Here is a 72,089-nt window from a genome sequence, read left to right as displayed (position 1 = left end):
TCCGGTGGAGCAGGTTATGGCGGCGCTGTGGGGATGGAGCAGCCGCAATAGACGAGGCGATCGTCGAAGCAGCTCCTTGGAGGTGGAGGACGGGGTGGCTGAACCGGCGGGACGACGAGATGGACGATGGATCCTCATCCGGGGAGGTGGACGAGGGACGTCGAGCTGTTGCGGTGGACGACATCGTCGGGGAAGAGGCTCCGGCTGGGCAGCGGTGAGGTGGCGACGGAGGAGGGTGGGGTTTCGTGACTGGAGCGGAGAGGTTATGGCGGCCTGGGATTTCGAATGGCAAAAAGGAGGCGATGGGAGGGGGTGAACCATGACTTAGGGACGCGCTTGTCCAAAATGTAGGGTGTGTTACAAAAGTACCCCGCACCGATTTGAACTAGCGGCCCTTTCGGCTCAGGGTTAGAAGGGGGATTTCGCGTGTCGGGATTTGGCAGCTGGAGGGAGTTTTCGCGCGCGTTGTAATTTTGGGATAGCAAGGCGTGGGTTTTGAAGGCGCCAATTTTGGGAGCACGATATCTGAATTTTCGGGATATAACAAGGTGCGGGTTGAATTTTAGGGACAAGCCTAACGTGTAATATTGTACTTGTACGTACCAAATCAATTCGCACTTCCCTCAACCAAAAAGAAAACGAAAAAAATAAAACTATTCACACCACACAAAGAGAGAGTCTTGCCCCATTTTACTATAAAAATGCTATTTAAAGCTACTCATACCAACAATTTAGTGCAATTAAATGCTATTCGGTAGTATGAATCCATGTTATGTCCAATTAAATTTTTTCGCTTGCTGTATAATGCATGTAACCTACTCATACCAACATTTTAGTGCATTCCAAATGTCTATACTACCGCTGCAACTCGAACTGAATTTGAAGTCGTTTCTCTATTTCAATAACAAATCTACAATCATGATTGTTGCCAACTTCAACCATTATTCGTGTATTACCTTAATAACACACCACATGATTACTATAGAGATAGATATGAACTATGTGTACTACATGAACTCGAATTCTATTTTTTGAATACACTTGATGTTGATTCCAAATAATAGTACATTTGATGTACTAACTATATATTCATAATCTAAACGATGTTCCATACATGTACACCGTGTTTATCACACATAGTATAGTGCCCCGCCCCCTACATTATGACAAGTATTTAGACCTGAGCTGCAAAAGCCACACATTAGCCCAAATTATGATCAATGTTCTATATGTTATACGTAGTACTAGCAAGATGCCCATGCGTTCCACGGAACATCAACATGATCAAGGGGAGGCCTAATTTGCAAATATCGAGAGGGGTGTGGGTATCTTTTTTCAAAATTGCCATAGTTTCCTTCCTATCCGTCAGATATAAATCGGACGGCCTATATTGCAGGATGGCACCATCATCAACAACTCCGTTTTTTATAAGAGTAGAGATAAAATATATTATATGTAGTATAACATGTTCATAACCACACCATGTGTATCACCGTTATATATATTCACACATGCGTCGGTTTAAAACACTATGATAAATTCTTCAAATATTTGAATTTTCTTTTTATAATGAAGTATGATCTCTATTCGTCTTTTACACCCACACAATCCTCTTATCTTTGTAGCTAGCTAGCGCTAACTTTCTCTCGTGCATGCAGACGCCCGCATCCCTCTAACCCTCCCTCAGCATTCTCTAGCTCCATCGCGCAAATTCGTCTTTTCACTTTAGGTCGTTCACCCACGGTGTGTGTAGGCCCCCCCAGCTCCTTTACGGCACACATCGATCGATATGCCTCTCTAGCCAGGTGTGCCTAGCACAAACACAAGCTTCCCCTCTTCTCTTATCACCGTACATGCCTCACTCCCACCACTCTTTTCATCGATCTCATACTCGCACACTCCTTCCCCCTCGATATAGTATGACTCTCGCACCACCTCCTAGATGCATCCCTCTCTCTGTATCCTTCTCCCCGTGCCTCATTTGCTTCTAACACACACATGCATGTATACCGATCGATCTCCCAACATATACCTAGGTCGAATTTAACTATTCCCCCCCCATCGATCGACGTACCTCACAAGTTATGTATCCCCTTTCTCTGACAAAGGATGATTGATCTTGCTATGTAGTTATGTCTGCTTACCACAGCCATATCGCCCCCCCCATCATTCGTGCATGCCTCCTGACCCATCTCTCACACGCACGTGCACAGACAGGCAGCCATCCCCTCTCTTATTGATATTGCAGGCGTGCCCTCCGGTTGTCTAGCAATCCTATCCCACCATTTGTTAGAAGCAACTCCACTACCACCCCCTCCAACACTCTAGCTCTGTCTCTCTCCCAACCTTATTCCTCTCCTACACATATGCATGGATGCCGATCGATCTCCCTTAATACATGAGGTAGATCGATCTCCCTTAATACATGAGGTAGGCCTCTCTCCTCCTCCACACATATACCAGCCATTGTACCTCTATAGTTAATTAGGCCTCCCTCCCCCCCCCCCCACCACACACCGATAGTCGAGCGTTGTAGGTAGGTATCCATGCCACAGAGACAAACCGCACCTGTCCCCTCTCTCGTTCTAGTAGGCCGGCCACTCTATATCTTTGACGTGGGCACACACAAATTCGATGGCACTCTTTATCAACCGCGTGCGCACACACACACATCATCCCTCTCTTCGATTCTATGGACACCTCAATTCGATGATACCTCCACTCTCTTCTCGTGGATCGCCCCTCTATATATATGATATATCCAGGACTCTATTTCACACAAATTGCATATGTTACATTTTTTTATTGACCCCCCCCTAAAAAAACTCTCACGAACCCACACACTATATCTCTCTACGTTTGTATCTATCTCACACAACCCCACGTAGGTGGTGTACGTATACAAGAAGAGAATAGGTGCACTGTGCACGTACTCATGCTTCGTGCCCAGCCACACCCGCGCGGGTACACGGCGGAGCTCATTTCTGTACGAAATGGCAGCCCACGTGCTAATTTGAACGCGTGTAGCGGTTGTTTACCTACGGAGGTCGTGTACCACGCGTGCACGAAACAAAGTTCGACTTGATGCGTTGGCGCGTTATTTTTAAATAAAGTTATATCGCTCAATGGCACGTACATAGAATATAAACCAATTTTTATGGAGAAAAAGGTAGTCCGCTCCACTATATACAATGGAGCCTCCCTGCCTGGTTTGTCTCTCTTCAGAGTATCTCACACAAGGCTGCGGTGGCCTCTCTCTCTCTCTCTCTCTCTCTCACCGTTGGTCACTGATCCGGCTGCATCCCGTCCACCGGCGGAAAGGGAGGACGTGCATCGTTTCTCCGTTCGACGGCGCAGAGGCAGCACGTCCCGATCTGCGGTACACGTCGTTCTCTCTGACCAAGCTCTGGCGCGGTAGGGCCTACGCCACCTGCTCGCTGCCGCAGTATGGGCAGATTCCGCCCGCCGCCGCTCACCTAGTTACATCCCGACGACCTCCAGGTATCCCCTCCGGCCTTGCTCCACTGCCCGTCTTTCCACGTCGCTGCATGTGGATCTTCCATAGTTCTTTGCACAAAACGTAGCTCGTCCGGCGTACTTTCCATATTGCAATCTCGTCCTCACACCGTTTTAGAAAAACACAACCGTGTTGTTATCTTCCCTTAGGACAAGGAATATGCTTCTTTTTTGTCGTCGCAACTGTCATCAACAATATTTATCTTTTTACAAATTTCAAATGGGCATATTTTAGAGTGTAGATTCACTCATTTTGCTTCGTATGTGTACTCCCTCCGTTCCTAAATATTTGTCTTTCTAGAGATTTCAACAAGTGACTACATACGAAGCAAAATGAGTGAATCTACACTCTAAAATATGTCTATATACATCCGTATGTAGTAGTCCATTTGAATCTCTAAAAAGACAAATATTTGAGTAGTCACTCGTTGAAATCTCTAGAAAGACAAATACTCCGGAGTATATTTAAGAACCGAGGGGGTAGTGCATAGCCGCATGGGAGACTCAGACCGGTTGTTGCGCCACATTAATAGTGAGTAATGAGCAGTCAAATCATAAGCCCCACCTTTCCCATTGTAAGTTGCTCGGAAGAAGCAACCATCAATACACTCTTCTTTGAATCCGCTCATACTACTCCATCCGTCACTATTTATAGAGCGCGCTTCAGAAAAAGAAAAAATCTCTAGGACCAAGGCGACTAGCGGTCGGCCTGAAAAATAGCATTGGTAGTTATAGCACGGCATCTATTACTAGAGGAAATAATGCGTACACACATGCATGCAGTGCTACCACCCCGGGTAGACACATGCATGCACGTACTCCACTCCGTAGTACTACATCGAGAGAAAATTGCAGTTACCATGCCCTAATTAATTGAGCATTAAACCAAACGCGTCTAAAGTCTCTCTGGTGGTGGAAATGCATTGAGAGAAATGCATCATAATGAAGCGCGCCCTGTAAACTGTGACGGAGGGAGGAGTAGTATGAAGGTGCAAAACCAAGTACGCGTACGGCCAGTCGGTCAACGCACCTCGTCTTGGCATATCACTGACATGTGGGACCGGAGTGTGAGCAAACCGATCTCAATTGACGACAAAATGGCCAACCCGCCGTTCCTTGAGAGAGACGAGGAGCGAGAACACACAGACGGGCTCGTACGGAGGCCAAGATATATTCGAGCATGGTTGACCGATATCATCATTACATGTTGGGCTGCCATTTTCCGCCCTTCTCCGGAATAAATGTGTACTTTATCAAAGATTAAGAAAAATAAGAGTACATAGGCTCCACCATGCGGTTCTAGTAGTAGTACTACTCGTACTACTAAACCTTGCGCTTGGCTCTTCGCCTCTTCGTGAAGTCGAACAATGATGGTACTCCGCATGTTCGGTACTACAGTGTATGCCTCTGGAAATCTGACACCGAATGAACTGATGCATGTCCACCGCCTGGGCGAGGTACGTTGCATTAGTCAAAAGGCATAAGCGAGCTTCACCTTATCCTGCAAGCTTCTCCTCGTTCTGCGAGTTGACAGGACACACCAACAAGTAGTGCTAGTCCATACTCCCTCCTTTCCGGTTAATATGGCTTAATCTTTTTTGCGGGTAAATGAGAGAGCTTTATTCATATATAAGCATTCTTAGGACGATCAGCCAAGACACTGGTCACTAGGAAGCGAGGTACCCCACAAAAAAAGAAGTAGGAAGCGAGGTGTTTCATCAAGCCAGCTCTCGGCCACATTAAAAGTGCAGCAAGCACGGTTCGCACAAAGATGCGCTGCAATGTTTTCTGACCTGTTTACATGCTGAATAACAAAAAAGAGAGGAAATATTACTGAGCGCTCCTATTTGTAACAGGATATGAGCCAGAATTAAGCAAGAATTGTGGCGAGTGTTCCATGCAATCAACTTCCATTATCACATGCGAGAACCCTCGAAGAGAACCAAATGTGTTGAACATTGCTTTATCACATTTTAAAAATATAATAAGAGTGCAGACGCTCCTCCATCTGGTTCCTAGTACTAGTATAGTACCTCTATAGACTATAGTAGTAGTACTAGTAAACTTTGCGCTTGGCTGTTCGCCTCTTCGGTAAGTGCAACAATAATAGTACTAGTATAGTGTATGCTTCTGGCAATCTGACACCGAATTAACTGTTGCACGTCCACCGCCTGAGCGAAGGACAGCTTGCATTAGTCAAAAGTTTCTCCTTGTCCTGCGAGCCACCGCGCGCAAGCTTCTCCCGTCCTGCAAGCTTCTCCTTGTTCGGCAAGTTGACGGGACACAGCAAAGTAATGCTAGTCCATACTGCCTCCTCTCCGGTTAATATGGCTTAATTTCAAACGAGATAAGTACACTGTCTGTCACTGTATATTTGTAAAAATACGGTCAGTGGACTTCATAATACACTCATTGCGCTCAATATATACATTTTCCGGTGTTTATACGGTCACTAGCTCACCCTGGCTGAGTATGTGTGTGCATGCACGTGTAGGTTGAGCACTTGAGCGTGACCGTGTGTGTTCCGTCGTGTGCTCGGACATGCATGCATTAGGGCGTCGCGCGCGTTTTTGCGTCCATGTGTATGTGTGACTTTTGCATACACGTAGGGGGAGTATGTGTAGGGTCCACTAAAGGAGCAGTCAAATCACACAGTAAGTTAGTCGGAAAAAGCAACCATCATTTCACTCTTCAACAACACGTACGCAATATAAAATGGTTGATATGGAGAGAAAAAGAAAACCACTATATATACACTAGCAGGAGCCTAAGCTACAAGCCTGCTTGCTTGGGTTGCTCTCTTCACAAGCATAGAACGACGGTGGCCACACCGCTGGTCACATATCCGGCCTGATCCCGCAGCTGGGGGAAGGGAACAATGTTCTGCGTAGACGCGGTCGACATCGGCGAGGGAGAAAATCCACAGTCGGTGCATCCCAATCGGGGGTCACTGCGGTATGGGCCGATGCCGCGTCCCAACCGCCCTTCTAGCTACAGCCCGACGTCCGTTTCGAAAATATTAGTGCATGTCAACAAAAATTATACTAGTATCGTTGTTCTGTTTCGAAAAAAGCATATAAGCTGTTACTTCTTACCCAAAGGATATTTATATCCAACAGACACAAAATATCCATTCGACTGTTCGAAATTACTTTCACTGCTGATCTGATGTCGAGGTAATTGTTGCATCGCCACCAAAACCCACCATCTCTTAAGCTAAAGTAGACCGAGCTAACCCCTATATTAGCATATTACTAAGATAAACAGAAGGCACTGTAGAATTATTTTGGACGTGAGCTTGTCAATCTGAATGTGGAGGGACACCAGCTTAGCCCCCGCCAGCAGCTTGGGCGGAACTGTGAAGAAAGTCAGCTCCTGCACGGCGACGTCGCCGGGATCCCTGCTGCTTGTCACCTCCATTTCCACCATGACGGCGTCGGTCCTGCCTTTCGGCTCCCCCGGCGGGCCGTTCGCCCACAGCTTGGCTACATAGTGCGCCAGTGGGGACGCCCCCGCTCTGATGCAGACGACCGACACAGTGATAGGCGCGCTGATGTCGAGCACTCCGCCGACCAAGAAAAACGCGCGGCCGTCCTCCTCCGCGAACAGCAAGAGCCGTGGCTCCGACAGTGGCACTTGTAGATGGAGCGCCTTGCCATACTGGATCCTGTGCACGGGCATGGGATGCACGGTGCTGATGTGGTGGGAGAGCCACGGCGGCGGGCCTTCGTAGCCGCAGACGGGCACGGGGCATTTGCAGGGCGTGAGCGGACAGACGCTCTGGTGATCGGCGAGCTTGTGGTAAGTGACGTAGAGCCCACAGCCTTCGTGCGGGCACTCCACCCTCACCGAGGAGAGGACGGCGTCCACCGCCATGTTCCGCACGTCGAAGCCACAGCCGCGCTCGCACTTCTGGCACTGCCGCTGGTTCCCGGGGCAATCGATGCGGCAGTCCGCGCAAGCCAGGTGCCCTCCCTTGCACTGCACAAATCAATCAAACAACACATCAATCAAGAAACCTGCACCTTGCTTGATCAGCCGAACGGACGAGGTGTATTCGAACCTCATACACTGGAGGCTTCAAGGGGCGAAGGCACAAGGGGCAGTGGAGCAAGGTGAGGTCCATCGAGACCATAGAGAGCTCCATCGTCGGGTCCTGTTCCGTCTGCATGATCTTGCCCTCCTCGTGCAGAACCATCTCTCACTTTATTAGGGTCGGGGCATTACAAAGCTTTACCGTCACATATTCATACTACTTCAAGGTGCATTAAATCAACACATGCAAGTATCAAAAGGAGAGTCACGGCATGCATGCATGCATGCGTTGTAATTAATGCATCGGTAAACGCAAATTATTGAAATATATCGAGTGCAGTGCTTTGATGTGTCGCGTCAACTCGTACAAGACCAAGAAGTTTGATTACTACAACGCCCTCTCGCCTTAACCGCACCTGCCTTTGGCTGCATGACAGGTGGGCCACCGACCTGTTGGGCCCACCTGTCATGGACGCAAAGGCAGGAGCAGTAAGTCAATGAAGCTGCGTCCCTCCCTCGCCCATGAGCGTGGTGGCTGGCAGGACTAGGAGAAGCTTTCGTTCGCTACACGCTCTCCCTCCCATACGCGGTGGACATGCAGCAGTTCAATCGGTCTCAGATGGCCAGAAGCGTACTGTAGTACTCCTCCACTGCAGTAGTACTCCATCATTTTGTTCGACTTCCCGAAGAGGCGAAGAGCCAAGCGCAGCCCGGATGCTCGTGTGGCAGTTTCATGTGTAGAGTAGTCTAGGATAGCGTGTACCGTGCCTGTAAGCTTAAAATCGTTGGGGTCGGCTCCATGCTATATTTTTTGATTAAAATTATCTTCTAGCCCTACATTTATCCTGGTGATTCTAGTTTGCACGCTCATCTGGTCAAGACAGGAATATATATTTTAATTTGTGGTGGGGTAAATGTTAGAGGTTGTAGCAAATGGAGTATTGTACACTGCGGGTCTTTCAGCCAAGTTTAGAGGCAACCGTGTGGGGCCAGTGCTATGATGTGTCGCGTCAACTCGTACAACGAGGAGAAGCTTGATTTTACTACTACACGCCTTCTCCCTCGCCCATGCGCGCGGTGGCTCACAGACGAGGACAGGCTTTTTCTTATACTGGTACTACAACAAGCTATCCCTCCCGCTCGCGGTGGACGGACATGCAGCAGTGGATTCGATACTGTAGAAGCAGTAGTAGTAACATCATTGTTCGTCTTCTCGAAGAGGCGAAGAGCCAAGTGCAAACCGAACGTGGCAGTTGTGAACCTTGGAGCACGCATATAGCCAGGCTCTTGCATGAGACAAAATTGCTATGTGAGCCCACTATTGTAGTAAGTACTTGCTAGTATAGCCCTGTAAACTAGAAAGGAGTATTTGCCTTTCTAGAGATTTCAACAAGCGACTAGACTACACCGAGACGGAGTACATATGGAGCAAAATGAGTGAATCTACACCGTAAATAAATACGTACTAGTTCTCTCGTTTTCCTCTCGGCCTTGGTCGCGGTGCAAAATATTGAGTATACTAGTAGTATCATCTTGAAATTTATGAAGTCACCATAGGCACCTCGTCGTCGACGGGAACGTCTCCTGACACGCGATAGATGCGAGCGGCAGTCACCTCCATAGGTGCTTGAATGCCAAGGACAGAGAGGGTAGCGGTTCCCAAGACGTTGAATGGTCAATGATGCATCCTCAAATTACTCTACATGGAGAGGGAATTAATTGGAGAAGCAGAATAGAGCCAGCACGATGTGAATGCAATAGAGTTTGGATTCTCATATAAAGGCACCCAACCACTCCAATCCATCTACTCCTTAGTCTCTGCGCAACACTGCTCACTCCAATCCAAGACCAAGTGAATAGAAGCCAGAAGCACCTATGGAGGCGATGGACGCGAGCGGCAGTCGGTTGTGCCAAATCATCCAAGGAGCCGGCCTGCGGCCCCGCACCGTGCAACATTTCCAGACGGTGCTGGCGACCGCCGGCGTCGTAGCCCTCGCCGATGCCAGCTTCGCCTCTCGCATGGACAACATGATGGTCAACTCCATCCGCAAGTTCGCCGCCGTCAAGAAGCGCGCGGACGACCTTGTCGTACTGCTCCAGCCCATGCGCCCAGGCTCCTCATTTCCTGCCACCCTCATCGGCCTCCATGGTGACGAACTCTTTCAAGCCCTGGTGGCCCTGCAGTTGCCGGAGGTCGCGATGAAGAATGTGCACCTCAAGGCCATGCTCGTCGCGCAGCGCCTCGCCATGCAAGAAACCGTCGACCTGCACATCCACGTCTACGAGGAAATCATCTACATAGGCCACTACAAGGCCAGTGAGGACAGAAAGACGTTGGCCTTCTTCCAGCGGATGGAATCTTTGGACGCCATTGTTCAGAAGCACGTCGACCTGGCCACGAAAGCCGCTGCTACTTAGCCGCCGTTCGATGCATCTCTTCTTCTTGCCTCCTGTAACCAGCACTGCATCGCCTCGTGGCCTTAATGTTTTATTAGTATAGGAGCATATGGCATTTTTATTCCAGTAGTAACGTTTTCACTGTGAGGTGGGGCCGCAGTTGAGCAAACCGACCATCGGCAAATCCCCACCCCGCCCACCGGGCGTCGGCTGAGTTTAGAATTAGAAGAGAGAAACGAGGGAGAAGAGCTAGCTGTAGCACAGACACTGTTGTCAGATGGGACTCGCGTTGATAGAATAGGAGTACTGAGCACTCGTACCTCTTTTTTTAGGGAAAAAGCAGTCGTATGTCTAGTACTGCCACTAGTTGGGTGTGTGCGACCTATACCTGTCATCACTTTAGGTCTCCTTTCGAACAGCAGCTATGCTTCACCGTACATATTTTTTCACGCATTTATCCTCCTATATGTACTCCTAGGCTATTTCCACGTGCACCCTTTCGCCGACATGTGGGACATAGAGGATCTGGGTCGTAGTGCATGCACGACTCGGAGCATATGCCGGGGTACTTTACATTTCAGATCTCACAAATTACATGCAAACCCCCCGCAGAAGAATAAATAAATAAATGAATAACTACATGAAACCAGATTATTTTCATAGAAACCGGAGCACGTCCATTAAATTTTGGACATAACACGTTTATAAAAAACTACCGGACCTAAACCAGTCTAAGGGCCTCTTTGATTCGCAGGATACTGAAAACACAGAAATGGGGAAAGTATGGTGGCGATGAACCGAGACGAGGGGAACTCTACTAACTCAGTTAGAGGTTAGAGTTACATTCTAACCCTGAACTAACTCTAAACCAAAGAGGTCTATGGATGGCAGGGTTAGATTGACAATAAATGTTCTTTCTCAATCACTGCACAACACTGCTCACTCCAATCCAAGACCAAGTGACCAGAAGCCAGAAGCACCTATGGAGGCGATGGTCGCGAGCGGCAGTCGGCTGTGCCAAATCATCCAAGGCGCTGGCCTGCGGCCCCGCACCGCGCAGCGTTTCCAGACGGTGCTGGCGACCGCCGGCGTCGTAGCCCTCGCCGACGCCGGCTTCGCCTCTCGCATGGACGACATGATGGTCAACTCCATCCGCAAGTTTGCCGCCGTCAAGAAGCGTGTAGCGAAAGCTCCTACTAGTCCTGCCAGCCACCACGCTCATGCGCGAGGGAGGGGCGTTGTAGTAATCAAACTTCTCGGTCTTGTACGAGTTGACGCGACACATCAAAGCACTGCACTCGATATAAGTCTTTTTACACATTTCAAATGGACTACTACATACGGATGTATGTAGACATATTTTGCTTCGTATGTAGTCACTTGTTGCAATCTCTAAAAAGACTTATATTTGGAAACGGAGGGAGTACAACACATGCATGCATGCCGTGACCTCCCTTTTGATACTTGCATGTGTTGATTTGATGCACCTTGCCAAATTTTGACTATAAATTTAACTAACCAAATTTTCATGCATGTCACAAAAAATTACGGGGCTGTTTGGATTGTGACTACGTTTGTCTTATGTTGCCACATTATTTTTCCCACACTTGCCTAACTTGAGTTGCTCAAATTGTTAGACACACATTGGCTTGCCTAAGGGAATCTTGCCACACTTTTTGTGTCTATGACATGTGGGGTTCACTGCTAATAAAAAAATTCTTGTCTTAGGTGCGGCGAATAAAAAAAGACTTATATTTAGGAACGGAGGGAGTAGAAAATATAAATAATAATGCATGTTGGGGCAACCCACGTTTCCGATAATTTTAGCCATGGGCTTGTTCACAATTTTTACGAGGGGTGGTTGTTCATTTAATGGAGGGACTTGTACCAGACTTGAACGATACAAAGTGCGACCTGGCACCCTAAAAAAAGTGCAACCTGGCACACCGTAACACCACTTGGAACAAGCGGGTAGCTATATCAAAAAACAATCAACAACTAAAAAAACGGCGACCTGGCTCGTATAGTACACAATTTTAAATGATTGTTTTGATGGAGTGAAAAAGGAAAACTACCCCACTACGTATATATAGGCCGGAGCCTCCGTGCTTGCTTGCTAGGGTTGCTCTATTCACACACTATCATCCTCTCCAGATCTAAACAAGATAGGGGTGGTAACACTGTCTTTCTCCCTTCAAAAAACATTGTCTTTCTATCCTCACCGCTGGTTATAGATCCGGACGTATCCCCTCCGCCGGTGAAGGGGAGGAGGGGCAGCGTTTAGGCCATCGTCGAGAGCGAGGGAGGAGACCCACTGCCGGCCGCACCGTTATCTCTGGCCAAGCGCCGGTGCGAGAGGTCCTCCGATCCCTTCGTCGTTGCCCTAGTGTGGGCGGATCCGGCCTCCCGCCGCCCACCTATCCACACCCCGACGACCTTCAGGTATATCTTCCTTCGAAACCGCCTTAGCTCTACTTCCCCAGCTCGCTACGTCGCTGCATGTGCATCATTTTCTACCTCTCAACCCCTCTCGATCGGATGGTCTAACGTCACCTATTTTCTTTGTTCTATTGTTAGAGGTAAAGCTACTTCATGGAGTCGAATCTTGTACTTGGTTCAAACAAGAAATAAAGTGGGGGTGGGGGAATTTAGTATGTAGTACATCGGACTTGGTACAAACAGGAAGGAAAGGGGGTGAAAGTAGTACAGACTGGTCATCCAACCGGTCTCTTGGTCGAAAAGGGAAATATAGGGGTAACGATGTACACAGTGGTATGACCAGGACTAGATTTGCTATCCACACATAGTAGTAGGTGGCTAGAGTGAACAAAAATGGGACCAACCCAGATATGTTTCTTGGATGTTTGTTTCTCGGGGCAACAAACTATGAATCACCACTCTATGCCCCTGTTTAGGTACATGGTGCTGGACTGCTGGTGCACCCACTGTCCCATGCCCTTATACCAAATATTTTAGTTGTTCTTAATCTAATGCCCCTGGTAAAAATGAAGCCATGCCACTGTTATAAGCCATGACAAGTTTAGCCAAATGTTTTTGCCTGTAACTGTTTGAGACTCTGACTGTTTCCTCTGTAGCTTTTTGTGCAAACAGGGATATCCATTTCACCTGGTTGCTGTTGTGACCTTTTGGTGCACTGCACAAAACTCTTCTTAAAAGAAGTGACTTTTGTGATGTTTAACTGGAATGTCAGAATGGAACAGTTGGTTCATTTCGGTGGAACTGCACAAAGGGAGATCTGTGTTCCAATCCTCATCATCCATATTGGCACCATAACCTTCCTTTAGGTAAGAATGATATTTAATGCATGTGTTCATCTCTATTTTGCGACTGCCATGAGAAAATAATGCTATTTTTTACTAGTACACTTGTACTCCCTCACTGACAAAACCAATTCTGAAATAGAAGGCCAATCATGTACTTGGTTTCACCAACTGTGAGGAGACTGAGAAACAGAGCATGAAGAGGAAGAAGAAGAAGAGTAAACAATGCCAAGGCGATCTTGCTGAAGCCAGAGGCCTCAGTCGAGGCCATTCAAGGGCTCCGGAAATGACTACCTGTAGGATCGAAAGTATGTCTAGAGGGGGGGTGATTAGACTACTTGACCAAATAAAAATCTAGCCTTTTCCCAATTTTAGTTCTTGGCAGATTTTAGCAACTTAGCACAAGTCAAGCACTCAACCTACACATGCAATTCTAAGAGTATAGCAGCGGAATGTAAAACAATTGCTATGAAGGTAAAGGGGATGAGATTGAGGGAGCAAACGCAATGTTGACATGGAGATTTTTTATCCGTGGTTCCGATAGGTGGTGCTATCGTACATCCACGTTGATGGAGACTTCAACCCATGAAGGGTAACGGTTGCGCGAGTCCACGGAGGGCTCCACCCACGAAGGGTCCACGAAGAAGCAACCTTGTCTATCCCACCATGGCCGTCGCCCACGAAGGACTTGCCTCACTCGGGTAGATCTTCACGAAGTAGGCGATCTCCTTGCCCTTACAAACTCCTTGGTTCAACTCCACAATCTTGTCGGAGGCTCCCAAGTGACACCTAGCCAATCTAGGAGACACCACTCTCCAAGAAGTAACAAATGGTGTGTTGATGATGAACTCCTTGCTCTTGTGCTTCAAATGATAGTCTCCCCAACACTCAACTCTCTCTCAGAGGATTGGATTTGGTAGAAAGAAGATTTGAGTGGAAAGCAACTTGGGGAAGGCTAGAGATCAAGATTCATGTGGTTGGAATGGAATATCTTGACCTCAACACAAGTGTAGGTGGTTCTCTCTTAGAAAATATGTGTTGGAAGTGTAGGCATGTTCTGATGGCTCTCTCCACGAATGAAGAGTGGGTGGAGGGGTATATATAGCCTCCACACAAAATCTAACCGTTACACACAAATCACCAAACTCGGTGGGACCGATTCAAAGAACTCGGTCAGACCGATTTGGTTCATAATGTGACCGTTCGGCATTTCGGTGGGACCGACTAGATCAACTCGATGGGACCGATGTCATTAGGGTTAGGGCATAACGTAATATCGGTGAGACCGGTTACACAAACTCGGTGAGACCGATTTTGGTAATAGTCAAACAGGGAGTTGGTCAGGCAAACTCGGTGGGACCGATTCGCTCATCTCGGTTGGACCGAAACGTTACAAAAGGGAAACAGAGAGTTTGCATTGCAATCTCGGTGGGACCGATCACTCATCTCGGTTTGACCGAAACATTACGAAAAGGAAACAGAGAGATTACAACCCCATCTCGGTGGGACCGAGATCCCTATCAGTGAGACCGAATTGATTAGGGTTTCTGGCAGTGGCTATGACAACTGAACTTAGTGGCTCCGGATATGAAATTTCGGTGGGGCCGAGTTGGACTTTTTGGTTTAGGACATATGTGGATATGAGAAAGTAGTGGAGGGTTTTGGAGCATATCACTAAGCATTTTGAGCAAGATCCTCATTAAGCAACACCTCATCCCTTCTTAATAGTATTAGCTTTTCCTATAGACTCAATGTGATCTTGGATCACTAAAATAGAAAATGTAGAGTCTTGTGCTTTGAGCTTGAGCCAATCCTTTGTCCTTAGCATTTTGAAGGGTCCACTTTCTAATCCATGCCATGCCAATCATTGAGCTTTCTTGAAATGTTTATCTTGGAATAGCATTAGCTCAATGAGCTATATGTTGTTAGGAATTACCAAAACCACCCAGGGATAGTTGCACTTTCACCACCTTACATGTGAGACGATCCTCCAGGGAGCCCTTCCACTTCTGCTGTCTCGCTTAATTAATTAGGAGTACTTAAGTACCACTAATTTATTGCTGCCTAATTTTCCTGTCGGAGTTAAACAAATCTTTAGTAGCACCCTATGCTGAATCATGTACGTGTGTATGTTTGTCTATGAGGTGAATCATGTGGTGGAGCAGGGAGGGAATGCTAACTTTACCCATTAAGATAATGAGGGTGCTTCTATTTGTTAGTGTATGTTTCATCAACTAGTCCCACTATTACAGTAATCTCACTCTCTCAATATATGTGCCAATAGGGATGCTCGATTTTGGTGGAACTGCACAAAAACTTTGGGTGCTTCATTGCCTCGACAGCTTCCTTCCTTTCCTGTTAGTCGCTAATCTCGGCTTGCATTCTTCCTTTGCTGTCAGTCGCTTGGCTTATCTCGGCTTCCAGTCAAAGGAAATAGGAATTGATATGCTACCTCACACAGGTTGGTACTGGTCTTTATCCTGATTATTATGCTTGTCATATGTATTGGTAATTTGGTATTGTGCTACTGTTTGCCGATTTCATAAATGAGTAACTTGGAGCCTGAACTCGCAGGCAAATCATTACATCGGGTGATTTCAGTAGAACTGCACAAAAAGATCAGATGGACAGGTACTTATGCTGCTGCTATGTACTCCAAAGTTCACTCAGACAAGCATCGATGTTGACAAGAAGAAGTGCCGATATTCATTCGAGTATCAACCGGCGTCAACCAATTGTCAAACTCCAAGTATTAGGAGAGTGAACACCAAAAATATTGCTTGGCGCATAGACCAGAAAAACGCAGTCCAGTCTTTGGTCCCAACTTGTGCCTTTTGGTTATCTGCACATATGGTAGCGAACTGTATGGCATGGAGTCTAAAGATTCCAGAAAAGTTGGTTGATGCGTATATTCATCTGGCACTTAATCAGTCTGCACGCCAGGGATGCTCCATTTCAGTTGAACTGCACAAAAAATTTGGGTGGTTCATTTTCTCAACCGCCTCCTTTCTCGTCTGCAATGTAGAATTTTGGCGAGATACAGGACCAAGATGAGCCAGTAAACTAGTTGGATAAAAGTAGTGGCCAAGTTGCTCAAACCTCCCTCGGCATGAGGCCACTATTTGAGGATAAACCTACAAGCAAAGTTCAAATTGTCTATGCTGCCTCTTATGTACTCGAAAGTTTACTCGTAGAAGCATTAATTTTAGTAAGAAGTACCTCCGACTGAACACCATTTACCAGTGTGCAATGTAGAATTTTGGCGAGCTACAGGACCAAGATGAGCCAGTAAACTAGTTGGATGAAAGTAGTGGCCAAGTTGCTCAAACCTCCCTCGGCACGAGGCCACTATTTCAGGATAAACCTACAAGCAAAGTTCAGATTGTCTGTGCTGCCTCTTATGTACTCGAAAGTTTACTCATACAAGCATTAATTTTAGCAAGAAGTACCTTCGACTGAACACCATTTACCAGTCTATACCCTAGGTAATTAAAGTTCGTCCATGGATCATATTGGATGTGATCTCAATCATTTGAATGCATAAACATACTGAACATGTGTATATCTGAATCTTTTTGTGAATTATCTATGAATATTGTTGTGTGATCTATCAATCATTTGGATCCATAGATATGCTGAACTTGTGTATATATATGAATCTTTTGAGTTGTTGATAGTGAATGTTGGCTATGAATATGAACGTGTCCTGTGAACCTGAGTTTGATATGAATGTTTACCTTTTCTGTTGTGCTTGTGTGTGAACTTGTTAGTATGCCTACTGTGGGGTATGTGACGTGTGGGTGTCAACGGCACACCTTCTTCCCGAGAAGAATTGCACCTGCTTTGTTAGGGTAGCAACGGCGCATCAGCTCTTTTTAATCTTTTTGCTCTGTCTTGCCCCCTCCCCCGCTCAACCCCTGCCGTAATGTTTTCGGCCTCAAAACAAACATAGTACTGCGTTGTTTTTGGGGCTTGATGAAAAATCGAGTGCTGGTTTCTGTAGGTTGGCCCGCCCAGCAAATGGGCTGCTGGTCCACCACGGACTGGGAGGCTAAAAATACAAGTTGTATGGTGCAGAGGCAAGTAAAAAAACGCCATCGAGAGCCATCCACTAAAAAAAATCTCTCCTGATGTGCTTCTTCAGTCGTGCCGCCGGCCCCCTCTATAATCCAGTTCACTCGGGGATCTGGTATCTTTTTTTTCCAGAGGGCGAACAAGTATCAGCTAGGCCTAGGTTTTGTATTTTAATATGCGTAGCCCATGACATACGGGTGACAGTGGTTTCAACTTATTTTTTGAGGTCCATACCGGCCTATGGGCTTTTTCTTAAAGATCGGCAACCCAATGTATTTTTTTAACCACATTATATATATTTATATTATTACTATTATTGTATATTTTATAGAGACTTATATATACATTATGAAAACATCCCACGTGTTATTAACTTATAAAAGTAAATATTTAACAGAAGTTGGCAAGGAAAATCCTGGTTGTTTTTGACTCACAGGCAAGGAAAATCCTTGTGATTGCGTACAAAAGCTTGCGAAGATTTTAAGGACCAATGTAATAATAACGCGCTCATTTTTATTTTGATCAATAACTCGCTCATTTGTTAATTATGTATATAAAAAATGTGCCTCTCCGGTTTATTTTTGATATTAATTGCTCCTTCTAACATAACATTATATATATAACGAGCCCAGCTAATTCGTGTATTTGAAGGAAGTGCAAATGGGCTGGGATTTCTTAGATAATATAAATGGGCCGCATTGACGTGAAATTATCTGTTCACCCAGCCCAGCAAATGGACTGTACATTCTAGAAAACACGGGTTAAATATATGCCACATTTTTGCAGGCTGACATGTGGGCCAATAGGTCGAAGCCTACGCAGGGCGTTGTCAACTTGGTCAGCATGCACGTTCAATCTCTCGTCTTCTTCCTCCGGCGTCGCCGGGACCGCCTGGTCCGGCCTCCGACGGCTAGCGGCTCTGCTTAGCACGCATCGCTGCGAAGCGCTACCCCACCGTCGGCCAGGCTATCCCTCCACCCCTCCTGTTATTCTCCACCGACTGCAGCCCCACGCCGCACCAGAACCAGTTATAACCCTTCTCCTCCACTCAATCTGCGACTCCACTACCGCATCTTCCCATCTCCGAGTCGTTCCCGTCCGGGGCCTCGCCGTCATCCACCACCTCGCTGCGCTCGGTGCGGCGTGGTCAACAAACGAGAGTCATTAGAAGAGGACTGTACGTGGAGAGCCTGATGGCTGGGACCCATGAGGTCCATGGTCGCACGCAAGGAAAGTTCCTCCTTATTAAGCTGAAAAAAATGTTTCCTCCACCTGACAGCTGGGACCCACCGGCTGTATCTTCGCACGGAAGGAAGTGCCTCCTTGTTATGCGAAGAAATTATTCCTCTCGTTGACAGCTGGGACCCGTCAGATTTGGTGGCTGACTTGTGGGCCTACTAAGCGGACGTGTACGTTGGGCTTTGTCAACTTAATCAACAAATGATTCTAGCAGCTGGACCGTTGGATGTTAATCCAACAGCCGTGCTCCTTCTTCAACCTCTGTTCTTGCTCCTCTCTCCCGTGGGCGGCACCGCGGTTGTGCTGCCGCGCATCCGAACCAGTCAAGTTTCCCACTCCTCTCCATCTGCGACTCCACTGCCCCGTCTTCCCCATCTCCGGGTCGTTCCAGTCTGGGGCCTCGCCGTCGTCCACCGGCCTTTGGTGCGCTCGGCACGGTATGGTCAACGTGGTCAACAACCGAGAGTCATCGGAACATGACTGTACGTGAGAGGCTGACAGTGGGGACGCACCACGCCCATGGACGCATGCATGCAACGGAACGCGGCGTGGTCAACGTGGTCAAGGAACGACTTCCATCGGAAGTGTACTGTACGTGGAGAGGCTGACAGCTGGGTCCACAGCCGCAGCAAAGAAGTGCCTCCTTATTACGTGGAAAATAATGATTCCTCCACCTAACAGTAGGGACCCACCGGACGGGCCACCGTATTTTGCGAAAAAAACGTTTCCCCCTGACTGCTGGGACCCACCAGACGGGTCGCCGTATTTCGCGAAAAAACGTCCCCCCCCCCCCCCCGCTGTCAGCTCGGACCCACCGGATGTGCCTCCTTATTACGCACAAAAAATGAATACTCCCCCTGCTAGTTGGGACCCACCTTGGTGGGTGGCTGACTTGTGGGCCTACTAAGTTGACGGGGATGGAGTGCTTTGTCAACTTAGTCAATATGAACGATTCTAGCTCCAGTGACCGTACGATGTCCATCCAACGGCCCTAGTGCTTCTTCAACCTCTGGTCTTCTTGCTCCAGCCGCCCAAAGCAGCACCGGTCGTGCCGCATGCTCCTGCCTCCCGTGGCCGGCTGTACTGCCGCGGAGACCTCACCGCCCCTACTATTCCCACCGCTGGCCAGGCCCTACGGCGACGGCAGCCTCACACCACAGCCGAACCAGTGAACCCTCGTACTCCTCTCCGCGCGGGCTTCCACTGCCGCGTCTTCCCCGGCTCCGCGTCGTCCCCTTCCTAGGCCTCGCCGTCGTCCATCGCCCTGGTGCTCTCGGCGCAGCGTGGTCAACGTGTCAAGGAACGACTTCCATCGGAAGAGTACTGTACGTGGAGAGGCTGACAGCTGGGTCCACGGCCGCAGCAAGGAAGTGCCTCCTTATTACACGCAAAATAATTATTCCTCCGCCTGACAGTGGGGACCCACCCGACGGGCCACCGTATTTCGTGAAAAAAACATTTCCCCCTGACTAGTGGGACCCACCAGCTACATCTTCGCACGCAAGGAAGTACGTCTGGGCAAAAAGAAAGAAAAACGATTCGGCCCCCCTGACTGCTGGGACCCACCAGCTACATCTTCGCAGGCAAGAAAGTGCCTGACAGTCGGGACCCACCTGGTCGAAGCGTACGTAGCGTTGTCATTCTGGTTGCGAACGTGTACGTACATACTGGTCGATGTAGAGGCGCGCACGTGTCGTAGTAGAGGCGCGCACGTAGCATGTACACGTACATACAACGGCCAGGGTGCAAGAAAGTAAATACGGCCACGTACGTACATACGGGCGGGGTCTCTAACGCCTACTCGCGCGTACGTACGGCCAGGGCTCATGTACATGGCTGGGTCGGAACGGAGAAACAACTTCGTCGTCGTGTTCATGGGGAGCCAACCGGCTGGGTCGGACCGGAATGCGTCGTCGTGTTCATCGGGAGGGCTTGGACGGAACAGCCGATGGAAACGAGGCCTGGTGTACCGCGGAACAGAGGAAACTGCCTTGTGTTCGACCGGCCATGTTCGAAACGGGATCCTGTTCATCGGGAGGGGTCTGGCGTACCGCAAAACGGAGGAAACGGACCTTCTACGGTCGAAACAGGTGTCCTGTTGATCGGGAGGGGTGTGGCGTACCGCAAAACGGAGGAAACGGACTTGTGTTGGAGCGCTACGGTCGAAACGGGGGTCCTGTTCATCGGGAGGGGTGTGGCGTACCGCAAAACGGGACTCCACGGGATACTGTTCATCTCCACCGTCGACCCCCTCCAGCCTCCACGGGCTATTGTTCATCCACCGTCGACCTCCTCCGGCCTCCACCTGCGAGTGTTCATCCACGGGCTCCTGTTCATCCAGCCTCCACCGCGCGCTACTCCACCGGCTACTGTTCAACCAGCCCTCTCCATGGGCTCCTGTTCAACCACCCCTCCACGGGCTACTGTTCATCCTGCCCTCCACCGTCTACTGTTCGTCCTGCACTCCACGGGGTGGTCCTGTTCATCCTGCCCTCCACGGGGTCCTGTTCATCCAGCCCCAACCGGCTTGATCGATCGGGGTCCTGTTCATCCAGAGGCAACGCCACGGGGTCCTGTTCATCCACCCCCACCGGGAACTGTTCATCCAAACCCCCCTGCAACGCTCACTATTCATCCAGAGGCAGCATCGATCGGCTTCAGTTAGTAGCAGTAGCGAAGGAATCGCTCCATCGGGTTCAGTTAACAGCCATCGATCGATCGCTCGGGTTCAGTAATGCGTAGCCTGCAGTGCAATCGCTCGGGTTCAGTTAGAGCCCAACGCCTCGCTCGGGTTCAGTTAGAGCCCAACGCCTCGCACACATACGTGTACGTACGAGAGAAACACGCATCGCTCGGCCCCCGACCACCCACCGTAACCGGGGACTCCCCGATATTTTCCGCGCCCTCGCTTCTACCACGGTTGTTTCCGTCATGGACGGCCCAAAGAATGTCATGCAGCTGCGTCTCCGGCCCGCCCAGGACGAAAAGCCCATTTTCTGTCATGATTTTTTGTCATAGAAGTAGGACCCCACCACATCTATGATGATACCGGGTTTTGTCACAATTATCATCATAGAAGTGTCATAAGTATGACAGAAAAGATTTTCGTTTGGCCCAAAATGTCACGGATGTGTCTTTTTTTTGTAGTGAAGTAAGTTGCTCCTTTACGCTGCTGAGTGTCCTGGTGTCCCCACGGTCCCATGCCCTTAAACCAACTCTTTAGCTGCTAAACAAGCAATGCCATCATTAAAGTAATCCCATATTTGAGGAATCTCATTGTTGATTGTAATGCTTCTGGTAACATGAAGCATTGCTGATGTTTTAAAATTTCTAGTGTCCTTGCGTGATTGCCATGAACATAATTAAGATGCTTCTTTTCATTTCATATATGTTTCGTATATTTTTATTGACCAGCAATTGTTTACTTTCTATCTTTTTGTGCAGATAGGGATATCCATTTCACCTTGTTGCTATTGTGACCTTTTGGTGAACTGCACAAAACACTTTTTTTTTGGAATGAGTGTCTTGTGCAGTTCAACTAAAATGTCACGTGGGCAACATCTCTCAATTTTGGTGGAACTACACAAAATGGTTCACTCGGCTGCCGTGCTTTGAAGATCTCATTGATTCCTACACATCTGTAGGGCCATCTCATTGTGCACAAAATGGTTGTACACAAAATGGTTCACTGTCGCCGTCCATTCTTCTCCTGACAGGGACCAGCGGATCCCCGTCGCCCAGGTATGTGTGCGGGACGAGGTTCTCATCTACCACTTCTGTAGGGCCATCAGAGGTTCTGGAGCATTCGCCCGTTTCATCGGCAGCGCCGACTACACCTTCGCTACAGTGGAGAGAAGGAAGAACGTGACGATTCGGCCATCTGGTGCAACAAGCTTGTCGACATCCAGAAGCAATACAAGATCATCAGCAACGGCAGGAGAAGGACTCCGTGGTTGACCTCGCCGAGACCATCATCGACCCCTGATACGCCAACATGAAAGAAGACAACGATACCAAGGACCTGAACACGTGGGAGGTACCTCTGAATCTAGCCTACATAACCTACACGGCCAAGGACGCATACGCATGCTACGACATGTACAGGCAGATCTTGGATATGAGGGCGTGTCTGCTTCCCTTAACCGACGAGTAAACGGACAGCCGCAGCGTCATGATCAAGCGTGCCAGGAAGGTCTAGATGTTGTACTTTATGTGTTTATAAGCACCTTTATCATCTGAGTGTTTCATGCATTAGCCTAGTGTAGTAATTATCTGTTTTGTCCGAAATATTTCTTTTAAGAACCCATTAACCTGTTTGCTTTTTTAGTGGCTATTTTCTTATGTATGTAACTAGTTCACTTGTCCGTTAAAAAAACTAGTTCACTCGGCTGCCGTGCTTTGAATATCCTTCCTCCCAACATATTCCCCTCCCCAGGTGGACCCAGCAGGTCTCGTACACAGACATATGGGACCAACCACCTATCCATTTGTATTTCTTTATTTTGTTCAATCTTTCGTCCTCTTCCTATACAACGGCTGGCCATCATAGCCTATGGCGTTGGCCAGGCCATCCCTCTACTACCACACATTGTACGACGGCGGCAGCTCCACCGGCCCACCCTGCACCCGAACAAGTCAACCCTCGTACTCCCCTCCGCCTGCGTCTTCCCCCGCTCCGGTTCGTTCGGTCCGAGGTCTCGACGTCGTCCTCCGCCTTGGTGCTCTAGCCGCGCCGCCGCCGTCTGTCGTTCCCAACATGGTCAGCAAAACAAGAGGAATCGGGAGACAACTGTTCGTCGAGAGGCTGACAGTCCCGGGCCGACCAGGTCCATGGCCTAGGTTTTGTTGTTTAACATGGGCAGCCCACGACATGTTTCAACATTTTTTGGATCCAGCAGGTATCAAGCGGCCTCTGGGCCTCCCAACCTAGCTTGTCTATAACATCAGCAGCCCAAGTTATGTTTGTTTTTTCAAGACGACGCACACTCAGTTCTATTTTTCCATAAGAATGCAAAACTGAACCTGTTTTCTATAAGAATGCAAAATTGAACCTATATTTATATCTTATTTTATTACATATATATATATATATATATATTAGAAACAACATAAGTTTCCGTTAAACCTGTCGTTCGTCCAACCATTTTATAGACCTTCCCACTTCCTTTATTTTTCGTTTTCATTAATCCTATATCTGAATTGTCTCCCACTTTCTTTTTCGATGTAAACTGAGTTTTCTCCCAGTACTTTTCCCTAGAACCAACTCAACTGTCCCACGTCTAGCCTAAAAAATAATAATACCCCACGTACTATTAACTCATCAAATTAAAATGATATTTTATTTCGTAAGTTGAAAGTTCTTACAAAATAATAATAATAATTGTTTATATATAACTTGGCAAGTTAACTCCTAGTGATTGCGTACATAAGCTTGCAAAGATTTTACTGACCAATGCAGTAATAGACGTGCAATCATGTGTTTATGTTTTTATAACATTTCTCCGTCTAGCCCAACATGATATTTTTACCCAGCCCAGCAAGTCCACGGATTTCGAGAAAAATGCAAATGGGCTTTAAATTCTACCATTTATATAAACGGGCTGCATAGATGCTACATCATTGTTTCACCCAGCCCACCAAACGGACTAAAAAACAAATGGACTGGCTGACATGTGGGCCAATAGGTCGAAGCCTAAGAAGGCGTTGGATTTACATCCAACGGACGGCATTCTTCTTCAATCTCTCGTCTTCTTCCCCCAGCGCTACCGGGACCGCCTGCTCCAGCCTCCGACGTCCAGCGGCGTTGTTTTGCGCTCCTCAGCGAAACGCTACCCCGCCGACGGCCAGGCCATCCCTCCACTCCGCACCTCCTGTTATTCTCTGCCGAGTGTAGGCCCACCCTGCACCCGAACCAGTCAAGTTTCCCACTCCTCTCCGTCTGCAACTCCACTGCCGCGTCTTCCCCATCTCCGGGTCGTTCCAGTCTGGGGCCTCGCCGTCGTCCACCGCCTCGGTGCGCTCGGCGCGGCGTGGTCAACATACGAGAGTCATCGGAAGAGGACTGTACGTGGAGAGCCTGACGGCTGGGACCCACGAGGTCCATGGTCGCACGCAAGGAAAGTTCCTCCTTATTACGCACTGTACGTGGACTATACGTGGGAAGGGCTTCTGTATTTCGCGAAAAAACGTTCCCCCCGCTGACAGGTCGGACCCACCAGCTATATCTTCGCACGCAAGGAAGTACCTCCTTATTACGCACAAAAACATGAATACTCCCCCTGCCAGCTGGAACCCAGCATAGTGGGAGGCTAACTTGTGGGCCTACCAAGTTGACGGGGACGTAGGGCTTTGTCAACTTAGTCAATATGAACGATTCTAGCTCCAGTTACCGTACGATGTTCATCCAACGGCAGTAGTGCTTCTTCAACCTCTGGTCTTCTTGCTCCAGCCGCCCAAACCAGCCCGGTCGTGCCTCGTGCTCCTGCCTCCCGTGGCCGGCTGTGCTGCCGCGGAGGCCTCACCGCCCCCTACTACTCCCACCGCTGGCCAAGCCATCCCTCCACTCACCCACACCCCCTGTTATTCTGTGGCGACGGCAGCCTCACACCGCAGCCGAACCAGTGAACCCTCGTACTCCTCTCCGCACGGGCTTCCACTGTCGTGTCTTCCCCGGCTCCACGTCGTCCCCTTCCTAGGCCTCGTCGTCATCCACCGCCCTGGTGCTCTCGGCGTGGCATGGTCAACATGGTCAAGGAACGGCTTCCATCAGACGTGGACTGTACGTGGAGAGGCTGACAGCTGGGTCCACAGAATGGGCCTTATTACGCGCAAAATAATTATTCCTCCACCTGACAGCGGGGACCCACCGGACGGGCCACCGTATTTCACGAAAAAATGTTTCCCCCTGACTGCTGGGACCCATCAGCTACATCTTCGCACGCAAGGAAGTGCGTCCGGGCAAAAAAAAGATTCGCCCCCTGACTGCTGGGACCCACCAGCTACATCTTCGCACGCAAGGAAGTGCGTGACAGTCGGGACCCACCTGGTAGAAGCGTATGTAGCATTGTCATTCTGGTCGTGAACGTGTACGTACATACTAGTCGATGTAGAGGCGCGCACATGTCGTAGTAGAGGCGCGCACGTAGCATGTACACGTACGTACAACGGCCAGTGTGCAAGAAAGAAAATACGGCCACGTACGTACATACGGGCAGGGTCTCGAACGCCTACTCGCGCATACGTACGGCCAGGGCTCGTGTACATGGCTGGGTCAGAACGGAGAAACAACGTCGTCGTCGTGTTCATGGGGAGCCAACTGGCTGGGTTGGAACGGAATGCGTCGTCGTGTTCATCGGGAGGGCTTGGACGGAACAGCCGATGGAAACGAGGCCCGGCGTACCGCAGAACGGAGGAAACGGCCTTGTGCTTGACCGGCCACGTTCGAAACAGGATCCTGTTCATCGGGAGGGGTCTGGCGTACCGCAAAACGGAGGAAACGGACCTCCTACGGTCAAAACGGGGGTCCTGTTGATCGGCAGGGGTGTGGCGTACCGCAAAACGGAGGAAACAGACTTGTTCTGGAGCGCTACGGTCGAAACGGGGGTCCTGTTCATCGGGAGGGGTGTGGCGTACCGCAAAACTGGACTCCACGGGATACTGTTCATCTCCGCCATCGACCCCCTCCAGCCTCCATGGGCTACTGTTCATCCACCGTCGACCTCCTCCAGCCTCCACCTGCGACTGTTCATCCACGGGCTCCTGTTCATCCAGCCTGCACCGCGCGCTACTCCACCGGCTACTGTTCAACCAACCCTCTCCACGCGCTCCTGTTCAACCACCCCTCCACGGGCTACTGTTCATCCAGCCCTCCACCATCTACTGTTCATCCAGCCCTCCACGGGGTGGTCCTGTTCATCCAGCCCTCCACGGGGTCCTGTTCATCCAGCCCCAACCGGCTCGATCGATCGGGGTCCTGTTCATCCAAAGGCAACACCACGGGGTCCTGTTCATCCACCCCCGCCGGGAACTGTTCATCCAAACCCCCCCAGCAACGCTCACTGTTCATACAGAGGCAGCATCGACCGGCTTCAGTTAGCAGCAGTAGCGAAGGAATCGCTCGATCGGGTTCAGTTAACGGCCATCGATCAATCGCTCGGGTTCAGTAACGCGTAGCCTGCAGTGCAATCGCTCGGGTTCAGTTAGATCCCAACACCTCGCACCCACGCTCGTGCGTGTACGAGAGAAACACGCATCGCTCGGCCCCGACCACCCACCGTAATCGGGAACACCCCGATATTTTCCTCGCCCTCGCTTCTACCATGGTTTTTTCCGTCATGGACGGCCCAAAGAATGTCATGCAGCTGTGTCTCCGGCCCGCCCAGGACGAAAAACCCATTTTCCGTCATGATTTTTTATCAGAGAAGTAGGAGCCCACCACATCTATGATGATACCGGGTTTTGTCACAACTATCGTCATAGAAGTGTCATAAGTATGACAGGAAAAAAATTCGTTCGGCCCAAAATGTCACGGATGTGTCTTTTTTTGTAGTGATGCTTACGTCCCATGCAAGAAATGGGAATGAATTTCAAACACCGGGGCACCATTGATTGCCGACAAAACATTGAGATGCCTGGTTTTTAAATTCTAGTAAATCCAAAACTCATTTTTAATTCATGAAACTTGGCATGCTATCATGGAGCGGCATCAACATGCCGTGGTAAATTTTTTGTCCCATTTGGGGCAGGTTTGAGTATATGCTTCTCACAAACTAGAGCTTCTCACAACAAGCATGATGGTTTCGGTACGGAACGTCCCACCTTTGGGGACGAAACGATATCCATTGCCTCTTATTGCTTTCAAATTTTTTTTCGTGTCAACATAGAACAACAAGAGTGTTGTGTCAATTTTTGTGATTTTTCGGGGTTCGTTTGGACATTTTTATGCATTAAGTGAGTTTTCAATGCATTTATGTGCATAATTCAAATTTGAACTACATGCACATGCTCCAGCGCATATAAATTGGTTGAAAAATCAAATATGTGTCCTTATGTGCATGCTTAGGTCCCATGCAAGAAATGGGAATGAATTTCAAACACCGGGGCACCGTTGATTGCCGGCAAAACATTGAGATACATGGCTTTTAATTTCTAGTAAATCCAAAACTCGTTTGAAATTCATGAAACTTGGCATGCTATCATGGAGCGGCATCAACATGTCGTGGTAAATTTTTTGCCCCATTTAGGGCAGGTTTGGGTATATGCTTCTCACAAACCAGAGCTTCTCACAACAAGCATGATGGTTTCGGTAGGGAACGTCCCACCTTTGGGGACAAAACGATATCCATTGCCTCTTATTGCTTCCAAAAATTTTCTCGTGTCAACTTTTGTGATTTTTCGGGGTTCGTTTGGACATTTTTATGCATTAACTGAGTTTTCAATGCATTTATGTGCATAATTAAAATTTGAACTACATGCACATGCTCCAGTGCATATAAATTGGTTGAAAAATCAAATCTTTGTCCTTGGGTGCATGCTTAGGTCCCATGCAAGAAATGGGAATGAATTTCAAACACCGGGGCACTGTTGATTGCGGCAAAACATTGAGATGCCTGGTTTTTAAATTCTAATAAATCCAAAACTCGTCCGGTGCGCAGGTTCACCGGGAAGCGTGCGAGATGTTCGATGCAGGATTTGTGCATCTCTTCAACGCAAACGGTTCGGTGAAGCAGTAAAGGGGTAGAAAATAAACCAAAAAATATACTGCCACATGCCCCGTGTGCTGTGCGAGCAGGCGTGAGTTGACGGGACGCATGCGAGCAGTCCGCCATGCAGGCATACCGGGAGGCGTGCGTGCAGGTGTGTGTATTGACGGGGAGGCGTGCGAGTAGCTGTGTGAAATGATGGTAGGAATGGCAGACGTCCGCCGCGCAGGCCCACCGGGAGGTGAGACAACTTTAGACCGTAGCCTACCTCGCTCCCACTGGTCCGTATTAATTGCGCGCTCGAGCCGCCGGCCATAATAGGCGGCCGCACCCCCGGTCCACAGTGGTCACCGACGTCTGGACTCCGGAGTGTATGACGATGCCGCCGAAGCACACCATCGGAGGGAGTGGCGACGCCGGGGCTGGTGAAGCACCCGCACAACACGTGAAGTTGGCCACAGAGGTTTCCGTCGCCGCCGACGAGGTCTCGCGCGGGCAGCAGCGCGACCTTGAATTCGTCGGTGCCGTCATGCCCCCCCCCCCCCAGCCGGAGCCGGAGGTCAACAGCAACTCCGGCAACAACTGTGACTCCGACGGAAAATCGGTTAGTCATCTTGAGAATTAATTTTGAATGTCCTACATATATGTTTGTGCCTTTTTTCTTCCTGGTCTTGAGAATTGATTTCAAATGTCCTACATGTTATGCCATTTTTTTCTTTCAGATTGGTATGTACACAGATGAGGCTCCGACCAGCGCCGCCGCCGGATGTAGATCTTGGACCCGGCTGTGCGGCCAGAAGCACCCCCCTGGACCTGAGGAACCAGTAGAATCTCCAGCGGACCGCATCAGCGATCTCCAGGATGGAATCCTTGGGGAGATCATCTCCCTTCTCCCCACCAAGGATGGCTGTTGCACACAAGTCCTCGCATCTCGGTGGCGCACTCCGTGGTGCACCGCGCCTCTTAATCTCGATTGTTGTCGGCTATCTGTCGATGATGATTCTGAACTCCCCGGAGCCATCATCTCCTCCCACGGGGGCTCCATTCAACGCATCTGCATCCCGGCATGCTACCTACTGGACATACCCTGCACGGTGGCCGCCTGGCTGCATTCCGTCAATTCGATAAACTCCAGCAGCTTGAGTTCTATCATTACAGCAATAGGTTACCACCAAGAGCTGCATCTGTGCCCTCACCACCTATGCCCATCTCATGGTTTTCCTCCTCTCTCCACACCGCCACCTTGACCCGGTGCCATCTAGTAGACTATCTGGTACAAATGCTTCGACTGCCAGTGCTGAAAAAACTTGCGCTTGTGTTGGTTCATCTGGCCTCACTTCATAGCATCATTCACTCTAGCTGCCCTGCACTGCAGCGTTTGGTGCTTGTTTTTGGAATAGGAATCCATATCCCTTGTCTCAAAATAAAGTCGTCTCACCTTGCAAGCATTGGTATTCATTTTGAAGGACATGAGCTCATCATCGAAGACGCCCCTTCACTTCAAAGGTTGCTCCTTAATTGTTGTTATAAACCTTCACAAATAATTGTGGTCTCTGCGCCTAAACTGGAGACCTTGGGTGCAATTAGTGATCCATTTGAATGGTTCGAGATGGTGTTTGCCTCCACACCTATTGAGGTACTGTTTATTATTCATGTACACTTTTGTAATTTGCATTTTTCATTTGTGCGCATAAGTTAAGTATCATCTTGGAGTACACTTTCAGTGCTAATATTATGTTATATGCTCAATGAAGCACTTGTCCATCCTATCAGTGGTGGTGGATTCTGTCAAGACCTTATCACTATGTGGTGTTTTGATCTCAACATCATTATTGCCTTGCTGCAATGTTTTTCATGTCTGGAGAATTTGTATATGAAGGTGATGATTTCATGCACATTGAAAGCCGATATATAATTTTTACCTAATAATAAAGGACGGAAGCTTTCATAGTTCTTCATAAGTCACCGTTTTATATCCATCAATTATATGTAAACTATAAAAATCGACGGCTGAGATTTAAAAGGCAAAAAACGAGTCGTTCTTCTGCCACTTCATAGGCTATATCGCGTCGTTCGTCGTTGCGTGCTTGGCCCTGTGTTTTTGCAAAAAGTCCCTGTGTTTTTTAGTAATTGAACCCGCGGTCCCTCTTTAGCTGGATGTGGAAAACGTTGTTTTTACAAAAAACACCCTGAGTTTGTAGGAATTCAAGCCGCGATTCCTCCTCTGTTTCATCTTATCCACACACACTCCCCACTCCTTTCCAGCCGCGGCAGAGCAGGAGAAGTTGAGGGGCGGAGCAGGAGCGGGGAGGGCGGGAAGGAGAGCAGCAGTGAGTGCGGGAGCAGGCGCCCGGAGACGGAGAGCGAGTGGATGAGTGAGGAGAGGAGCAGGTCGAGCGGGAAGCAGAGGCGGTGGTGCTGGATGAAAGGGAGCAGCGCGAAGGCGAGCGGCAGGGATGCGTCGCTGGCGGCGAGGCCCCGGAGCAGAGTGTGCCACTCGTGCGAGGTGCCACGGCACGGCGGAGTAGGACGCGGCGAGGCGGCGCTCGGGGGCTGGCACGGAGGGCGGAGGAGACGGCGAGGTGAGCGAGGTGGCGGAGGAGGAGCCGGAGAGGCGGAGGAGCGAGGCGAGGTGAGCAGCGGCTCGAAGTCGTAGCGGCTGGCGGGGCCGGCGGCGGAGACGGAGACCGAGGAGGTGGTGCAGCTGGGTACGAGGAGGCGGAGGCACTGGCGCTGGTGGCTGTCCGCCGCCGCCAGTCCTCTCCGGCCTCCTCCGTCGTATCCTTGTCAAACTCCGACGTTTTTCTCCCGTGTCGTGATTTGGATGCACAATTGGAGATCGTGTCCTTGTCCAACACCAAACAATGGAGTGCCTGACCCGGATTTCAGTTGCCTGCTATAAGGAGGAGGGGTCCTCGGCCAGAATCTCCATCAGGTTGCGTCTTTGTACCATGAGCTCCATCAAAGCCCGTCCAAATTGCAATTTTCGACGAAACGTCCAATATCGCCGCCGAGTTCGCCGGAGGAAGAAGCGCCGAGTTCGCCGGAGGAAAAAGAACATCCGTCCAACCGTCCATTGTCGCCTGCCTCGGCTACACCAGAGGTATGTATCTCCTTGATATTCACTGGATAGAATCCCATGTTTTACATATAATTCTGTCCCCTGGCTCTGTATGCAACTCTGTTCTTTCTTCAGTTATGAAATAGCTTTGTAGTTTTATGTGGTGAAAGTTTTACGAAAAGTGTAACGCCCACACGTGTGGGCGTTAGCCAACTCACCCACACGCCTCCATCACCGTCCAGTAACTTCTGCACGAATCTTGGCACGAATTAGCTGATTTTGTATGCCACGTAGGACAACTCGCGTGTGTGGTGTGTGAGAGAGGTCGCCCACACATCCGTTTTACCACACGGAGGGGCCGGTGTGTGGGCGTTTAGCAGTTCGCCCACACACCAGTTTTCAGTCACACACAAGGGCTGGTGTGTGGGCGTTTGCCATCTCGCCCACACGCCCGCCTCCTCTCCCACACCCAAGCTGCCAGTTGCCATGCGTTTTGCAGGGTACATGGCAACTGCCCTAGTGTGATTGCAAGCAGATGGCAACTCTCTTTTTTTTTTTACCCGAACATGTCAGTTGCCATATGTTTTGCATGGTACAGGGCAAACTGCCCTAGCGTGCACGTAAGCAGATGGCAACTCTTTCTTTTTAAATGGCAACTGCCCTAGCGTGCTTGTGAGCACATGGCAACTCTCTCTTTTACCCGAACATGTTTTTTGCCATGCCTTTTTTTGTAGCGCTACATGGCAACTGCCTAGTGTTAGTAGGTGGCAACTCCTAAAGTTTTGAAATCATGGCAACTGCAGTAGACCAGACCACACATGGCAACAGCTGTAGTTGTCCAAAAAATGGCAATCTGGAACTGTGACCTGAGATGGCAACTGTAGTTCGACATGGCAACCGTAGTTCAGCGACATGGCAACTGCACTTAAACGAACATGGACGAGGGTCCGGCCCATGGCAACTGCGGGGCGCGCGGTAAAGTGTCACGTGGGGCGTGCGGGACCACGAGGTACGAGGCCTGACGTACCGGGCGTGTGGGCGTTATCTATTTCGCCCACACGCACGCGTGTAAGAGGGACCGGGAGGGGAAAAGAGGCGTGTGGGCGCTAGTTGTTTTGCCCACACACAGACGTGTGGGCTGGTCCTCTTAGGCACCACACAGAACGTGTGGGCAGATTCCTTAACGCCCACACGTGTGGCAGTTATCGGCGTCCAAGTTTTAGAGGCTGTTGATAGCTTTCCAAAGGTATTAAGTTTGTGCAATTCGGCATAATGATTATGAAGATATCGCCAAATAACAGTTCTGCTGTTCCAGGATTTTCAGTCCAAGCAGATTTGCAAGAATTAATGGCGACTTTAGTTTAGCCTTACTGAAATAAGGGTCAATACTTAATTTTGTACTGTAGTATATATGTATTTTGCTGTTTTCTCAACGAATTATATTATATCAATATCAATAAGCCAACATTGCTCAGGCCTTATTTTTTAGCTATCCCCTTGACCCCTGTTTCAGTTATTTTTCTGACCCCTGTCTTGCTGGCGAGCCCGTGCGCGGCTACTGTTGTTGCTCGCGCGCCCGTCCGGGTCCCTGATCGTTGCCAAGGATGAGACGATTTTAGTTGCCGTGGATCGTATAGATAGGCCCTGTGCATCTTGATCTCGATTGAATCTGATTGGATGAGCATGAATTATTCGGTTCTACACTCCAGGTAAAAATATGCCACACAAGCTGTTTTATGTCTGCAGAATAAGCATAATTTTTATCCCCATGAGCGCGTCTACTAGATCGATTTGTGTTACACAAACTTACTTGGTTAAGTGCAGGAATGTCTAGCGAATTATATTCAGGAACCTTGGTGACTTTTCAATATAATAACCTCGCAAAGAACCTTGCTAAGCTAAACTCATGATTACCTCGCTCTTGTACGAGATAATAGTATGGAGTAGAACCATATGCATCTTGATCTGGATTGAATCTGATTGGGTGAGCATGAATATTCGGTTCTGGAGTGCAGGTCGAAAGTATGCTACACATGCTGGTTTTTGTCTGCAGATAAGCCGAGCTTTGGTGGCAGGTATGTTGGTGATAAGTTCCAGTACCACTTCCTGTGATGCAGTAATGTTTGCTTTTAAAGTTTTTAATATTCTTTGCTAAAGCCGAGCTTGCTTCTCATATACTTGTTTGTGAACAGTTCCTACATCATTAGAGCCAAAATTCAGCAGAGTGAATGAGACGTAGTAAACCTAATAGTGTGTGCCCGTTATTTCCTACATCCAGAAAAGGGAAATATCCTTAGAAGACAACAGTTGAAATGGCGTTGAATAGCTTTCATTGTAGTTCTAAAAGTGTGCTGCACAATGCTATTTTGTTAATTGCGCCCTATCGAATCGAAACCTGAAAATTCTTATTTATGATTAATAAATCATGTTATTGCTACTTTCTTAATAATTCATGCGCTTCTTAATTCTTTGTGTACGGTTTGCTGTCAAACACTAAACATAACTTTTTTTTGATTAATTCAGTCAAGCCATCCTTATAGTTCTGTAATGTGGGAAACTCATAACTTTTTTTGATGCATTCTTCAGGTTGAGAACTAATGATGGACGACGTAACAGCTGTTAAAGAGGAGATTAAAGGATGGAAGATGACAGCAGAGGAGGAGGCTGAAGCTGGTAGATCTATTGAGCAAGAGTGCCTCACTCGTGTGCATTTATAATTAGCTTTTCCAAATTAATAGATAGTTTCTGTCAAGATTAATACATGTTTGATTGATTGAAGTCCATACTGATTACACCTTCACATAATTTGCAATGTTGTTTCAACAAACTAACAGTGTGAGGTTTAACTTTTTTTTATTGCAGAAAATGGATGACAACACTTAATCGATCATTGTTGAGGATTTTGAAACCCGGCCTTCATAAAGAAAGCGAAATGTTCTGAATCGGGTGTTTTGAAATGGAGGTTTAACTTTATTTGTAAGGCCCGCTTGGTACGTCCGCCCTGAGGCATCACCATCTACATGGTGGAAGAGGTTCGTCACTGTGGACAACATCAGTGGCGACGTTGTTTCCAATACGCAGCAAGTGCGCGACTTCGGTGAGGGTGCGCAAGGTTTCTGCATGTCCCTCAAGTTCCTGCGGGAGTCTCCATCTGATGTATGGTACTTTGCCAAGGTAAATTTAGTTATTTTCATACATCTTCAGAATTGAGCACAATTGATGTTTATGTTCAATTGATGTTGATTAATGTATATCTTTTGATTATTTATAGAGAAATGCCGAATTCTTAGTCCAGTGGTAGAAAGAAGGTGTCTGTCAGGTCTTAGGCTCCTAGCTCATCTTGCTTTAATCGTAAATCATATCAGGTCAAGGAGTAGCTTCCCGCAAAAAAAAGGTTCAAGGAGTACCATTAGCACCACTGAAGCAGCAGCAAAAGGATCAAAACCACATTCTTCAGTATCCTACTCGGCAAAAAAAGGGCGAAAACACTGACTTCCAGAAAAAAAAAACATGAAGAATTCTTCAAGCACCAGACTGAGACAGATTCCTTGAGAAGTGCGCTTGATAATATCAGGTGGTCAGGTTCTTTTCTAAGTTGAGGTAGGGTTGCCTCTTCAATCTGTGATATTCAAACGAGATGGAAAATGAATATATAGAGGAATATAATTTGAATACATTATTAACAGCCTCCAAATTTTTATCATGTCTCATGGCCAGTTCAATACTTCTTTCTTGATGCAACGGATGATATATGGTTATTTTCCATGGCTATGTTAGTAAACTTTTATGCAAATTTATATTACTCTCTTATTCTCTAATGATTATCTGGGACGCTCATTTGAACAGATCTAATATGAACTACGAGCTCTCAAAACAAAAAATGTATGAGCAAATTTATATATCGTAACACTGGTATTTGTATCACAAATAAGATTTGTAATCTTCATCACTTTAGCTCTTAATGTGTTGTCATTCATTGCAACTACATAACACACGCATGGAGGGACAGAGAATATAAGGGAGCGTTCGGTTCCTCTCCTCTCTCTTGACTCCGCTCCCGGAGCGGACCTCACTTTAACGGAGCTGCGAAGACCGAGCTCCACCAACTCCGCGGAGTGGAGGAGCAGAGAGATTACGAACGGGGCCTAAGTCGTGACACGGGTGGGATGCCATGTTGAAATAGGGAATGTAGATTGTGTGCAAGGTGGTCTTACCTCATGCTTACTGGGTTAGAAGCGTGTGATGTTTTTTCTCCCATTGCAACGTTAGTGCTGGTCGACTGCCGGTGGTGCTGGGTGGTGGCTGTTGGGCGCATGAGAAGGAAGATGGAGGCACAGCGCTGGGTGGATGTATGGGAAAGATAAGAACTGAGTGGTGGAAAGGGAATTCTCGGTGGGATTGAGTGCCTGTTGCTACTGCTTTTCTTAAACGATGCAATGTCACTGCTGCTAGATGTTGATCTTTTTTTGCGTAGAGCTAGATGTCGATCTCTGATAGCATACAATTTACTTGGCTGCTGTTTAAGCCTTCCATGTCTTAATCTTAATTATGAATACATTAGTAGTTTCAGTACTTAAAAGATGTGTGACTGAAATATTGGAAATATTTGTTCAAAAAAATATTGAAAAGAAATACTATTTCTTAAGGGAAAACATATTTGGGGCTCACCTATGGACTATTTGATCATCAATATATTCCTAGAGTCTAGATGTTCCTCATGCCATTGATGAGATAGAGGAGGGAGCGACCAAGAGTTGAGAGAGTACGACAATGGTGCATCCAGAGAGAGAGGGAGAGGGGAGGGGGAGGGAGGGAGGGAGAGAGAAGCATGTGGTCATGGCTACACCGACCTTGTCCTCCGTCATATCATCTCAGTCGCAACTCTGCATGTCCTAATCCTGATCCTATTTGAGCCCTGATGATGGTGTCAAGTTAGTCGTGTTGGCGCAGTCAGTGTGAGCACCAAAGCATTGTAAACTCTTTACTATCTAATGGATCGTCTTATCTTTGAAGTGGCCAGGTATGAATTCATGGTAAGACAAGGAAGAATAGTCTTATCTTTGAAGTGGCCAGGTATGAATTCATGGTAAGACAAGGAAGAATATAACAGATTGAGAGATAGAGCTCAGTATTTCACCATGATAGATAAACCCTGGAATTTATTTCATACCCGTTGCAACGCACAGGCTCTTTTGCTAAACCGTTAACTTTTATTAAAAATAAGGAAATTCCCACGTTTAACCATATTATCAACATGTATTTAAAATGATTATAAAAAATGATGCACAATGACACATGAAGCAGGCTCTTTACTATCTAATGGGTCGTCTTATCTTTGAAGTGTTCAAGTATAAAAAAATGAATTCATGATAAGACGAGAAAGAATCTAACAGATTGAGAGATAGAGGTATTTCACCATGATAGATAAACTCTTGAATATCACGCAAACCCTAGAATTTATTTCATACCCGTTGCAACGCACGGGCTTTTCTCTAAACCGTTAACTTTTATTAAAAATAAGGAAATTCCCACGTTTAACCATATTATCAACATGTATTAAAAATGAATATAAGAAATGATGCACAATGGCACATGAAGTAGGTTATGTCCATTTTACCGCCCGGTGCAACGCACAGGCATTTGTACTAGTGTACTATAATTAATCGTTCAGCTATCACTCTTTCAACATAATATTTTTTAGACATTAACTGTTTTGAATCTTTAATTCTATTTAGGCACTAACACATGGAGGAAAAGGTATAACCAATCGATGGTTCAAGAAGCACCGGGATTTTCTCAGATCTCACGACATTCGTTTAAAGACAGTAACACTGGAAGGATATGCATCCAACAATGCAAACACTAGCTTTGTGACATTCTTCATGTTGAATGCGAGGGCACTATTGTCCGTGAGGATTAAGTTTTTCAACAAGAAATTTCTTACGGCTGCAGGTGTTGAACAACATAAAAGGAAGTTTCATGTGGACCTAAGGGCTTCTGATCGTGCTCGGCTTCTATTTACAACAGCTGTCATCATGGACCGGTAGAATTTTTGGCCGTTGATCTTGATTTTATGGACCAGACCGATCCATTTGATTGTGACTGCCGAAAACTTTGGTTGAGTTAGATGTCATTGTCCGGTTCAATCTGGATTTTTTCTAAACCTGATGAGCAATTAATCCTCGTGCTTTTGTACTGTTTGTTAGCTGGAGTTAGATATTGTTGCCCTTTTCAACTCAGCTTTGACCCATATTTTCTTTTATACTGGGCCAATGGCTTGCCATTTCTTTAATTAAGACATAAATATTATAAGCATTCACAACATAGGCAAAGAACATCACTCTCGCGGGATCCTTGAGATCTTTGTTCATTACAGAACTGCAAGTTTTTAGTGCCCACCAGCACCCACAAACTTATTTTCAGCTTGCACACCAAGGGCTGTAATTCTTGGTAAGAAAAGCTGCATGGTAGTCACAGATTTGGATTTATCATTTGGGACCCACGAGGAAAAAGCCTATCCAGGGCGGTGCCGACTCGACAGTAAACATTGAGAAACCTGGTTTTAAAATGACTATAAATCCAAAACTCGCCTCAAAATCATGAAACTTGGCATGGTGTTATGTCATAGCACCAACATGGTGTGGTAAAAAATTAGTCCAATTTGGGACAAGTTTTGGTACAATCTTCTTACAAACCGGAGCTTCTCTCAAAAAGGCTCATGGTTCCGAGAGAGACCTTGTCACCTATGTGTGCGAAACGACATAGATGTCTCTTCCCGCCTTGATTTATTTTACAGAGGCAACATGCAACTATATATAGTACCGTCGTCCTAAAAATGTGAAATTAATCACTGTTTGTTTTGCCTTTTTATACATTATTTGAGTTTCATAGGCATTTTGGAACGTACTTTCGTGTGTGCAAAGGTCTTGTGTGTACTAGCCACATATGTAATTCGATGTTCAATCTGTTTATGGAATCAGGTCCTTATACATGTTATTCTTTTGTAGACAGAGCAAATCACACGGCTTATTAGCAGCAATCATCTATGTTATTATTGGTCTTCGCACACATTTCTGATTACGGACCTGTTTGCCGCGTATCACACACATCTTGTTTAGTTGAACCGTTTCCATTGTGTTGCCTGATCACACACAGTTCATCCTAGTGAACCGTATGTTGTATATCGCACACACCTTCATCTGGCTGCCCGTTTCTTTTGTTCCTCATCATCGCAAACAGTTAATTGAACTGAACCGTATGCCCTGCATCGCACACGCAACTAAAATCTGAACCGTGTTTGATGCATCCTCCATCGCAAACGTTTTGCACCTTTTTTGACGGTTTTTACACCACCGTTTGCGATTATTGCATCACACATAGTTTCGTCGAAGGGTCTCTGATAGTAGTGTCGCGTTAGCAGCAGCCTGCAGTAGTGCATGTTAGCAATTGCCGCATTTTATGATTATGAAATTTGGCAAATGGATGTCAAAACTGCATTACTTAATGGATATCTTAAAGAAGAGTTGTATATGATGCAACCAGAAGGTTTTGTCGATCCAAAAGGTGCTAACAAAGTGTGCAAGCTCCAGTGATCCATTTATTGACTGGTGCAAGCCTCTCGGAGTTGGAATATACGCTTTGACAGTGTGATCAAAGCATATGGTTTTATACAGACTTTTGGAGAAGCCTGTATTTACAAGAAAGTGAGTGGGAGCTCCGTAGCATTTCTGATATTATATGTGGTTGACATATTGTTGATCGGAAATGATACTGAATTTCTGAATAGCATAAAAGGATACTTGAATAAGAATTTTTTAATGAAAGACCTTGGCGAAGCTGCTTATATATTGGCCATCAAGATCTATAGAGATAGATCAAGACGCTTAATTGGACTTTCACAAAGCACATACCTTGATAAAGTTTTGAAGAAGTTCAAAATGGATCAAGCAAAGAAAGGGTTCTTGCCTGTGTTGCAAGGTGTGAAGTTGAGTCGGACTCAATGCCCGACCACTGCAGAAGATAGAGAGAAAATGAAAGTCATTCCCTATGCCTCAACCATAGGTTCTATCATGTATGCAATGTTGTGTACCAGACCTGATGTGTGCCTTGCTATTAGTTTAGCAGGGAGGTACCAAAGTAATCCAGGAGTGGATCACTGGACAGCGGTCAAGAACATCCTGAAATACCTGAAAAGGACTAAGGATATGTTTCTCGTTTATGGAGGTGACAAAGAGCTCGTCGTGAACGGTTACATCGATGCAAGCTTTGACACTGATCCAGATGACTCTAAGTCACAAACTGGATACGTATTTTTATTGAATGGTGGAGCTGTCAGTTGGTGCAGTTCTAAGCAGAGCGTCGTGGCGGGATCTACGTGTGAAGCGGAGTACATAGCTGCTTCGGAAGCAGCAAATGAAGGAGTCTGGATGAAGGAGTTCATATTCGATCTAGGTATAATACCTAGTGCATCGGGTCCAATGAAAATCTTTTGTGACAATACTGGTGCAATTGCCTTGGCAAAGGAATCCAGATTTCACAAGAGAACATCACCAAATCCTCACAAACATCTTTGTTCAAAGCTTTACTTTCTTTCCTAGGAATAACCCTCCTAAAGTGAGCTTTGATTTATATGCTGAAAACCATCATATACCACTTACTGAATTTTGTGACATATGCATGATCCCTTCTGATGGGAGCTTAGCCGAGCCTAGGCGGCCGAGTTTGAGGCCTTTTATCGTACTTTGACAGTGGGAGATGAGAGAGGGGTGTCAGTTATCACTGCCGCTGGCTTGCATTTTCCTGCTGTTCATTACTTTGCTCTTTTCATTGCAAAATGCTTGCTTGCTAGGGAGAAGGTGGGTAAGGTGGGTGCGCTTAGCTCACCAGACCTTGCCGTTTTGCGTCGTGTATTAGAGGGGGGCAACACTTATAGCTTGGGAGCTATTGTGGCTCGTCGCCTCCACCTTAATAAATCCAAGGGTAAAATTCATGGTGGGATTTATGCTACTCGTTTGGCGGCTCACTTTGAGGTCGAGATACACCCTCATGATTACCCTCTGACCAAGGTTTACCTAGATCGTGCTGCCATGGATCACCACCATTTTACTGATGATAAATCTACTGACATTCCTATTCCTTATAACCTGGTTTTTAGCATTGAAACTCGTGATATTATTCCACTGTCTGCTCCTGCTTTGTTTGATCCTGTTGCCAGGGGCGGATATAGGATTATGCCTGCGGACATCATCTCCCACCGGAACGCTCAGGCTGCTGCAGAGGCAGTGGAGGAGCCTCCGCAGTGGGATCTGTGGATGCCCGCTCCTCAGTAACCCAACTACTATCCAGGCTACTGATCGATTACCAAGTTAGGCAAAAAGCCTAAGCTTGGGGGAGTACGTGTTTCTCACCGACATTACATTCATGTTCACTTATTCATCTTGTCGGTGTTCACACTTTTTCATTGTATCATCCATGTTTAACTTTATTTTTCTTGCTTTCTTCTTGTGTGTTTGAAAAACTTTAGAAAACCCAAAAAAATTACTTGTAGCTAGTTTACTTCCATGCATGCTTAGTAGTAATATTAAAAAGAAAAAAAAGAAAAAGATTTCCTTGTTCTTCTTTTGCTTGTTGGGAGCTTTCCCGTGTAAATAGTTTTTCTCGTTTTTTGCTTTTTCCATTTATTTGCTTGTTCAAGAAAACCAAAAACTCCAAAAATGTTTCAATGTGCTTCTCTGAATTTCTTTTCCTTTTATTCGAGTTGTACCAAGGAGAAGAGCACGATAAATGTTGAGTGGCTCTCATATGAATAATTGTTGAACTAATAAAGAGCACATCTTACCTTGTCTTCTCCTGTTGAATAAAATGTTTGCAGATTTCAGCTTAGTCCATGGCACTCTTGCACTATTATTATTTTCATATCATTCGGTCATGCAAGTGAAAGGCAATAATGACGACATTCGATGAAATGGCCGTGGCAGAGAGAAACTGGTATGAACTCGACTTGTTCTGTTTGTGTAAATATGTTTAACCCAGTATCCATGATTCAACCCATTATGATTAAACATGTTTGCAATGACAATTAGAGATTATAGTTTCTCATGCCATGCATAAGTAGCTGGGAGTGGATAATGATTTATCTTGGATATCAACATTGCGTTAAAATGATTGTGATGTAGTATGATGATATGGTATCCTCCTCTGAATGTTCGAGTGGCTTGACTTGACACATGTTCATGTATGTAGTTGAATCAAAACCAGCATAGCCTCCATGATATTTATGTTCATGGTGTTCATATCCTACTCATGCTAGTGTCCAATGTTACTTATGCATAATGCATGATCATGATTGTTGTTGCTCTCTAGCTGGCCGCTTCTCAATCTAATTGCTAGCCTTCACATGTACTAAGTGGGGATTCTGCTTGTACATCAAAAACCTTGAACCCAAAGTTATTCCAGATGAGTCCACCATACCTACCTATATGCGGTATTACCCTGCCGTCCTAAGTAAATTTGCATGTGTCACCTCTAAAAACTTCTAAAAAATATATATCCGTTTTGTGTGCTTGGATCGTTCATGGAACGACATGAGGTAGTCGGTATCTTCCATGCTAAGCGGGTTATTCTCAGGTCGAGTGTTTATTCACTCGTCATCGCACGAGAAAAGGGCGGTAATAGGGATGCCCAGTCCCAAACTGCAAAATACAAAAAGAGTTAATTGCTCGAATAATCAAACAAAACCTCCCAATGGAGTCAAAACCTTTACTTTTTATCGCTTGGGAACCGCCACTAGCTTGTTTAGCATGGGAGATATTGATAACTGATGGTCGAGATGAAGGAAATATGCCCTAGACACAATAATAAAGTTGTTATTTATATTTCCTTATATCATGATAAATATTTATTATTCATGCTAGAATTGTATTAACCGGAAACTTAGTACATGTGTGAATACATAGACAAATAGAGTGTCCCTAGTATGCCTCTACTTGACTAGCTCGTTAATCAAAGATGGTTAAGTTTCCTAGCCATAGACATGTGTTGTCATTTGATGAATGGGATCACATCATTAGAGAATGATGTGATGGATAAGACCCATCCGTTAGCTTAGCATAATGATCGTTTAGTTTTTCTGCTATTGCTTTCTTCATGACTTATACATGTTCCTCAGACTATGAGATTATGCAACTCTCGAATACCGCAGGAACACCTTGTGTGCTATCAAACGTCACAACGTAACTGGGTGATTATAAAGATGCTCTACAGGTGTCTCCAATGGTGTTTGTTGAGTTGGCATAGATCAAGATTAGGATTTGGCACTCCGTGTATCGGAGAGGTACCTCTGGGCCCTCTCGGTAATGCACATCACTATGAGCCTTGCAAGCAATGTGTCTAATGAGTTAGCCACGGGATGATGCATTACGGAACGAGTAAAGAGACTTGCCAGTGACGAGATTGAACCACGTATGATGAGACCGACGATCGAATCTCGGGCAAGTAACATACCGATGACAAAGGGAACAACGTATGTTGTTATGCGGTTTGACCAATAAAGATCTTCGTAGAATATGTAGGAGCCAATATGAGCATCCAGGTTCCGCTATTGGTTATTGACCGGAGATATGTCTCGGTCATGTCTACTTAGTTCTCAAACCGTAGGGTCCGCACGCTTAACGTTCGATGGCGATTTGTATTATGAGTTATGTGATTTGATGACCGAAGTTTGTTCGGAGTCCCGGATGAGATCACGGACATGACAAGGAGTCTCAAAATAGTCGAGACATAAAGATTCATATATTTTTGGACATCGGAATGGTTTCGAGTGATTCGGGCATTTTTCCGGAGTACCGGGAGGTTACCGGAACCCCTCGGGAGAAGTATTGGGCCTAGTGGGCCTTATTGGAGGAGAGGAGAAAGGGCCACAAGAGAGAGGTGCGCCCTCCCCTTGCCCAAACCAAATTGGACTAGGAGAGGGTGCCGGCCCCCCTCTTTCCTTCCCCCTCTCTCTCCCTTCCCTTTCCCTCTGGTGGAAGAAAGGAAAAGGGGGGCGAATCCTACTTGGACTAGGAGTCCAAGTAGGACTCCCCCCTTGGCGCACCCAACCTGGCCGGCCTCCTCTCTCCCTCCCTCCTTTATATACGTGGCCAAGGGGCACCCCAATAGCACAACAGATAATTTCTTAGCCGTGTGGGGTGCCCCCCTCCATAGTTACACACCTCGGTCATAGTTCTTAGGTGAAGCCCTGTGCCAGTAACTTTATCATCACCGTCGCCACGCCGTCGTGCTGACGGAACTCTCCCTCGGCCTCAACTGGATCAAGAGTTCGAGGGACGTCATCGAGCTGAATGTGTGCTGAACGCGGAGGTGCCGTACGTTCGGTGCTTGGATCGGTTGGATCGCGAAGACGTTCGACTACATCAACCGCGTTATTAAACGCTTCTGCTTTCGGTCTACGAGGGTACGTAGATGTGATAGCCTGGCTTAATAGGGATGATAGACTACTCATATCAATAAGGAATTCCTTCTTTTCCGGAAGCCCATTCGGCCAGAACTCCAAAGTTAAGCGTGCTCAGCTTGGAGTAATTTCAGGATGGGTGACCGACCGGGAAGTTGCTCCCAGGTGCGCACGAGTGAGGACAAAGTGCGCAGAAAAGACTAGTATTGATCTATGGGGCCAGTCTAGATCCCGCCAGGAGTAACGACCACCGGCAGGTGTGTCCGAGGCGTTACAGTGGACACACTCTCCCTTCTCGTTGCTATGCTTCTTCTAGATAGATCTTGCGTGATCATAGGAATTTTTTTGAAATACTACGTTCCCCAACACATGAAGTAAATGAGAAGGGTGCATGTCTCAAAATATTATTTATCTCTGTTTTAAAACTTGAGCTCTGTCACCTCTGCAAATCACTGCTTCCCTCTGCGAAGGGACTATCTATTTATTTTTATGTTGTGTCATCACCTTCTAAAACAAGCAGTAGAACCTGAGAGCACAGCTGTCATGACTTATGCATTGTGTGTAGCTAATGTTGGGTGCATCATGACTGGATCTTTTCTACCATGAATTACAATGTTTAGTCGTTGCTTGGACTTTGGAGGTGCTTTGCATTTATGTTTTGCGGTCTCAGAAAGGGCTAGCGAGATACCACTATTGTCATATTATATCATGGTTGTTTTGACAACGTGTTGCCATTTGAGATGTCTTATTATCGATCGATAGCTGATTGTGTCATTGATATGAGTTAATATAATCTTTAAGAGTTATTGTCGGCATGGTTAGTTATAATGTTGGTTGAAAACCTAGGTGATGTTTAAGCTTATTTATGCAAACAAGAGCAAAAGAGTTCGTAAAAGTTTTCCTTTTTCACTTTCAGTTTTTCAATTGAATTGCTTGAGGACAAGCAAAGGTCTAAGCTTGGGGGAGTTCATACGTCTCCAACGTATCTACTTTTCCTAACGCTTTTTCTCTTGTTTTGGACTAATTTGCATGATTTGAATGAAACTAATCCCGGACTGACGCTGTTTTCAGCAGAACTACCATGGTGTTGTTTTTGTGCAGAAATAAAAGTTCTCGGAATGGAACGAAACTTTGCGAGGATTTTTTATATAATATATAAGAATTTCTAGTGCCAAGACCTACCGAAGGGGGGCACCTGGGTGGGCACAACCCACCAGGGCGCGCCCCCCTCACCAGGCGCACCCAGGTGGGTTGTCCCCACCTGGTGGACCCGCAGACCCTGAAACCGACGCTATAAAATCCTATTTTTCCGGGAAAAAAATCGGGGAGAAAGAATTATCGCGATCCACGAGACAGAGCCGCCGTCACCTCCTGTTCTTCATCGGGAGGCCAGATCTGGAGTCCGTTTGGGGCTCCGGAGAGGGGGGTCTTTGTTCTTCGTCATCACCAACCCTTCTCCATCACCAATTCCATGATGCTCCCCACCATGTGTGAGTAATTCCTTTGTAGGCTCGCTGGTCGGTGAGGAGTTGGATGAGATTCATCATGTAATCGAGTTAGTTTTGTTAGGGCTTGATCCCTAGTATCCACTATGTTCTAAGATTGATGTTGCTATGACTTTGCCATGCTTAATGCTTGTCACTTTGGGCCCGGGTGCCATGATTTCAGATCTGAACCGTTTATGTTATCACCATTATATCCATGTTCTAGATCCGATCTTGCAAGTTATAGTCACCTACTACGTGTTATGATCCGGCAACTCCGGAGTGACAAAAATCGGGACCACTCCCGGTGATGACCGTAGTTTGAGGAGTTCATGTATTCACTATGTGTTAATGCTTTGTTCCGGTTCTCTATTAAAAGGAGGCCTTAATATGTTGGGGAACGTAGCAGAAATTCAAAATTTTCCTACGTGTCACCAAAATCAATCTAGGAGATGCTAGCAACGAGAGGGGAGGAATGCATCTACATACCCTTGTAGATCGCGAGCGGAAGCGTTCAAGAGAACGGGGTTGATGGAGTCGTACTCGTCGTGATCCAAATCACCGATGATCCTAGCGCCGAACGGACGGCACCTCCGCGTTCAACACACGTACGGAGCGGGGACGCCTCCTCCTTCTTGATCCAGCAAGGGGGGAGGAGAAGTTGATGGAGATCCAGCAGCACGACGGCGTGGTGGTGGAAGTAGCGGGATCCCGGCAGGGCTTCGCCAAGCGCAAGCGGGGAGGAAGAGGTGTCACGGGAGGAAGGGAGGCGCCAGGGCTTGGGGTATGGCTGCCCTCCCCTTCCCACATATATATAGGGGCAAGGGAGAGGGGGGCGCAGCCTTGGCCCTTCCTCCAAGGAAGGGTGCGGCCAGGGAGGAGTCCATCCTCCCCAAGGCACCCAGGAGGTGCCTTCCCCCTTTAGGACTCTCCCTTTCCCTTATCTCTTGGCGCATGGGCCTCTTGGGGCTGGTGCCCTTGGCCCATATAGGCCAAGGCGCACACCCCTACAGCCCATGTGCCCCCCCGGGGCAGGTGGAGCCCCGGACCCCTTTCGGCACTCCCGGTACAATACCGATAATGCGCGAAACTTTTTCGGCGACCAAAACAAGACTTCCCATATATAAATCTTTACCTCCGGACCATTCCGGAACTCCTCGTGACGTCCGGAATCTCATCCGGGACTCCGAACAACTTTCGGGTTACCGCATAATAATATCTCTACAACCCTAGCGTCACGGAACCTTAAGTGTGTAGACCCTACGGGTTCGGGAGACATGCAGACATGACCGAGACGACTCTCCGGCCAATAACCAACAGCGGGATCTGGATACCCATGTTGGCTCCCACATGCTCCTCGATGATCTCATCGTATGAACCACGATGTCGAGGATTCAATCAATCTCGTATACAATTCCCTTTGTCAATCGGTACGTTACTTGCCCGAGATTCGATCGTCGGTATCCCAATACCTTGTTCAATCTCGTTACCGGCAAGTCACTTTACTCGTACCGTAACGCATGATCCCGTGGCTAACTCCTTAGTCACATTGAGCTCATTATGATGATGCATTACCGAGTGGGCCCAGAGATACCTCTCCGTCATACGGAGTGACAAATCCCAGTCTCGATTCGTGCCAACCCAACAGACACTTTCGGAGATACCTGTAGTGCACCTTTATAGCCACCCAGTTACGTTGTGACGTTTGGTACACCCAAAGCATTCCTACGGTATCCGGGAGTTGCACAATCTCATGGTCTAAGGAAATGATACTTGACATTAGAAAAGCTCTAGCAAACGAACTACACGATCTTGTGCTATGCTTAGGATTGGGTCTTGTCCATCACATAATTCTCCTAATGATGTGATCCCGTTATCAATGACATCCAATGTCCATGGTCAGGAAACCATAACCATCTATTGGTCAACGAGCTAGTCAACTAGAGGCTTACTAGGGTCATGTTGTGGTCTATGTATTCACACATGTATTACGGTTTCCAGTTAATACAATTATAGCATGAACAATAGACAATTATCATGAACAAGGAAATATAATAATAACCATTTTATTATTGCCTCTAGGGCATATTTCCAACAGTCTCCCACTTGCACTAGAGTCAATAATCTAGTTCACATCGCCATGTGATTAACACTCATAGTCCACATCGCCATGTGACTACACCCAAAGAGTTTACTAGAGTCAATAATCTAGTTCACATCATCATGTGATTAAGACTCAATGAGTTCTAGGGTTTGATCATGTTCTGCTTGTGAGAGAGGTTTTAGTCAACGGGTCTGCAACATTCAGTTCCGTGTGTACTTCGCAAATCTTGTAGATGCAGCTACCACGCGCTACTTGGAGCTATTCCAAATAATTGCTCTACTATACGAATCCGGTTTTCTACTCAGAGTCATCCGGATTAGTGTGAAAGTTTGCATCGACGTAAACCTTTACGACGAACTCTTTTACCACCTCCATAATCGAGAAAATTCCTTAGTCCACTAGTTACTAAGGATAAGTTTGACCGCTGTCATGTGATCCATTCCTGGATCACTATTGTACCCCTTGACTAACTCATGGCAAGGCACACTTCAGGTGTGGTACACAGCATAGCATACTGTAGAGTCTACGTCTAATGCATAGGGGACGACCTTCGTCCTTTCTCTCTCTTCTGCCGTGGTCAGGTCTTGAGTCTTACTCAATACTCACACCTTGTAACACAGCCAAGAACTCCTTCTTTGCTGATCTATTTTGAACTCCTTCAAAATCTTGTCACGGTATGTATTCATTTAGTACTATTAAGCGTTTTTATCTATCCTTATAGATCTTGATGCTCAATGTTCAAGTAGCTTAATCCAGGTTTTCCATTGAAAAACACTTTTCAAATAACCCTGGATGCTTTCCAGAAATTCTACATCATTTGTGATCAACAATATGTTAACAACATATACTCATCAAAAATTCTATAGTGCTCCCACTCACTTCTTTGGAAATACAAGTTTCTCTTAAACTTTGTATAAACCCAAAATCTTTGATCATCTCATCAAAGCGTACATTCCAACTCCAAGATGCTTACTCCAGTCCTTAGAAGGATTGCTGGAGCTTTGCATACTTGTTAGCATCTTTCAGGATTGACAAAACCATCTGGTTGTATCACATACAACCTTTCCTCAAGAAAATCGTCGAGGAAGCAATGTTTTGACATCCTATCTGCAAGATTTCATAAATAATGCAGTAACTGCTAATATAGTTCCAACAGACTCTTAGCATCTCTACGAGTGAGAAAATCTCATCGTAGTCAACTCCTTGAACTTGTCGGAAAACATCTTAACGACAAGTCGAGCTTTCTTAATGGTGATACTTACCATCATTGTCTGTCTTCCCTTTAAAATCCATCTGCACCCAACAGCCTTACGACCATCAAGTAGTTCTTTCAAAGTCTATACTTTGTTTTCATACATGGATCCTCTCGGATTTTATGGCCTCGAGCCATTCGTCGGAATCCGGGCCCATCATCGCTTCTCCATAGCTCGTATGTTCATTGTTGTCTAGCAACATGACTTCCAAGACAGGATTATGTACCACTCTGAAGTAGTACGCATCCTTGTCGTCCTATGAGGTTAGGTAGTGACTTGATCTAAAGTTTCATGATCACTATCATAAGCTTCCATTTCAATTGGTGTAGGTGCCACAGGAACAACTTCCTGTGCCCTGCTACACATTAGTTGAAGTGACGGTTCAATGACCTCATCAAGTCTCCACCATCCTCCCACTCAATTCTTTCGAGAGAAACTTTTCCTCGAGAAAGGACCCGTTTCTAGAAATAATCACTTTTGCTTCCAGATCTGAAATAGGAGGTATACCCAACTGTTTTGGGTATTCTATGAAGATGCATTTATCCGCTTTGGGTTCGAGCTTATCAGCCTGAAACTTTTTCACATAAGCGTCGCAGCCCCAAACTTTTAAGAAACGACAGCTTAGGTTTCTCTAAACCATAGTTCATACGGTGTCATCTCAACGGAATTGCGTGGTGCCCTATTTAAAGTGAATGCGGTTGTCTCTAATGTCTAACCCATAAACGATAGTTGTAATTCGATAAGAGACATCATGGTATGCACCATATCCAATAGGGTGCAGTTATGATGTTCGGACACATCATCACAATATGGTGTTCCAGGCGGTATTAGTCGTGAAACAATTTCCACAATTTCTTAATTGTGTGCCAAACTCATAACTCAGATATTCATCTCTATGATCATATCACAGACATTTTATCCTCTTGTCACGACGATCTTCAACTTCACTCTGAAATTACTTGAACCTTTCAATAATTCAGACTTGTGTTTCATCAAGTAAATATTCTCAGCATCTACTCAAATCATCTGTGAAGTAAGAACATAACGATATCCACTGCGTGCCTCAACACTCATTGGACTGCACACATCAAATGTATTACTTCCAACAAGTTGCTCTCTTGTTCCATCTTACTGAAAATGAGGCCTTTCAAACATCTTGCCCATGTGGTATGATTTGCATGTCTCAAGTGATTCAAAATCAAGTGAGTCCAAATAATCCATCTGTATGGACTTTCTTCATGCATATATACTAATAGACATGGTTCGCATGTCTCAATCTTTTCAAAAATGAGTGAGTCCAAAGATCCATCAACATGGAGCTTCTTCATGCGTTTTATACCAATATGACTCAAGTGGCAGTGCCACAAGTATGTGGTACTATCATTACTATCTTATATCTTTTGGCATGAACATGTGTATCACTACGATCGAGATTCAATAAACCATTCATTTCAGGTGCAAGACCATTGAAGGTATTATTCAAATAAACAGAGTAACCATTATTCCCCTTTAATGAATGACCGTATTGCGATAAACATAATCCAATCATGTCTATGCTCAACGCAAACACCAAATAATAATTATTCAGGTTTAACCCCAATCTCGATGGTAGAGGGAGCATGCGATGCTTGATCACATCAACCTTGGAAACACTTCCAACACATATCGTCATCTCACCTTTAGCTAGTCTCCGTTTATTTCGCAGCTTTTATTTCGAGTTACTAACACTTAGCAACCGAACCGGTATCTAATACCCTGGTGCTACTAGGAGTACTAGTAAAGTACACATTAATATAATGTATATCCAATATACTTCTGTCGACCTTGCCAGCCTTCTCATCTACGAAGTATCTAGGGTAGTTCTGCTTCAGTGACCGTTCCCCTCATTTCAGAAGCACTTAGTCTCGGGTTTGGGTTCAACCTTGGGTTTCTTCACTAGAGCAGCAACTGATTTGCCGTTTCATGAAGTATCCCTTCTTGCCCTTGCCCTTCTAGAAACTAGTGGTTTTACTAACCATCAACAATTGATGCTCCTTCTTGATTTCTACTTTCGCGGTGTCAAACATCGCGAGTTGCTCAAGGATCATCATGTCTATCCCTGATATGTTATAGTTCATCACGAAGCTCTAATAGCTTGGTGGCAGTGACTATGGAGAACCATCACTATCTCATCTAGAAGATTAACTCCCACTCGATTCAAGTGATTGTAGTACTCAGACAATCTGAGCACATGCTCAACGATTGAGCTTTTCTCCCTTAGTTTGCAGGCTTAAGAAACTTGTCAGAGGTCTCATACCTCTTGACGTGGGCATTAGTCTGAAATCCCAATTTCAGTCTTTGGAACATCTCATATGTTCTGCGACGTTTCAAAACCGTCTTTGGTGCCACAATTTTAAACCTTTAGCATCACACACTGAACTATCACGTAGTCATCAAAACGTGTATGTCAGATGTTTCATAACATCTACAGACGACGCTCGAGGTTCAGCACACCGAGCGGTGCATTAAGGACATAAGTCTTCTGTACAGCAATGAGGACAATCCTCAGTTTACGGACCCAGTCCGCATAATTGCTACTATCAACTTTCAACTAAATTTTCTCTAGGAACATATCTTAGTAGAACTAAAGCGTAAGCTACAACATTATTTGCAAAGACATTTTGACTATGTTCATGATAATTAAGTTCATCTGATTATTTAATGAACTCCCACTTAGATAGACATCCCTCTAGTCATCTAAGTAATACATGATCCGAATCGACTAGACCGTGTCCGATCATCACGTGAGACGGACTAGTCATCAACGGTGAACATCTCCATGTTGATCGTATCTACTATACGACTCATGTTCGACCTTTCGGTCTCTTGTGTTCCGAGGCCATGTCTGTACATGCTAGGCTCGTCAAGTCAACCTAAGTGTTTCACATGTGTAAATCTGGCTTACACCCGTTGTATGCGAACGTTAGAATCTATCACACCCGATCATCACGTGGTGCTTCGAAACAACGAACCTTCGCAACGGTGCACAGTTAGGGGGAACACATCTCTTGAAATTTTAGTGAGGGATCATCTTATTTATGCTACCGTCGTTCTAAGCAAATAAGATGTAAACATGACAAACATCACATGCAAATCATAAAGTGACATGATATGGCCAATATCATCTTGCGCCTTTTGATCTCCATCTTCGAGGCGCGGCATGATCACCTTCGTCACCGGCATGACACCATGATCTCCATCATCGTGTCTTCATGAAGTTGTCTCGCCAACTATTACTTCTACTACTATGGCTAACGGTTAGCAATAAAGTAAAGTAATTACATGGCGTTTTTCATTGACACGCAGGTCATACAATAAATTAAGACAACTCCTATGGCTCCTGCCGGTTGTCATACTCATCGACATGCAAGTCGTGATTCCTATTACAAGAACATGATCAATCTCATACATCACATATATCATTCATCACATCCTTTTGGCCATATCACATCACATAGCATACCCTGCAAAAACAAGTTAGACGTCCTCTAATTGTTGTTGCATGTTTTACGTGGCTGCTATGGGTTTCTAGCAAGAACGTTTCTTACCTACGCAAAAGCCACAACGGTGATATGCCAATTGCTATTTACCCTTCATAAGGACCCTCTTCATCGAATCCGATCCGACTAAAGTGGGAGAGACAGACACCCGCTAGCCACCTTATGCATCAAGTGCATGTCAGTCGGTGGAACCTGTCTCATGTAAGAGTACGTGTAAGGTCGGTCTGGGCCGCTTCATCCCACAATGCCGCCGAATCAAGATAAGACTAGTAACGGTAAGCAAATTGAACAAATCATCGCCCACAACTACTTTGTGTTCTACTCGTGCATAGAATCTACGCATAGACCTAGCTCATGATGCCACTGTTGGGGAACGTAGCAGAAATTCAAAATTTTCCTACGTGTCACCAAGATCAATCTAGGAGATGCTAGCAACAAGAGGGGAGGAGTGCATCTACATACCCTTGTAGATCGCGAGCGGAAGCGTTCAAGAGAACGGTGTTGATGGAGTCGTACTCGTCGTGATCCAAATCACCGATGATCCTAGCGCCGAACGGATGGCACCTCCGCGTTCAACACACGTACGGAGCGGGGACGTCTCCTCCTTCTTGATCCAGCAAGGGGGGAGGAGAAGTTGATGGAGATCCAGCAGCACGACGGCGTGGTGGTGGAAGTAGCGGGATCCCGGCAGGGCTTCGCCAAGCGCAAGCGGGGAGGAAGAGGTGTCACGGGAGGAAGGGAGGCGCCAGGCTTGGGGTATGGCTGCCCTCCCCTTCCCACATATATATAGGGGCAAGGGAGAGGGGGCGCGCAGCCTTGGCCCTTCCTCCAAGGAAGGGTGCGGCCAGGGAGGAGTCCATCCTCCCCAAGGCACCCAGGAGGTGCCTTCCCCCTTTAGGACTCTCCCTTTCCCTTATCTCTTGGCGCATGGGCCTCTTGGGGCTGGTTCCCTTGGCCCATATAGGCCAAGGCGCACACCCCTACAGCCCATGTGCCCCCCCGGGGCAGGTGGACCCCCTTGGTGGACCCCCGGACCCCTTTCGGCAGTCCCGGTACAATACCGATAATGCGCGAAACTTTTCCGGCGACCAAAACAAGACTTCCCATATATAAATCTTTACCTCCGGACCATTCCGGAACTCCTCGTGACGTCCGGGATCTCATCCTGGACTCCGAACAACTTTCGGGTTACCGCATACTAATATCTCTACAACCCTAGCGTCACCGAACCTTAAGTGTGTAGACCCTACGGGTTCGGGAGACATGCAGACATGACCGAGACGACTCTCCAGCCAATAACCAACAGCGGGATCTGGATACCCATGTTGGCTCCCACATGCTCCTCGATGATCTCATCGGATGAACCACGATGTCGAGGATTCAATCAATCCCGTATACAATTCCCTTTGTCAATCGGTACATTACTTGCCCGAGATTCGATCGTCGGTATCCCAATACCTTGTTCAATCTCGTTACCGGCAAGTCACTTTACTCGTACCATAACGCATGATCCCGTGGCTAACTCCTTAGTCACATTGAGCTCATTATGATGATGCATTACCGAGTGGGCCCAGAGATACCTCTCCGTCATACGGAGTGACAAATCCCAGTCTCGATTCGTGCCAACCCAACAGACACTTTCGGAGATACCTGTAGTGCACCTTTATAGCCACCCAGTTACGTTGTGACGTTTGGTACACCCAAAGCATTCCTACGGTATCCGGGAGTTGCACAATCTCATGGTCTAAGGAAATGATACTTGACATTAGAAAAGCTCTAGCAAACGAACTACACGATCTTGTGCTATGCTTAGGATTGGGTCTTGTTCATCACATAATTCTCCTAATGATGTGACCCCGTTATCAATGACATCCAATGTCCATGGTCAAGAAACCATAACCATCTATTGATAAACGAGCTAGTCAACTAGAGGCTTACTAGGGACATGTTGTGGTCTATGTATTCACACATGTATTACGGTTTCTAGTTAATACAATTATAGCATGAACAATAGACAATTATTATGAACAAGGAAATATAATAATAACCATTTTATTATTGCCTCTAGGGCATATTTCCAACATAATATCCCTTAGTTTCCAATATGGACCCCGCTGCCACGGGAGGGTAGGACAAAAGGTGCCATGCAAGTTCTTTCGATAAGCACGTATGACTATTTACAGAATACATGCCTACATTATATTGACGAACTGGAGCTAGTGTCGTATCACCCTAAGTTATAACTGTCTCATGATGAATATCATCCAACAAGTCACCGATCCAATGCCTACGAATATATCTTATATTGTTCTTGTTAAGTTACTACTACTATCATCACTGTTACACTTGCTACAAAACCATTGCTATCACTGTTACCGTTACCGTTACTGCTGCTACCATGATCAAAACTATCATACTACTTTGCTACTGATCACTTTGCTGCACATAATTAATCTCCAGGTGTGGTTGAATTGGCAACTCAGCTGCTAATACCTTCAAATATTCTTTGGCTCCCCTTGTGTCGAATCTATAAATTTGGGTTGAATACTCTACCCTCAAAAACTATTGCGATCCCCTATACTTGTGGGTTATCAACGTGATCTACTTGATGTATGTTTTGGTGATGAACTTGCGGGTTCTATGGCCTTGTGAACTTATGCATAGGGGTTGGCACACGTTTTCGTCTTTACTCTTCGGTAGAAACTTTGGGGCACTCTTTGAATCTTTGTGTGGGTTTGAATAGATGAATCTGAGATTGTGTGATGCATATCGTATAATCAAACCCGCAGATACTTGTGGTGACATTGGAGTATCTAGGTGACATTAGGGTTTTGGTTGATGTGTGTCTTAAGGTGTTATTTTAGTACAAACTCTAGGGCTGTTTGTGACACTTATAGGAATAGCCCAATAGATCGATCAGAAAGAATAACTTTGAGGTGGTTTCATACCCTACAATAATCTCTTCGTTTGTTCTCCGCTATTAGTGACTTTGGAGTGACTCTTTGTTGCATGTTGAGGGTTGTTATATGATCTAATTATGTTATCATTGTTGAGAGAACTTGCACTAGTGAAAGTATGAACCCTAGGCCTTGTTTCTAAGCATTGCAATACCGTTTTCGCTCACTTTTGTTACTAGTTACCTTGCTGTATTTATATTTTCAGATTACAAAAACATATATCTACCATCCATATTGCACTTGTATCACCATCTCTTCGCCAAACTAGAGCACCTATACAATTTACCATTGTATTGGGTGTGTTGGGGACACAAGAGACTCTTTGTTATTTGGTTGCAGGGTTATTTGAGAGAGACCATCTTCATCCTACGCCTCCCACGGATTGATAAACCTTAGGTCATCCACTTGAGGGAAAATTGCTACTGTCCTACAAACCTTTGCACTTGGAGGCCCAACAACGTCTACAAGAAGAAGGTTGCGTAGTAGACATCACGCCTGGGCCCCCAGGCTTGCCCTAGTAGGTTGTGCCCCCCTCGGGGCACCCCCAGGTGCTGCTCTGGCCCATCGGGAGTCTTCTGGTCCATAAAAAATCCACAAAAAGTTTCACGGTGTTTGGACTTCGTTTGATATTGATTTCCTATGATGTAAAAAACAAGCAAAAAACAGCAACTGGCACTGGGCACTGGGTCAATAGGTTAGTCCCGAAAAATGATATAAAGTTGCTATAAAATGATTGTAAAACATCCAAGAATGATAATATAATAGCATGAATACTTCATAAATTATAGATACGTTGGAGATGTACCATCCTCGAGTGCGTGTTGACCTCACCTATGAATGTTTGGCAACTGTGAGCGTATGGACGTCCTACACAGCATGGTCATCATCAATCTTACCGACCGCTTGGTTGCACACATCGAAAGTGCGTGGTGGCCGTTTGTCCATATTCGAAAGCACTGGTCGGTGATGTCGCCGAAAACCACTGACAGTCGGTGAGAGCCTGCTGGCCATCCTCACCATCGAGCGCTTTCAAATTGTTGAACACGCTTGAGTGTTTGCCTAGTTAATTAATTGCGGGATAAATTAACTACATGCCTAATATCAGAAGGCTGTATTAATTACCTACCTAATTAATTAATTGCCCGTCAAATTAGAATAAACTTCTACTTCCATTTATCTACGGGGCTAATTAAATGTATGGCTAATGAATTAATTGCATTAATGGCTTGGTTTTAATATTGATTCCGTGTGAAAAATCCTTATTTAAATGAACCAAATTAACTTGCACCCACAATTAGCAATCTAGTAATTAATTGCATTAATGGTTTGATTTGTTAATCGCGCAAAACCATTTTTGCGGGCCGGCGCGGACAGCCACACATGCAGACCCCTCAAACAGACCCATAAAAAAGCATATTCTCGGAATATGCTTTTTTACGGGTCGGCTTTGCAGGGTCTGCTCTTTGCGCCGCTGCATCCCGCATCTCATTGGCCCGCAAATATCAAATCCAACATAATACAACAATCAAAAGCAAAACTAAATTATTCAAATCAAACATAATACAATAATCATCCACATTACAAATAATTATTCAAATCACCGTAGCAAACTTAAATAATGCAATACAAAACTTGTCATGAATACAAATACAAATACAAATGAATACAAAAATGAGTCATTGTCCAGCCCTTTGCCAATGGTGCTCAATGAGATCCTCCTGAAGTTGAAAGTGAGTGTTTGCATTTTCAATCTCCTTGTATGTTTGAAGAAAAGCTCTAATGCGGTTAGGGTCTCTAGCTGGTTTGACACGACTACCCACATTGTCATAGAAGAATTCCAAGTTCATTCCTCTCTCATCTTCAAGAATCATATTGTGCAAGATAACACAGCATGTCATGATATTTTTCAAGGTTTTCTTATCCCAAAAACGAGCAGGACCACGGACAATGGCAAACCTAGATTGCAAAACACCGAATTCTCTTTCAATGTCTTTTCGGGCTGCCTCTTGCACCCTTGCAAATTCACATTGCTTTTTAGTTTTGGGTTCTTTGATGCTTTTGACAAATGTGCAACAAGGAGGGTATATACCATCTGCAAGATAATACCCCTTTGTGTATTCATGCCCATTGATAGTGTAGTTGCAAGCAGGAGCATCACCACTAGCAAGCCTAGCAAACAAATGAGACCATTGCAACACATTGATATCATTGAGAGTGCCCGGCATACCAAAAAAGCAATGCCAAATCCATAAATCCTCGGATGCTACGCCCTCTAGCACAATTGTTGCATCACGAGACTTGCCACAATACATTCCTTGCCATGCCTTGGGGCAATTTTCCAAGTCCAATGCATACAATCATACCTAGCATGTCAGGCCAACCTCTCTTCTCATTAGTTGCCATCAATTTCTTTGTGTCATCTTCATTGGGTGCCCGAAGATACTCAGGACCAAAGACACGGACGATCACCTTTGCAAATCTACGCACAGACTCAATTGTAGTATCTTCACCAATGCGAAGATACTCATCGACATAGTCAGCCGGAACACCATATGCAATCACCCGCATTGCCGCGGAGATTTTTTGATATGAACTAAATCCCTTTAAGCCCGCAGCATTTCTTCTTTGAGTAAAATACCGGAAATTTGCCTCGCAAGCTTGAACAATTTTGACAAAGAGGGATCGGCGCATTCGGTACCTTCTCCGGAAGAGGTGCGGTGGATATGTAGGATTCTCCGTGAAGTAGTCTTGCATCAACATCTCGTTCCCAAGGTGACGATTTCGGGGAATGCAAAGACGCCCGACGGTCGATCCTCGCCTCCTCTTCCGGTTCTCGTCTTCGTGCTCCTTCACGGCAAGTGCCATGACCAATGTTTGCTGCCGAAAGTTCGCAAGCACGGTCTCAACATCCGAGTCGTCCGAATCGGATGAATCGGAGAGCAAGAACCTCTCGCATAGGCTCAACTCCATCTACATGCATACCGGCGCGTCAAATTAACTATACCGCTCGCAAAAAAACAAAAAAAACGCACGAACCAGTGGCGGACGCGGTGGGTGATCCTAGGCGCCGACGCGGAGGCGGGCCCGATGGTGGTCGATCCCCGGCGGCGGCAGCGACGAGGGCGGCTCTTCTCGCTAGATCCGCGGGGGGCGGTGCAGCGTCTTGGCGCGGGAGGGTGTGGGGCGGCCCCGCGGACTGATTCCGCCCGCAGATTTGGCCGGATCGCCGGCGGCGGGCGGGCGGAAGTAATGGCGGTCGGCGGCGGTAGGAGGGGAGAAAGCGCGCGGGCTGAAATATCCCTCCCGCCAACTGCTTCTCTGTGATGCAGGGCACTGCAGCCGCGAGGGGGAAACCCGCGTATTCCCGGGTTGGGGTCGGGATTTTGCCGCGCCCCTCGAAATGTTTTGCGGGCCGGGGCGGGATGCGGGCTCTGATCGGGCAGGTTTTTCCGCCCCTACCCACATTTTGGCGGTTATTTTGCGGGTCGGGGGAGGATGCGGGGTCTGCTAGAGTTGCTCTTAATTGATTCTATAGTCGGTTTCCAAACTATTTTTGTATTAATGACTGGAATAAAATTACCTATCTAATTAATTAATTTCCCACCAAATTGGAATAAAATTCTACTTCCAATTATCTATGGGGCTAATTAATTGTATGTCTAATGAATTAATTGCATTAATGGTTTTGTTTAAAATTGATTCCGTGTGAAAAATTCTTATTTAAATGAACCAAATTTACTTGCAACCACAATTAGCAATCAAGTAATTAATTGCATTAATGGTTTGGTTAGTTAATTGATTCTGTACTCGGTTTCCAAACTATTTTCCCATTAATGACTACGCGTGAACCAACCAAACGACATATGGTATGATTTCTGAATCTTTATTTATCTATTATTTCTAACTCAGCACCTACCAAAGTAAGCACGAAACCGTATCCCCCCCTTTAATGGGATTTATATTTTTAATGGAAGAGAAAAAAATTCAGCGACAGACGGTGATGAGAGGTGAGGCGTAAAAAATGAGATAAAAATAAACCGGTGATGAGAAGCTACCAACTCCTCCTTTAGGAGTAGAGATTTCTATTTCTAGTTATCTACATGCTTTATTAACTATTAGCGTAATTAATTAATTTTATTAATAACTCAGTATTCAAATTGATTCCACGCTAACAAATTATATTGAAATGGACTTAATTAATTGCATAAATAATTAACAATCTGGTAATTAATTGCATTAATGGCTTGATTATTGTTTTGCATCCGGTTTCCAAACTATTTTTGCCATTGTCCTCGAAGGGGCGGTTAAAACCATTTATCGTGAGTGCTTGGTTGTCCTCGAGTGCCTGTTGACCTCACCTATCAATGTTTGGCAACTGTGAGCGTATGGACGTCCTACAGAGCATGGTGATCATGCATCTTACCGACCGCTTGGTCACCCACATCGAAAGCGCGTGGTGGCCGTTTGTCCATATTCGAAAGCACTCGTCGGTGATGTCGCCGAAAACCCACTGGCAGTCGGTGAGAGCCTGCTGGCTATCCTCACCATCGAGCGCTTTCAAATTGTTGGACACGCTTGACTGTTTGCCTAGTTAATTAATTGCAGAAAAAATTAATTCCATGCCTAATTATCAGAAGGTTGGATTAATTACCTACCTAATTAATTAATTTCCCGCCAAATTGGAATAAAATTCTACTTCCATTTATCTACAGGGCTAATTAAATGTATGGCTAATGAATTAATTGCATTAATGACTTGGTTTTAATATTGATTCCATGTGAAAATTCCTTATTTAAATGAACCAAATTAACTTGCACCCACAATTAGCAATCTAGTAATTAATTGCATTAATGGTTTGATTTGTTAATTGATTTTGCAGTCGGTTTCTAAACTATTTTCGTATTAATGACTACGTGCGAACCAACCAAACGACGTAAGGACTCCTCCATTAGGAGTAGAGATTAGATTTTTAATAGGAGAGAGAAAAATTCAGCGGCAGGGGGTGATGAGAGGTGAGACGTAAAAAATGAGACAAAAATAAACTGGTGATGAGAAGCTACCAACTCCTCCTTTAGGAGTAGAGATTTCTATTTCCAATTATCTACATGCTTTATTAACTATCAGCGTAATTAATTAATTTTATTATAACTCAGTATTCAAATTGATTCCACGCTAAAAAAATTATATTGAAATGGACTTAATTAATTGCATAAATAATTAACAATCTGGTAATTAATTGCATTAATGGCTTGATTATTGTTTTGGCATCCAGTTTCCAAACTATTTTCACCATTGTCATCGAAGGGGCGGTCAAAACATTTTATCGTGAGTGCTTGGTTGTCCTCGAGCGAGTGTTGACCTCACCTATGAATGTTTGGCAACTGTGACCGTATGGATGTCCTAAAGAGCATGGTCATCATCCATCTTACCGACCGCTTGGTTGCCCACAACGAAAGCGCGTGGTGGTCGTTTGTCCATATTCGAAAGCACTGGTCAGTGATGTTGCTGAAAACCCACTTACACTCGGTGAGAGCCTGTTGGCCATCCTCAGCAGCGAGCGCTTCCAAATTGTTGGACACGCTTGACTTTTTGCTTAGTTAATTAATTGCGGGATAAATTAACTGCATGCCTAATTATCATAAGGATGGATTAATTACCTACCTAATTAATTAATTGCTCGCCAAATTGGAATAATATTCTACTTCCAATTATCTACAGAGCTAACTAAATGTATGGCTAATGAATTAATTGCATTAATGGCTTGGTTTTAAAATTGATTCTGTGTGAAAAATCCTTATTTAAATGAACCAAATTAACTTGCACCCACAATTAGCAATCTAGTAATTAATTGCATTAATGTTGATTTGTTAATTGATTCTGCAGTCGGCTTCCAAACTATTTTCGTATTAATGACTACGTGCGAACCAACCAAACGACGTACGGACTCCTCCATTAGGAGTAGAGATTAGAATTTTAATGAGAGAGAGAAATTCAGCGACTGGGGATGATGAGAGGTGAGGCGTAAAAACTGAGACAAAAATAAACTGGTGATGAGAAGCTACCAACTCCCTCTTTAGGAGTAGAGATTTCTATTTCCAATTATCTACATGCTTTATTAACTATGAGCGTAATTAATTAATTTTATTAATAACTCAGTATTCAAATTGATTCCATGCTAAAAAATGTATATTAAAATGGACTTAATTAATTGCATAAATAATTAACAATCTGGCAATTAATTGCATTAATGGTTTGATTATTGTTTTGGCATCTGGTTTCCAAACTATTTTCACCATTTTCTGATTGAGCCAACGCCAGGTTTCAACAATAGGAGAGTCACAAGAAGCTGCGCCAAAGCCAATGGTTTCAAACCTTCCTCTGCTGTGCCTGTCAAGCCCTCTCGGCTTCGTCGTCCCCGCGCTAAGAAGAGCAAGATCATCTCTGATGTGGAGCACATGACGGAGGACAGCCATGACCAGGTGCCACCTCCAACTCCAATTCGGGCCATGCAAGATCTGGGCGCTTCCTTGGGCATTGCTCCTGACAAGTTAATGGTGGAGAAGCTTATGGCATCTCCGAAGACTTCTGCTTCTGAGGACTCAACCAAATGATGATGAAGCTCTCCATGTTCGTTTTAATGCGCCTGCGCTGCGCTTTTGCTCTTTTTCATTACTGTCCTTTATCGTCTGAACCTGAGTCTGTTATGTCTTGGTTGGCTGTGAACCTTGATCCTTTTGGGTGTCTGAACTGTTACGCAGTTTGGCGTGTTTATCTTTTCCTATTGTTGCATCATGAATACATCTTATTATCGTAATTGGAAAGTGCTATGCTGGAATGTGAGAGGTCTTAACTCTGAGGCCAGACAACGTGATGTGCGAGGCAAAATTGAAGAAAGTCAATGCTCTATCATCTGTCTCCAGGAAACCAAATGCTCTGATTTTGACATCAGAGTCGTCCGTAAATTCTGTCCACGCAGGTTTGACAGTTTTGCTTTTGCACCATCGTCTGGCGCCTCGGGAGGAATTTTAGTGGTTTGGAATTCTTCCATCTTCAGGGGGCAGTTGATCCAAATTGAGAGTTTTGGCATTGTTATATCCTTTACCTGTGTTCATAATGCAGAGAAGTGGACTTTGGTTTCAGTTTATGGGCCATGTGAAGGGGAACGCCACGATGATTTTGTTCATTTGTTGTATCATCTTCAAATTCCCATTGAGGAGCATTGGCTTTTACTAGGTGATTTCAATTTTATTCGCTCTCTTGACAACAGGAACCTGCCTGGGGGGGATGTCAATGACATCTTCCTGTTCAATGAGATCATTGGTCACCTAGGTCTTTTGGAGTTACCCTTGAAAGGACGGCATTTCACTTGGTCTAATATGCAGGAAAACCCTTTGTTGGAATAGTTGGATTGGTTCTTCACAACCTCGGACTGGATCTCATATTATCCAAATACAGTGGTACTCCCCCTTGCCAAAACATCTTCTGGTCATGTGCCCTGTGTTGTCTCAATTGACACCAATATACCAGCTGCAAGAGTGTTTCGTTTTGAAAATTTTTGGGTGGACATGCCTGGCTTTTTTGAGTGTGTCACGCGGTCCTGGGGCGCGCCAGTTTTTGCTGACCTGACTGCCACTTGAGTCCTTTCAAAGAAATTTAAGCGTCTGCGGCAGGATCTCAAACGATGGAGCAAAAATCTGTCTTATATCAAACGTTTAACTTTGGAATGTAGCAAGGTTATTTTGTTCTTCGATCACCTTGAGGAGAGGAGGCCTCTCACCACACCTAAGTTTAATTTCAGGAGGATTGTTAAGTTGCATTATGAGGAGCTCTTGAGGATTCATTACATCTATTGGAAGCAGCACTGCACAATCCGTTATATCAAGGTGGGGGAGGAGAACTCAAAGTTCTTTCATGCAATGGCTACTGAACGGATGAGGAAGAATTCTATTGCCAGCCTCACGGTTGATGGAAATGCTCCAGTGTCCGATCATCAGCAAATGGCGGGAATTCTGTGGACCTCTTTCAAAAGTAGAATGGGCCAGGCCCAGGGCATTTCCATGGGCTTTGATCTGCCCCGCTTAATCCAGCCCATTCCGGATTTGAATGAACTCTCCCGCCCCTTTTCGGATGATGAAATTGCCAAGGTTCTAAAGGAGCTGCCAGTGGACAGGGCACCCGGGCCCGATGGTTTCAGTGGTCTCTTCGTCAAGCGGTGTTCGGCTATCATTGAGCCTAATTTTTTGCGACTGATCAAAGACTTCCATGATGGAAAACTATCCTTGGAAAGCATAAATGGTTCCCTGATAACTCTCATACCCAAAATGTTGTCCTCTGAGAGCCCTAATGATTTTAGGCCCATTTCTCTCACCAACACCTGCCTCAAATTTTTGACAAAGCTTCTGGCCAATCGTTTGCAAAGTGTAATCCTCAAATGTATACATAAAAACCAATATGGATTTCTTAAGAGCCGATCAATCCAAGATTGTTTGGCATGGAATTTTGAGTACATACACCAGTGCAAGCAATCCAAAAGGCCAATTGTTATTCTCAAGCCGGACTTTGCTAAAGCTTTTGATACGATCAAGCATGAGGTTATCTTGCAGATGCTAAGATTCAAAGGATTTGACAACAAGTGGATCTCCTGGATAAAGGAAATTTTATCATCTGGCAGTTCTTCTATTCTGTTAAATGGTGTCCCAGGCAAACAATTCAAATGTAAGTGTGGCGTCAGACAAGGTGACCCTCTCTCACCTCTGCTTTTTGTTCTCGCTGTGGATCTGCTGCAGACAGTGGTAAATGATATGCTTGCCCGTGGCGTCCTCACTCTGCCAATTCCATCTCATGATCTCAATTTTCCAATTACTCAATATGCCGATGACACAATTGTCATTCTGCCTGCTATTGAGGAACAATTGGTGGCAATGAAGAACATGCTCCTCATCTTCCAGGAGTCCACTGGTTTGAAGGTTAACTTTAGCAAGTCCTCTCTGATCCCTTTGAATATGGATAATGCTTTGGCTACAAGATTGGCTGCAGTTCTGGGTTGCAAAATTGGCTCTACTCCATTTACTTATCTGGGCCTACCAATGGGCACTACAAGGCCTAGGATTATTGACTTTATGCCCATGGTCGAAAGAGTAGAGAGAAGACTATCTTGCAGTTCCTCAATGCTCAATCAAGGCTCCAGGCTTCAACTCCTTGTTTCAGTCTTGACCTCTATGCCAATTTATTTTCTGTGCTCCTTGAATATCCCCCCTGGGATTATTAAACAACTGGACAGGATCTTCAGGCAGTGTCTTTGGAGAGGCAACAGTGACACCCCAAAATAGTCCCTTGCTGCATGGAATTTGGTCTGTAGGCCCAAAGATAAAGGTGGTCTTGGAATAATCAATCTTAACATTCAAAGCCAGGGGCTTCTTATCAAGCACCTGCACAACTTTTATAATAAGGTGGACATTCCTTGGGTCTCCCTGATTTGGAACTCATATTATGATGGTGTGGTACCCCAAACTACTGTCATGACTGGATCTTTCTGGTGGAGAGACATTTTCAAACTTTCTGACACCTACAGAGTCGTTGCCTCAGCCAAGGTTAACGTGGGAGACTCTATCATGTTTTGGCTAGATGCTTGGCTAGTGGGGGGCTCCACTATGCCTCTATTCAAAAGGCTCCCAATACTGTTCTCTTTTGTCAAGGATGATAAAGCTTCTGCGGCTGATATTCTTAACTCGTCGGATCTCTTCTCTTTGTTCTACCTGCCAATATCTCAAGAAGCTGCCGAGGAACTTGGAATTCTTCAAGACTGGATATTGCATCTTGAAAGGGACCCATTATCTGCTGATGTCTGGACTTGGGTTGGGAAATCTGGTGCTTACTCTGCCAAAAGCTTCTATACCATCATGCATTCTCACATGCCTACAATTCAGATGTGCAAATGGCTTTGGAGGAGCAAGTGTACCATGAAAATCAAAGTTTTTGGTTGGTTGTTATTCTTTGATCGACTGAACACCAAAGATATGCTTGTCAGAAGACACTGGAGGTTGCCTGATGATGATAACCAATGTGTAATTTGTGTTGCTCAGTCGTATGAAGACATGCTGCATCTATTTCTGAATTGCACCTTCAGCAACAGAGTTTGGAATTATCTGGGTTTGGACTGGTCTGGTGGGGATGATCTGCAGGCATGCATCTCTCATGCAAGGAGCTCCTTCAGACACTCCTTCTTCTTTGAAGTTATGTTATCTGCTGCTTGGAACATTTGCATTTTGCGCAATGGCAGAACCTTTAGAGGAGAGAATGCCACCTTTGCTAGGTGGAAATGTAATTTTGTACGTGATGTAACCTTATTATCTCATAGGTTAGCTAGCACCACCAGGGCTTCCCTCCTGGCCTAGGTTAATTCCCTCCCTTAGTCTTAGGTTAGTTTGGGGTAGGTTTTCTTTTTCTTTCCTTTTGTACATATGCTTAACTGTATCTGGACTCCTTCTTTGAGATTGGAATAAAAGACTGTGGGGCTTTGCTCCACAGTAGGTAGTTTCAAAAAAAATCAATATGAAGCGTTACTCTCATGAGCTTACCTTCCTTGGATTGCCCTAGCTTCAAGCTAGCTAGGCTCCAAGTAATCCTGCGATGCAAACTCTATCAAACAATCAAAAATCTGTGGACAAATTTATGATTCATACGTGGTCTGCATATGAGAAAATTCAGAGAAGTGCTAAGAATTTAAGCATACTGTCAACCGAAACCCTCTTGACCCCTCTCATGTAGGATTGACCAGGGCGTGCGCTAGGCACGACCCCCACTAATCTGGCGCACGTCGCCCATGTAACCTGCGCTATGCATGCGCCAGTAACACTATATACTGGTGATCAACACGACGGGAGCACCAAAGGTGCCATTTCCCAATCCTCTACTTGCTCACATGGTATCAGTTGCCGGTTCCCTCCTTCGGCTGTAACCCTCCATCTTCCACTGCCCAACCTTTGCCTGCACCTTGCCATGGCAGCTCCATCCCCGCCGCCCCCACCTCCTCCCCCTCCTCCCCGTCCCAGCCACTCTGCTCATGGCGCTTCCCCAGTGACGCCGAATCGCTCTCAGCCGCCACTGATCACACCCGCCGCCCTCGCACACGGCGGCCCTCTCTTCCTGCCCGATCCCGCCACGGCGGCTCCCAACGGCTCTCCTCTCGCCGGCGTCTACATCAACCAGCATGTGCCGATCGTCCTCAGCCTCAACCCTCCGAACTTCTCGCAGTGGCGGACCTTGTTTGAGGTTATGTTCCAGAAGAGCGGCGTCGTCTCTCACATCACCGGCACGGCTCATCCTGACGATGCCGCCTGGGTTCAAGACGACGCGCACATCCTCTCCTGGCTGTACACGCGCGTGAGCCCGGAGATCTTCCGCCTCGTCCATCAGCGCGGTGCTACGGCCGCCGAGGTCTGGGCTGCCATCATCTCGTTGTTCATGGAGAACGCCGAGCACCAGGCGGTTTTCCTTGCCACGGAGTTCCGGCGCATCGAGCAGGGCGGGTCATCCATCATCGACTACTTCGGCCGCCTGAAGGAGTGCGCGGATCGCCTTGCTGACCTGGGGCAGACGGTGCAGGACCGCGACCAGGTTCTCAACATGTTTCGCGGCCTCCACCCTCATCTTCACTACGCCATCCCCATCCTCACGATGCAGACACCGTTTAAAAACAGTAGATCAGACTATTTCAGTTGAAGAATCAAAACTTAACTCACATTTTTCAAATTTTTTGGAAACCACTCTCACGAGTGGAACTACTCTATTCCGAACAACGGTCGGTCGGTTTGGAAACCTCGACCTCCCTTTCTTCATTGATTGTTAGCGTTCCCCTCCTTCCTCCGCTGCCGCGCCTTCCTCCTCCTGGAAGAGAACCGGCAGTCCAGCGATGCTGCCACTTCCAAGATCGTGCTCCACGTCGCCCGCGCGCCCGCTCCACCAAGCACAGGCGGTGGCGGCAACCGCCGCGCTCCCGGCACCAACAACTCCAGTGGGAGGCGCCACCGTGGCAAGGGGAAGGCTGTGGACCACTCCGGCAGTTCCCAGCACGGCGGGGCCTCCTCCTCGCGCCTGCCGGCGCCACCACTCACGACCACCACGCCCTGGACCGGCATGGTGCACGCCTGGCCCATGCCCTGGCGGCCACATGCTCCCGGCGCTGGTGTTCTTGGCCCTCGACCCGGCGCCTCCGTCCCGTTCGCCGGTGCAGCCACGCGCTACTACGGCGCGCCGCACCCCACCCCTGCGAGTGCTCCAGCGTCGCCATAGCATGCAGGCACCGTGCCGCCTCACCCGATGTTCGCTGCGCCCTCCAACTCCGGTGCCGGACCCTCTTCTCCAGCGTGGGATCAGTCTGCCCTAGTGCAGGCGCTTAACAACATGCATGTCCAGCAGCAGCAGCTCACGCCGCCGCTTGCGGATTGATACCTGGATACTGGAGCATCTACGCACGTGGCCGGGTCGTCTGGTATGCTCTCGTCCTCCCAACCCTACAACTCTTCTGGCATTATTGTTGGCGATGGTACCTCGCTTGCTGTAACACATTCCGGTCGTGCCTCCATTCCCACTACCACCACTCCCCTCTCTCTAACCAACGTCCTAGTCTCGCCACATCTTATACGTAATCTCATCTCTGTTAAGAAACTAGCACGTGATATCCTGTTAACACAGAGTTTGATGACTTTGGTTTCTCTGTCAAGGATCGAAGGACGAAGCGGGTGATCCTCCGATGTAACTCTGCCGACGATGAACTCTACCCCGTGTCTGCGCCACCTCCTCACCATGCACTAGCCGCGGTCACCACAGACACCTGGCATCAACGCCTCGGGCACCCCGGCCGCGACACCCTCTCCGGCGTGCTGCGTTCCTCCTCCATCACCACCCGCGACGCTCAGTCGCCTATCTGTCAAGCATGTCAACTAGGAAAGCATGTTAGATTTCCCTTCAGTAGTTCGGATCATGTGTCGTATTTTCCCTTTCAACCTGTGCATTGTGACGTCTGGACATCTCCTGTAATCAGTTTATCAGGCTATCAATATTACCTTGTGCTCTTAGATGTTTACAGTCACTTTGCGTGGACATTTCCCCTCCGACACAAATCTGACATTTTCCCCACCCTTAAACACTTTCATGCGTTCATCCGCTGTCAGTTCAATCTCAACCTACTAACCATCTAGAGCGACAACGGTCGTGAGTTCGACAATGGCCCTGCTCGTGCCTTCTTCGCCTCCGAGGGCATCCAACTTCGCATGTCCTGCCCCTACACCTCGCCTCAGAACGGTCGGGCCGAGCGCATACTTCGCACCCTCAACGACATCACCTGCTCTCTCCTTACTCATGCGTCTATGCCGTACTCGTTCTGGGTCGAGGCCCTTAACACAGCCACTTTCTTGCTCAACCGCCACCCGTGTAGTGCTCGCCACAGCCACACACCCTTCTACCTCCTCTATGGCGTCCACCCTGAGTACTCCACCCTGCGCGTGTTCGGCTGTCTGTGTTACCCTAACCTCACCGCCACCAGTCCTCACAAGCTCGCCCCACGCTCTCATCCGTGTGTGTTCCTTGGCTACTCACCGGACCACAAAGGGTACCGCTGTCTCAACCGTGACACCGGCCGGGTAATCATCTCCCGGCATGTGGTTTTCGACGAGCACACCTTCCCCTTCGCATCACACCACGTCGGTGCACACCCTCCGCCGGAAGAAGAGCATCATCCCCCTCCCTTCACCACTCCTGCCCCACGTCGGGCCAACCAACCTACCGATGCCACCCCTAACCCCACGTATGTTGAGGTCGCTACCCCAGCCGACGCCATGACAACACCCTCGCCGCGCCAAACGATGTCCCCAGCGGCCGTCTCCCCCGCAGCCTCCCCTCACCCCGCTCCGGCTGCGGCTGCAGCACCTGCTACCCCCCTCCCACACCTTCCCCTCCGCGCCAAGACCGTCGGCTTGTCCCAACCCACACCATGGTTACCCGCGGTCAACTTGGCAAATTCAAACCAAACCCTAAATAGGCTGATGCCAATCTAGCTACCACGTCCACATCATCTGTCTCCCCGGTTCCCAAATCTGTGCATGCCGCATTGCGAGATCCTCATTGGCTAACAACAATGCAGGAGGAGTACAGGGCTCTCATGGCGAACCAGACATGGAAGCTAGTGCCGCGGTCCGCCGGCGCCAACATTGTCACTGGAAATTGGCTCTTCCGTTACAAGTTCAAGGCTGACGGATCCCTGGAGCGGTACAAGGCGCGTTGGGTCGTGCGCGGCTTCTCCCAGCGCCCCGGTGTGGACTTCGACGAGACGTTTTCGCCGGTGGTCAAGTCTGCCACGATCCGAGCGGTGCTCTCCATTGCCGCTGCTCGGGACTGGCCCGTCCACCAAATGGACGTGAACAACGCCTTTCTTCAAGGGTTCCTCACCGAGCGGGTCTACTGCCAACAGCCAGCTGGCTTTGTCGATGATCGCCACCCCAACCATGTGTGCCTCCTCGACAGATAGCTGTATGGCCTGAAGCAGGCGCCACGGGCCTGGTTCGACCGCTTCGCCGCCTTCCTCCGCACCATCGACTTCGCGGCGGCGCGCTCGGACCCCTCCCTGTTCGTTCTTCATCGTGATACGGAGGTGGCGTACTTGCTGTTGTACGTTGACGACATCATCATCACTGCCTCCTCGACGAGCCTGCTCCATCATCTTCAGCGCCAACTGCTCTTCGAGTTCTCCATGAAGGACTTGGGCCCGCTGCAGTTCTTCTTGGGCATCCACGTCACGCGCGACAAGGACGGCTTCTTCCTCTCGCAGGCCAAGTACGCAGACGAGCTCTTAGACAGGGCGAACATGTTTGCATGTAAGCCGGTGAGCACGCCGGTTGACACTCGCAGCAAGCTCTCCAGCGACGCCGGGCCGCCCGTCGATGATCCCTCCGACTACCGCAGCATTGTCGGGCGCTTCAGTACCTGACCATGACCAGGCCTGACCTGTCCTACGCGGTGCAACAAGCCTGCCTGTCCATGCACGACCCGCGTGCCCAGCACCTTGCGCTGGTGAAGCGCATATTGTGGTACGTTCGCGGCTCGTCGACACACGGACTCCACATTCGTCGCTCGTCCTCCCTCGACCTCGTCGCCTACTCCGACGCCGACTGGGCCGGCTGCCCGGACACGCGCCGCTCGACATCCGGCTATGCTGTCTTCCTCGGCGACTCGCTTATCTCCTGGTCGTCGAAACGGCAGCCCACCGTCTCCAGGTCCAGTGCGGAGGCGGAGTACCGTGTGGTCGCCAACGCCGCTGGCTCCGTCAACTTCTCGGCGAGCTCCACATGCCTCTGCCCAAGGCCACCGTGGTGTACTGCGACAACATCTCCTCCGTGTATATGGCGGCCAACCCAGTTCATCGTCGACGCACGAAGCACATCAAGCTCGACATCCACTTCATGCGCGAGAAGGTGGCTCTCGGGCAGCTGCGTGTTCTCCACGTCCCGACGACGCAGCAGTTCGCCGACGTGATGACCAAAGGCCTCCCGTCTCCTGCATTTCAAGAGTTTTGGTCCAGCTTGTGCATCCGCCCTCCGGACGCTCAAACTGCGGCGGGGTGTCAACCGAAACCCTCTTGACCCCTCTCACGTAGGATTGATCAGGGCGTGCTCTAGGCACGACCCCCACTAATCTGACCGCACGTCGTTCATGTAACCTGCGCTATGTATGCGCCTGTAACACTATATACTGGTGATCAACACGACGGGAGCACCCAAGGTGCCATTTCCCAATCCTCTACGTGCTCACACATACTAATGTGAGCCGAGAAAAATCACTGACAAATATGTTTACACTTAATTGCACGAACGTATTTAACAATAGGGCATGTCTATCTGTGAAACTTTATACATATTCTAAAGACAAATTCATAAACTGTCAAGGATCTTCTTATATAGTAAGAACAAACTAACAGGCAACAGACCTGCAGTACAATGATTTTGATTTCCAGTTTTCGAATGGACTACCGTTGACACAGCCAGATTTACTCCATCAAATATAAATCAAAGAATTTTTTTAAAAAGATTGGTCAAACACACATGAAGCAGGAAAAAGGGATCTGATTTGTTTTAGTTAATCAATGAAATTACCACATCCAGATCTGGGCCACAAGAACTTACTCCCTCCATTTCAAAATACTTGACTTCCATTTGTCCAAAAATGAATGTATCTATATACTAAAACATGTCTAGATACATCTATATTGGGAATACAATTCAATAAGATACCACATGCGTGAAGATGGAGTTCGTTGCCGTTGGGAATGAGGAGGGCCATGGTGGTAGCGCAGCAGGACCGTCGCCCGCGCAGCTCCACTCCCCTCTGACGTCTGCGCAACTCCTCCAATGTGACGCGCCGACCCCCCCACCCCCCCCCCCCCCTCCCCACACACGCACACGCACACATGTAACAACCAATGGCGGCAGATGCAGCAGGACCGGCGTTCGCGCCGCTCCAATGCGACCCCCCACAACACCCGCCGCCGACCACCTCCTCCAGAAGCAGCAAGAAGGAGGGGGAAACAGCGCCGCCGAAGAGAGGACGCAAATGCCGCCCGCCACGCCGCAAATCCCCACAACACTGGGGCACTTACATATAGGGCCCACAAAACTGTAGAGGCCCAGGGAGGCGACCCAGTAATGTTGCCCCCAATTGATTCTCAGTTCTCTAAAACTTAAAACTAGGGAGCGTTTTAAAGGATTCAGCGTATCCGCAGTCGAGCAAGCAAGGATCTCTTGGAGGCTCAGCCGATCACGGGGCTCTGCCCAGCAATCTGTAAACAAAACAACTGCACCTAAACTGAAACTAAAGAGCAGAATAAGCTGACAAACATTGGCTCAACGTGTGTCTAGACTTGCTCCACCGGAAACCTGGACGAAAAAAACATCACTTTCAGAAAGTATCATTGGCTGCCTTTCGGAAATTTCAAGCCGTCGCCTTTC

At 46.9% G+C, this 72,089-nt stretch overlaps 1 long non-coding RNA gene across 5 annotated transcripts; it reads left to right on the top strand.

Moving 5' to 3' along the window:
• The first annotated feature begins 30,450 nt into the window (after positions 1–30,450).
• Positions 30,451–34,998, top strand: LOC109754445 (uncharacterized). Of its 5 annotated transcripts, XR_012188000.1 has the most exons (6): positions 30,508–31,346; positions 32,818–33,013; positions 33,320–33,379; positions 33,891–33,977; positions 34,167–34,478; positions 34,576–34,998. It is a non-coding gene; the product is annotated as an uncharacterized lncRNA (long non-coding RNA). The 5 variants fall into 5 exon arrangements; XR_012187999.1 differs by lacking the exon at positions 32,818–33,013 and having other exon boundaries at positions 30,451–31,346; XR_012188001.1 differs by lacking the exon at positions 32,818–33,013 and having other exon boundaries at positions 30,507–31,346; positions 34,670–34,998.
• Positions 34,999–72,089: the final 37,091 nt, after the last annotated feature.

The sequence above is a fragment of the Aegilops tauschii genome, chromosome 6 (assembly GCF_002575655.3).
Source record: "Aegilops tauschii subsp. strangulata cultivar AL8/78 chromosome 6, Aet v6.0, whole genome shotgun sequence".
NCBI classification, from domain to species: Eukaryota; Viridiplantae; Streptophyta; class Magnoliopsida; order Poales; family Poaceae; genus Aegilops; species Aegilops tauschii.
This window is presented reverse-complemented; position numbering and strand designations above follow the sequence as displayed.